We start from the raw sequence: 72,089 nt of genomic DNA on the forward strand, positions 1-72,089 counted from the left end.
TTTTCTTCATTTATTCGGTCAGGCCAGGGTGTGACATGGGTTATTGTGGTGTGTTTTTGTCTTGGGGTTTTGTGGGATGTCTAGCATTAGTCTATGGCTGCCTGAGGCGGTTCTCAATCAGAGTCAGGTGATTATCGTTGTCTCTGATTGGGAACCATATTTAGGCAGCCATATTCTTTGTGTGTTTCGTGGGTGATTGTCCTTAGTGTCCTTGTTCCTGTATCTGTGTTAGTTTACACTAGTATAGGCTGTTTCGGTTTTCGTTACGTTCTTTTGTTTTGTAGTATTTGTATTGATTCGTGTTTACGTTTGTTCATTAAACATGGATCGCAATCTACACGCTGCATTTTGGTCCAACTCTCCTTCATCGCATGAAAACCGTTACATTGTGTGTGTATTTCAGATAGAAAGAGAGAGAGTAAAGTAGGTTTGTAACATGGGCCCAATTACAAAAACAGATTAAGCATTTACATGCTCAATTGTCAACCGTGTTGTGACTCACTTCAAGTTCCACAGCACAGTGGGGAGACACAGGCTCCTCTGGTAACTCCTCATGGAGACGTGACAAAAGAGATAAACCATGAAAATAATAAATGTATTGAGTTAATTGCAGGATTTTCTGTCATTTAAGATCTTTCTTACAAAACAACATTGCAATAATATTTACGTATGGATTTTGTCGAAAGTAACGGTCAGAAACATTTCGTAAATTAAAAAAGCACACTTTCTTTAACCTCAATGTCAACTTGTTTTTACATGGCATTGTTGTTTTTAGCTGTATACAGAGCCTTCGGAAAGTATTCAGACCCCTTTACTTTTTCCATATTTTGTTACGTTAAAGACTTATTTTAAAAAGTATTCATTAGTTTTTTTCCCTCCTCAATCTACACAGAATTGCCCATTATGACAAGCAAAAACATGTTTATAGAAATTTTGGCAAAAATCTAATGAAAAAATGTATGAAATATAAAATTTACATAAGTATTCAAACCCTTTACTCAAGACTTTTTTGAAGCACTTTTGGCAGCGATTGCAGCCTCAAGTCTTCTTGGGTATGATGCTACAAGCTCAGCGCACCTGTATTTGGGGAGTTTCTCCCATTCTTCTCTGCAGATCTTCTCAAGCTCTGTCAGGTTGGATGGGAATTGTCGCTGCACAGCCATTTTCAGGTCTCTCCAGAGATGGTCGATTGGGTTCAAGTCCGGTCTTTGGCTGGGCCACTCAAGGACATTCAGAGACTTGTCCCAAAGCCAGCCCTGTGTTGTCTTGGCTGTGTGCTTACGGTCATTGTCCTGTTGAAAGGTGAACCTTCGCTCCAGTCTGAGGTCCTGAGCCCTCTGGAGCAGGTTTTGATCAAGGATCTCTCTGTACTTTGCTCCGTTCATCTTTCCCTTGATCCTGACTAGTCTTCCAGTCCCTGCCTCTTAAAAACATGCCACAGCATGATGCTGTCACCACCATCCATTCTAGAATAAGGCTGTAACGTAAAAACATGTGGAAAAAGGAAAGGGGTCTGAATACTTTCTGAATGCACTGTAAATGTATTTGGGATATTTTCAGTATATTTTGAACACATTCGGACAATGCGATTAATCACGATAAAAACTAATTAGTGCACTGAAATTAAAAACTTGAAGTTAACTGATTAACTCTGACAGCTCAAAAAATGATACTTTATTTTATTAACAACCTTGGCAATTATTTTGGCACAATGGTACTCTGTGCTGCTCAGAGTGCTCAGTGGGTTATAAATGATATAGTGTGATCATTATCACCATATGATTTGTATAGTAAATACCAGGGTAAAAAAAGCATATTACAAAATAAACTTGAATGAGCACTCTATTCCTAGCATTCTATAGCATGAGAGGAACCACATTGTGTGCCCAAAGAGGCCCCTTCCTGTAAGCACTTCCCCCTGGTGTTAATCAAACACACGCACCTGACCCACCTGCCTCCCCCGCCCCAAACATTCTCCTTTACAATGCAGACTGTGCCAAAACACACAAGCTGTGTAAAACAGCCTTGTAAAACGGGCAGGAGAGAGGAACTCTCAGTCACAGACAAGGTGCGAAGCCCAAAAATGTCAATGAGAAGGTGGGGAAAAACCCTGCATCTGAGAAAACACGTGTATGAGTCGACGGGCCGGTGAGGGAGGTGCTTGTGATGAGAAGCGTGTGTGTGTGTGTGTGTGGGAGGGGGGGGGCTGTGTGGCCTGCATTGTATTAATCAAATTCTTCACAGGTTGTGAGCGTCCTTGCTTTCTTTCTCCCTCCCTCTGTTCCCCGCAACCTCCCTCCCTCTCTTCCCTGTAGCCTGACTCCCACCTGACACCTCTTTGGGGGTTGTTAGAGGAGACGTAAAGCTTTTCCTCCTGGCGGCTGCGCCACGCACGCACACACACACACACACACACACACACACACACACACACACACACACACACACACACACACACACACACACACTCCGCCAGGATAGGTAGCTTCCTGGGACTCGTTTAACCCCTCATTTATCGGCCTTAAGGACTCCCTCACTCATATTCACCTGTAGTTTCTCACCTTTGACTCTCACTGGCCCACGGTCACCCCTTCTAGAATCCCAGGTTGTTGACTTCACTGTGTTATTAACTCTTGAACTTAAACTAAACTCAAAATCAGCCCTGAACTGTGGCCTCGAGTAAGAGTATCAAAGCAGCTTCAGCCTGTCACTAAAACACTAGAGTAGACCAATGCCTTTTTGGGGGTATAATGGGGAGACTGGCTGCATTGACTTAATGGCCATATCAGGTGCCAACTCCAACAAAAGTATGTAGTCATTGCATATCTACTAATGTGTAACGAATATTATATCATATGATATACTATACGTTACTATAGTATGATGTTCTATGATATTATTTAACATTATATAACATTACATAACACAAACACAACTTAGTCATAGGTGCATACATTTTATACAGTTGGAAGTTACATATACTTAGGTTGGAGTCATTAAAACTCGTTTTTCAACCACTCCACAAATTTCTTGTTAACAAACTATAGTTTAGACAAGTCAGTTAGGACATCTACTTTGTGCATGACAAGTAATTTTTTCAACAATTGTTTACAGGCAGATTATTTCACTTATAATTCACTGTATCACAATTCCAGTGGGTCAGAAGTTTAAATACAATAAGTTCACTGTACCTTTAAACAGCTTAGAAAATTCCAGAACATGATGTTATGGCTTTAGAAGCTTATGATAGGCTAATTGACATCATTTGAGTCAATTGTACCTGTGGATGTATTTCAAGGCCTACCTTCAAACTCAATGCCTCTTTGCTTGAAATCAGCCAAGACCTCAGAAAAAATTGTAGACCTCCACAAGTCTGGTTCAACCTTGGGAGCAATTTCCAAACGCCTGACTGATCTCTAGACATCAGTCAGGAAGTTAAAGCTTGGTTGCAAATGGGTCTTCCAAATGGACAATGACCCCAAGCAAAATGTCTTAAGGACAACAATGTCAAGGTATTGGAGGTGGCCATCACAAAGCCCTGACCTCAATCCTATAGAAAATGTGTGTGAAGAACTGAAAAAGCAGGTGCGAGCAAGGAGGCCTACAAACCTGACTCAGTTACACCAGCTCTGTCAGGAGGAATGGGCCAAAATTCCCCCAACTTATTGTGGGAAGCTTGTGGAAGGCTACCCGAAACGTTTGACCCAAGTTAAACAATTTAAAGGCAATGCTACCAAATACTAATTGAGTGTATTTAAAATTCTGACCAACTGGGAATGTGATGAAAAAATAAAAGCTGAAATAAATCACACTCTCTACTATTATTCTGACATTTCACATTCTTAAAATAAAGTGATGATCCTAACTGACCTAAGACAGGGAATGTTTACTACGATTAAATGTCAGGAATTGTGAAAAACTGAGTTTAAATGTATTTGGCTAAGCTGTACTTCAACTGTATATGGGTAACCCTTGGTGTTGCAAGCGCCATGCTCTACCAACTGAGGAACACAGGATCTGACTGTAACTATAGGCCTCTGTAACTACATGATGCGGTAGCTATATGATGTACACTACCAGTCAAATGCTTTAGAACACCTACTCATTCAAAGGTTTTACTTTATTTGTACTATTTTCTACATTGTAGAATAATAGTGAAGACATCAAAACTATGAAATAACACATATAGAATCATGTAGTAACAAAAAAGTGTTCAACAAATTACAATATATTTCATATTTGAGATTCTTAAAATAGCAAGCCTTTGCCTTAATGACAGCTTTTCCAACAGTATTGAAGGAGTTCCCAACACATGCTGAGCACTTGGTGGCTGCTTCTCCTTCACTCTGCGGTCTGACTCATCCCAAACCATCTCAATTTGGTTGAGGTCTGGGGTTTGTGGAGGCCAGGTCATTGATGCAGCACTCCATCACTCTCCTTCTTGGTAAAATAGCCCTTACACAGCCTGGAGGTGTGTTGGGTCATTGTCCTGTTAAAAAACAAGTTATAGTCTTCCTAAGCGGTAAAATAGCCCTTACACAGCCTGGAGGTGTGTTGGGTCATTGTCCTATTGAAAAACAAGTTATAGTCCTCCTAAGCGCAAACCAGATGGGATGGCGTATCGTTGCAGAATGCTGTGGTAGCCATGCTGGTTAAGTGTGCCTTGAATTATAAATAAATCACAGACAGTGTTACCAGCAAAGCACCCCCACACCATAACACTTCCTCTTCCATGCTTTACAGTGGAAAATACACATGCAGAGATCATCCGTTCCCCCACACCGTGTCTCAAAAAGACACGGCGGTCAGAACCAAAAATCTGTCATTTGGACTCCAGACCAAAAGACAACTTTCCACCGGTCTAATGTCCATTGCTCGTGTCTCTTGGCCCAAGAAAGTCTCTTCTTTTTGTTGGTGTCCTTGAGTAGTGGTTTCTTTGCAGCAATTCGACCATGAAGGCCCGATACACAGTGTCCTCTGAACAGTTGATGTTGAGATGTGTCTGTTACTGCATTTATTTTGGCTGCAATTTCTGAGACTGGTAATGCTAATGAACTTATCCTCTGCAGCAGAGGTAACACTGGGTCTTCCATTCCTGTGGCGGTCCTCATGAGAGCCAGTTTCATCATAGCGCTTGATGGTTTTTGTTTTGCGAGTGTACTTGAAAACTTTCAAAGTTCTTGAAATGTTCCGTATTGACTGACCTTCATGTCTTAAAGTAATGATGGACTGTCGTTTCTCTTTGCTTATTGAGCTGTTCTTGCCATAATATGGACTTGGTCTTTTACCAAATAGGGCTATCTTCTGTATACCCCCCTACCTTGTCAAAACACAACTGATTGGCTCAAATGCATAAGGAAGGAAAGAAATTCCACAGATTAACTTTTAAGAAAGCACACCTGTTAATTGAAATGCATTCCAAGTGACTACCTCATGAAGTTGGTTGAGAGAATGCCAAGAGTGTGCAAAGCTGTCATCAAGGCAAAGGGAAGCTATTTGAAGAATGTTTAAATCTTTTTTGCTTACTATGTGATTCCATGTGTTATTTCATCGTCTTGATGTATTCACTATTATTCTACAATGTAGAAAATAGTCAAAATAAAGAAACTCTTGAATGAGTAGGTGTTCTAAAACTTTTGTAGTTCCAATGTGGTTCCAAGTTTGGGGTTTGATTCCTGCATGTACTGTAAGTTGCTTTTGATACTAAATGTGTTCTAAACAACCATATTGTATTATTGTTAGTTAGAGAGAGGCCTGAGAGCCTCTTTAGCAGGTTGGGGAGCGTCTCACTCCCTCGTTAGCCACTGCACCTGAGAGCTCAGAGCCTCCAAACATAGAGCCAGTCTGCACATGCTGTGACCATGGTTACCTGGGGGATAATTGACAGTACAGGAAGTTGATATTATATATGTGGAGTCAAGGTGTATTCCGTTACCATGTGACCTGAGTCTCTGTTTTTTTGGTCATGTCATATGGTAAGGGGGAAATCCCGGCCGTGTTCTGGTAACGTATTGTATTGCACAGTAAAATAGTGCATATCCTTTGAATTACAATATTCATGTCCTTTTTCATAGTCCATGCAGTCTATGTTATATGGCACAGTGAGAAATATACTGAATTCTGAGACATGACTCCATAATGTCATCCAGCAAACATTCCAAACGAAGACCCCTGTATGGATCACCTGTACACACATCATATTGTAAAAGGCATAGCCAATTAGACCATGTCCTAGGATAAAATACCAGATTGCGTCACACACAGATTATGTAATGACATCTATTCTAGTTGGCTAGAGTGATTATGGTCATTCATTTAAACATGCACCTAGTGCGAGGAATAATAATTTGACGGTGGAACTGAAATGTCCAACATGCCTATTTTAGGACAGATAGAGATGGCAATGAGTCATAATTCCTGACATTCAAATATTGTTGGAGTGGTAAATGGAGATTTTCACATGATTACGATATCCTCACGTGGCTTTGTGGATTCAGAAAGGGCCCCCACACACACACACACACACACATGCAGGACTAACACATGCTCACAAACACATACACACACAGATAGACAGAAACGCACACAATCTTAGACATACGTGAATGTTTACACAGACGCCATAACGGGCAACGCTGGCCTTTGACTAAACTCGATGACATCACCTCCAGTTCTAAAGTCATATTGAGGTCAGATTTCAACATTCTCTCCCTAACACTGCCCTTTCACATTAGTCAGAGGGACAACTTTTATTGTAAGACATCATCATGTGTAGTGCTTCACTCTTTGTACACTGTGCTCTAGTGCAGTGTTTCCCTGGTCCTCGAGTACCCCCCCCAACAGTACGCGGTTTGTATTGTAGCCCTGGGCAAGCACACCCGATTCAACTTGTCAGCTAATCATCAAGCCCCCAATGAGCTGCATGAGGTGTGTTTGTCCAGGGCAACAATAAAAATATGTACTGTTAGGGGTACTCGAGGACCAGGGTAGGGATACAATGCTCTAGTGTATGCCAAAACACATTACGTGGCCCCAATAGTGATACCTTGTATGAAACTATGGTGTTCTCGGCTGGATCAAATTGATTTGTCGATGACTTATGCACCCAACAGAGTAAAAAGAGTTTAGAGAAAATAAATATAGAGTGAGAGAAAGTAAATTAACTATTTGTTATGGCACAATTAATAGGTGATTTAGCAAAAACACCCAAGGAACTATATTGAATAAACTATAACTACTTCTTTTTACAAACATTTCCTCTCAGGCTACACACCTACATCCTATACAACATAGGTGTCAAACTCATTCCACGGAGGGACGAGTGTCTGAGCGTTTTCGCGCCTCCCTTGTACTTGATGGATGAATCAAGGTCACTAATTAGAAAGGAACTCCCCACACCTGGTTATCTAGGGCTTAATTGAAAGGAAAAAACTAAAATCTGCAGATGTAACCGATGCAAAATGGCAAACTAGTTAGCGGTGGTGCGCGCTGGTAGCGTTTCAATCGGTGACGTCACTCGCTCTGAGACCTTGAAGTAGTAGTTCCCCTTTCTCTGCGAGGGCCGCGGCTTTTGTGGAGTGATGGGTAACGATGCTTCGGGGGTGACTGTTGTCTGTGTGCAGAGTGTCACTGGTTCGCGCCCAGGTCGGGGCGAGGGGACGGACGTAAAGTCTATACTGTTACACAGACACTAGGCCCTCCATGGAATGAGTTTGACACCCCTGCCCTACACTCTTAGAAAAAGGTCTCCGTACAGAAACATCAGTTAAAGAACACTCAACGATTACCCCGTCTTTGAGAAACAACATCCACTATAGGGCTGTCAGCGACAAAGAGTTTGAAACTATGTAATAGAACACGTAGTTCACAAGTGTTCACCAGTCAGTCTACATCATAGTCCATTTGCCAGCAGCATACCACCCTGTACTGCTGGCTTGCTTCTGAAGCTAAGCAGGGTTAGTCCTGGTCAGTTCCTGGATGGGAGACCAGATGCTGCTGGAAGTGGTGTTGGAGGTCCAGTAGGAGGCACTCTTTCTTCTGGTCTAATAAAATATGATTGGGGACACTGCCCTGTGTAGGGTGCCTTCTTTCAGATGGGACGTTAAATGACTGTCCTGACTCTCTGAGGTCATTAAAGATCCCATGGCACATATCGTAAGAGTAGGGGTGTTAACCCTGGTGTCCTGGCTAAATTCCCAATCTGGCCATCAAACCATCATGGTCACCTACTAATCCCCAGTTTACAATTGGCTCAATCATCCCCCTCCTCTCCCCTGTAACTATTCCCCAGGTCGTTGCTGCAAATGAGAATGTGTTCTCAGTCAACTTACCTGGTAAAATAACAAATAAATAAATAGGATGGCAGGGAGCATTGGGCCAGTATCCGAATGTTGCTGGTTTGAAACCTGAGCCAACTAGCTAAAAAATCTGTTGTTTGGACCTTGAGCAAGGCACACAACCCTAATTGCTTCTGTAAGTCACTCTGTAAAAGAGCATCTGCTAAATGATTAAAATGTAAATGTATGTATTGTACATTCAGTGGAGGATATACTGTACATTCAGTCAACTCCTGATAAATGTAACTGGCATGACACACATGCAGATATCCAGAGATACAATGCACTTACACAGAGAATACACTTATCAGATGTGTGCACTTATAAGAAGTCAACCGTAGTCCTACACAGGATTCATAGTCTTAATCAGTTGTTCGGCTTTTGGGATCAATTATTAGCCCTTACCTCCAGGGTCGCAGTGCAAAACGCATCGTCAAGAGGTGAGCCTGACTGTCAAAACAGGAGAACGTACAATTGAATAAATAAGTTATTATCAGTCAATAGTGCAATAATTGGGGGATAGAAAAGCGAAGAGATGTTACATCTAGTAATTGTTTTTCTTCACTGTTTTCAAAAGTGAAAATGAGATAGGTTCAAATAATTGTTTTACTTGGGTACAAGCCCACCAGAATTTTGTCACCACTCAGTCCAAAACACATCATGGATAGTTTGATCATACTTTCCATTTACACTGATGGGAAAATGTTGACCTTCTTCCATATTCATAGTCACAATTTTGACAAGGCGTAAACTGGCTCAACATATGGCTTTGTGTTTCCTATTGAAAGTTAATGAGACTGATAAAGGTAACAAACTCCGGCAATATTCCAGTCCCTTTCTCCCCATCCTTCAGTCTTTTTGTTTTGTTATTCTGTGTAGACTCCTATTAAGTGTTGTATTAAAAAGGTTATAAAGCCATTTGAACAGCCAGGTGTACTCATTAGGGAAATCATTTGACTGATGATTGGCTGAAAGAAATGTATAATAAGAAGATGGTGGGAGCTGTACTGTTAGATTTCAGTGCAGCCTTTGATATCATTGACCATAACCTGTTGTTGAGAAAATGTATGCGTTATGGCTTTTCAACCTCTGACATATCGTAGATTTAGAGCTAATAGAACTCAGAGTTTTTTTTAATTGAAGCTTCTCTAATGTCAAACATGTTAAGTGTGGTGTACCACCGGGAAGCTCTCTAGGCCCTGTACTCTTTTCTATTTTGTCTGTGTATGCTGATGATTCAACCATATTCACATCAGCAACCACAGCTAAGGAAGTCACTTAAACCCTTAACAAAGATTTGCATTCTGTTTTGGAATGGGTGGCCAGTAATAAACTGGTCCTGAACATCTCTAAAACTAATTAATTCCCTAAATTCAGAATCACAGCTGAATCCTTTAATGAATGGGGTGGCTGTTGAACAAGTTGAGGAGATTAAATTACTTGGTGTTACCCTAGATTTTAAACTGTCAAGGTCAAAACATATAGCTTCAATGGTTGTAAAGATGGGGGAGAAGTCTGGCTGTAATAAAGAGATGCTCTGCTTTTTTGACACCACACTCCACAAAGCAAGTCCTGCAGGCTCTAGTTTTGTCTTATCGTGATTATTGTCCAGCCATGTGGTCAACTGCTGTAAAGAAAGACCTAGTTAAGCTGCAGCTGGCCAATTACAGAGCGGCACGTCTTGCTATTCATTGTAATCAGAGGGCTAATATGAATACTATGCATGCCTGTCTCTCTTGGCTAAGAGTTGAGGAAAGACTGCCTGCATCACTTGTTTCATAAGAGACATTAATGTGTTAGAAATTCCAAATTGTTTGCATTGTCAATTTACACACAGCCCTAACACACACACTTACCCCACCATGCCACCAGGGGTCTTTTCCCAGTCCCCAGGTCCACACTTGTTGTGTGTATGTACTGACATGTATGTGGAACTGATACATACACTACATGTTAATGTTTTTAAATATATTGTCAATTGTCTTTTGTCTGTAATGTCTTTTTAGTTATGTGTTGGACCCCAGTAAGACTAGGTGTTGCTATTGGTGTCAGCTAATGGAGATCCTAATAAATAACACACACACACGCACAATTTTTATCCAAAACATTTGATGATAGTTGAAGCTCATCTAATGTATTTCTATACAATTTAAAAACTCTGAATTATATTTGGAGAACAGCAAAAACAAGCTAAAATTACCCCTGCCATTATCACATTGGTTTCTGTAGCTTCATTCACCTCAGTCGACCTACAAACACATAGCCTATTAGCTATACAATTAGCTGCTACACATTACCTCACATTAACGTACAGAGGGATCTGTTTGCAGAAAAAAATATGTTAACAAAAAGGTAAAGAAATATGTTTGCTTGACATAACTTTTTTGTTGTTGCAGTTTTACACATTTTGGCATGGGGTAGGGAGGTTTCTTTGCCATTTTAAAAGCTAATTTCCGCAAGTGTACACATTTTGCCAGAACTACGTGAGTTTGTATTTTGAATTTTGTGGTCGCACATTGAGATTCGTGGTTGCAAGTACGATTTGCAAATACGTAATTTAATTTTGCAAGCTTGTATCATGATGTGTGAAAGATTTAACAGCTGTCGCAAACTTGTAACTTCACATCTGAATACATTCAATAAGATTTGTAAGCATAATTTATTTTCAGAATTATTACAATTCTATTTACGACTATGAATATTCTGCTGTGAATCCAAAATACACTTGCAGATTTTGAATTTGCACACATTCTGTCACTGTTGTCACATAAAAATTCAATTTGAGCTGCTCTGGGGGCAGGACCTTTAACTCTTGACCAAAACTACAGCTGCCTAACTATTGGCTGAATTGTTCCATCAATCCAAACTCAGGAAGTAGCTGCCCACATGAGCAAGAGAGGATGAGGTGAATAAAACCAAAATGATCTACTTGAAGATAATCGTCTCGTATCTGTGTACATACATTGTTTGTGAAAAGTCATGACAGTAGTTTGAAATATAATGGTACATTTTAGATGAACTCCAGACCAGCCATTGCCCGGTCAAATCAGGAATCAGGACTAATAAAGGCAATGCCATCTTTTTTTGTTGTTTTACAAATGGTAGGTCTACCACATAGATGGGAATCACTAAAATTAAATTTCAGGCGGCACTGTAGGCTATACCTCTGTAAGCATGGACCAGCGCTGACGCCTTTTGGATGTCTTTTGTTGGTCCTGTCTGGACTGGACATCTTTTTTTGGTTTAGGCTGGAGCGGCCTTGATTTCCAAGTCCACAGATGTCGGTTTTTGGTCCCACCCGGACCAAATCTGAACCAATCAAAGATGTCAATGTTTGGTTAAGATTTTTGTCCAGTCTGGACCAGCCTTGACTTGGCCAAAACATAGACATCTATTAATGATGTCTTTTCAATTTTAATTGAGAAGCAAAAATGAACCCGATTTCAACGTCTGTAATTTTTTAAACATATTTTAGACGTCTTTTCAACGTAATTTTGCTTACTGTGAAGATTCTAGTAGGGGCGTCAGAACGGCCAGGAAAAGCTCTGCCTCTACTACAATATGTCACCAACCAGTGGTATTCTCTTTCCAATCAAATAGTGCAGAGGTTAGAACATGCTACAGGCTGAGGCTCAGTGTTCTTGTGAAAGTATTCACACCCCTGGTATTTTTTCTATTTTGTAGCCTTACAACCTGGAATTAAAATGGATTTTGGGGGGGTTGTGTAATTTAATTTACACAACATGACTACCACTTTGATGCAAAATATTTTTTATTGTGAAACAAACAAGAAATAAGACAAAACCTTGAGCGTGCATAACTATTCACCCACCACACCCGAAAGTCAATACTTTGTAGAGCCACCTTTTGCAGCAATTACAGCTGCAAGTCTCTTGGGTTAAGTCTCTATATGCTTGGCACATCTAGCTACTAGGATTGTTGCCCATTCTTCAAGGCAAAACTGCTCTAGCTCCTTCAAGTTGGATGGGTTCAGCTGGTGTACAACAATCTTTAAGTCATACCACAGATGGTCTGGGCTTTGACTAGGCCATTCCAAGACTTTCCAACCACTCAAGTGTTGCTTTAGCGGTAAGCTTAGGGTCATTGAACCTCCGTCCCAGTCTCAAATCTCTGGAAGACTAAAACAGGTTTCCCTCAAGAATTCCCCTGTATTTAGCACCATCCATCATTCCTTCAATTCTTACCAGTTTCCCAGTCCCTGCCGATGGTATTCTCAGGGTGATGAGAGGTGTTGGGTTTGCGCCAGACATAGCGTTTTCCTTGATGGCCAAAAAGCTTAATATTAGTCTCCTCTGACCAGAGTACCTTCTTCCATATTTGGGGAGTCTCCCACATGCCTTTTGGCAAACACCAAATGTGTTTGCTTATTTTTTCTTTAAGCAATGGCTTTTTTCTGGACACTCTTCCATAAAGCCCAGCTCTGTGGAGTGTACGGCTTAAAGTGGTCCTATGGACAGACACTCCAATCTCCACTGTGGAGCTTTGCAGCTCCTTCAGGGTTCTCGTTGGGCTCTTTGTTGCCTCTCTGATTAATACCCTCCTTGCCTGGTCCGTGAGTTTTGGTTGGTGGCCCTCTCTTGGCAGGTTTGTTGTGGTGCCATATTCATACCATTTTTTAATAATGGATTTAATGGTGCTCTGTGGGATGTTCAAAGTTTCTGATATTTTTTAATAACCCAAGCCTGATCTGTACTTCCCCGCAACTTTGTCCCGGAACTGTTTGGAGAGCACCTTGGTCTTCATGGTGCCGCTTACTTGGTGGTGCCACTTGCTTAGTGGTTTTGCAGACTCTGTGGCCTTTCAGAACAGGTGTCTATATACTGAGCTCATGTGACAGATCATGTGACACTTAGAAAACACACAGGTGGACTTTATTTAACTAATTATGTGACTTCTGAAGGCAATTGGTTGCACTAGATCTTATTTAAGGGCTTCATAGCAAAGAGGGTGAATAGATATGCACGCGCCAGTTTTCCATTTTTTTATTTTTTTTTTTTTGAGTTTTTTTGAAACCAGTTATTATTTCAATTTCACTTCAGCAATTTGGACTATTTTGTATATGTCCATTACATAAAATACAAATAAAAATCTATTTAAATTACAGGTTGTAACGCAACAAAATAGGAAAAACACCCAGGGGGATGAATACTTTTGCAAGGCACTGTATACAGCACTAAATGTACCCTGAGCACCATATAATCAGTGTCCTATGGATTAGTGTACCTCACATGATATGAATGCTGTCCACGCCTACAGTCATGTCTGTCGGACCGATGCCAGCAGCTGACATGTAACAAAGTCATCATTAAACAAATCCATGGCCATAGTAGGTCTGGTTTTGAGACAGACAGGACAGGGTAGACCTGAAAAGACAGGCAAACACACATCAAATCAAATTGTATTCATCAGATGCTTTGTAAACAACAGGTGTAGACTAACAGTGAAATACTTACTTATGGGCCCTTCCCAACAATGTAGAGGGAAAGAAAGTAGAGAAATAATAGAAAAAAACAGCATTATACAAAGAGCAGATAGAAAACACTGTCCACAACAGTACTCCCTATGTCATCATTGCGAGTCATATGAATGGGTTATAATCCTTCACAAAATACAGTATAATTATCTAAGGTTCTCAGAAAAAAAACATGGAGTCTCTTTCTATGGCATGGACATTTGACTATTTGTTTTAAAGTCTCCCCACACATATAGGGTCAGCACATATATGGGTCAGCTTGTTGCTGCAAGAACACCAAATGAAGACATGAACTACATAGAACAGGAAATGGAACACGAAGTAAAAAGGCCAGAATCATATTGGAGGGGTAATGATGGCCTAATTGAGTTATCTGTAATAACTGTCATGTGCTAGGCTGTGGTTTTTGGGCGGGTGCTTTGAGTAGAAGGACAAAGCATGGTGTTGTTAAAGTTGCCTGGGTGGCTTCCTGTCCTTTTCCAGTGCACTTAACTACTTTGTCAGCCATCCAGGCCTGTAAACAAGGCTTGATGAATCAGATGATATTGCCTCTATTCCACCACTCCCAACTGGCTCCCTCACAGTAACTCTGGAGGTGCCTGGAACGGCAGTGGCGCATCTTGTTTTTCAAAATCATATGACATTTTTTGCACTGTAATTTTTGGAAATCAGATTTACATTTTAGGCAAATGGTTGTTTTACTATCCTTCCACATTATAATAGTGTTATTACAACAACAAAAATATATATAAAGGCTTCTCCCCACTTACAGCAGATGTCAGTGCACTTTCATATATGTAACAAAGTTTAAAGAAAAAAAGGCATACACACATTGCATTACATTCCTCACTCTACGCCAGATGGATCGTGACACTCATGCGCAGGGACCGTAACAAGAGCAGGGATACTGCGCATGTCCGAAACTGCCAAATATGAACGCTGCTCCAACATACGAACAAACCAGGTAGGAGTACTTCATATCTTGACAGGTATTTTTCATGTCTTGATGTTTCTTTAGCGGTTATTAACACAAATTAGCAGTCATCTTGCCTTTATGTACCATGATACTAGTTAGCCCGCAATGCAAGTTTAACGCCCAACAGCAACCGATTTTGATAGAGTGAGAAGTAGAATTGGTCTCAACCTCGTCAGTTAGCTAGGTGCCAGCTAACTATCTCTCTGCCTCTGAAGGAAAAGCTTTGCGTTTTGCAAAGCAAAAACTATGTATGGTCGTAGCTAATTCTTTGACGTGATATAGCTAGCTAATGTTATGTCTTGACCTGGTGAAAACACTGACAAGACAACGGACCAATGCAATGGCTAAAACCGGGAATGAAAGAAACCTGTCCCCATTGCAAAGGTGACAGCTACCATTTACCAGCTTTCACGGCGTCCGCGGGTCCTCGCTGGCGGTGAAAGCTGGCCAAATAAGCGCATTCAACTCCACTCTGATTTCAAAGTGCCTCATCGTGGAGTTGAGGTACTTGTAAATCGCTTACCCAGCCACACAGCCAGGTTGCTATGCAGAAGTGTGGTGTCTGGACCTTGTCGTGCCATTGAACTTGCCGTCAATTTCACACTCGCCTGTCACATTAAATTAACTAGCTGGCGTGATCGCATTAAGGTCATGAGTATCTTCAGTCCCTTGCTGGCTGACCCTACAAACTCCCCATACAGAAAGGTGTACTGAAATATGGCTGTTTTCATTGGTTCTGCAAGACATTGCAATGGCTATGCATGCAAATGCATTTTTACAATATAGCTGAAATGTATAGACAATTTATTTTTAGCTGGTGCTCATCTGCATCTGAGCCAATATGATCCCATATTAGCAATAGCTAGTGTTATTCAGTTCAATTTTATCCATTTCTGTCAAGGGTGGCCATTGGCCAGTGTTAATCATCTGGCATACAATATATCTTTTTCTGCTTAGAACCATAAACTTTTAAACAATGTCCACCCCCCAATTGTTCACTTAGCCTTTGTCCTGAGACATGGCTGTGTAGATGTCACGAGACTCCATCTCGGAGTCAATAGCCATGTCTCCGGTCTGGGCAAACTTAATCTATATAGCCAGTGTGGGTTGCATATTTGTAGCCAACATCAAATGGCATTGTGAAATAACTTTTTGGTTTCATACAGGCTAGCAATGCATAACAATGGAAGACAAGAATGTCCATGCCTTTTGGAGGGAGCCCAGCCATGTCCTCTCAAAAGATTGTTACAAGAACCAGTCTAGTTTGTGCTAATGGTGTTTGACTGCTGACAGCAAGACCTTCAGAGAGATTCAGATTTATTATCATTTGGTCTTGTGCTTAAAAAGATGGTATATAAAACATGGAAAGACAGAAAATACACAAAATAATTCATTCAAAGTGCTGTAGCTACACATTTTAAAGTGAAAGTGCAATATGCTGTATACTCGAGGGACCAACAGACTATTATACAGCCTAATGGCTGTTGGAGTAAAAGAGTCCCCATATCTATGGATTTGAGTGAAGGGAGTGAGTAAGTTGCTAGCTAGCATTAAACTTATCTTGTAAAAAAAAATCAATTTTAACATAATCACTAGTTAACTACACATGGTTGATGATATTACTAGTTTATCTAGCTTGTCCTGTGTTGCATATAATCAATGCAGTGCCTGTTAACTTATCATCATATCATAGCCTACCTCGCCAAATGGGTGATTTAACAAAAGCGCATTCGTGAAAAAAAGCACAATCGTTGCACCAATGTACCTAACCATAAACATCAATGCCTTTCTTAAAATCAATACACAAGTATATTTTTTTAAACCTGCATATTTAGTTAAAAGAAATTCATGTTAGCAGGCAATATTAACTAGGGAAATTGTGTCACTTCTGTTGCGTTCTGTGCAAGCAGAGTCAGGGAATATGCAGCAGTTTGGGCCGCCTGGCTCGTTGCAAACTGTGTGAAGACCATTTCTTCCTAGCAAAGACCGTAATTAATTTGCCAGAATTTTACATAATTATGACATAACATTGAAAGTTGTGCAATGTAACAGCAATATTTAGACTTAGGGTTGCCACCCGTTCGCTAAAATACGGAACGGTTCCGTATTTCACTGAAATAATAAACTGTTTTCGAAATGATAGTTTCCGGATTTGACCATATGAATGACCTACGGCTCGTATTTCTGTGTGTTTATTATGATTAGGTCGATGATTTGATATTTGATAGAGCAGTCTATCAAATATCAAAGGCTGCAGCAGGCTCATAAGTATTCATTCAAACAGGACTTTCCAGCGTTTGCCAGCAGCTCTTCGCAATGCTTGAAGCACAGCGCTGTTTATGACTTCAAGACTATCAACTCCCGAGATTAGGCTGGCAATACTATAGTGCCTATAAGAACATCCAATAGTCAAATGTATATCAAATACAAATGGTAAAGAGAGAAATAGTCCTATAATAACTACAACCTAAAACTTCTTACCTGGGAATAAAAAAAGACTCATGTTTAAAGGAACCACCAGCTTTCATATGTTCTCATGTTCTGAGCAAGGAACTTAAATATTCACTTTTTTACATGGCACATATTGCACTTTTAGTTTCTTATCTATCACTGTGTTCTTGCATTATTTGAATTTTTTTTAACATGTTTCATTATTTATTTGATACTAAATTGTTTTTATTTATGTATTATAATAAGTTAAAATAAGTGTTCATCATTCAGTATTGTTCTAATTGTCATTATTACATATATATATATATATATAATAAAAATTGGTTGATTAATCTGTATCTGCTTTTTTTGGTCCTCCAATAATCGGTATCAGCGTTGAAAAGATTTATAGAACATCTTTAAGATATGGCGGTCAACATTCAAATGGTTCAGTTTGCGTAAAAATTCTGTTGCAATTTCTTTATTTTTCCAAAGGCACGGTCATTGAATTTCTTCAATAAGTCTGGAATTATCCCACTGTTCAGTGTCAGCTGGAACAGCTTGCCTGAAGTGCTTTGCTGCTGACGCTGTCCGGACCATATGATTTTCGTGGGTTGACACCACTGGACGAATTTTTCCGTTTCTCTCTCAAAACCTTGAAGAGAGGCTTGGTCTGGGTGGAGGAAACCCACAACAGTGGTGTCATCTACATATAAAAAAGTGTGGCTTGCGTCAGAGGCTTGACAATAATGTTTGTGTACAATATCAGTGACACAACTTTGAGGGGCTCCCGTATTCACCGTTCTAGATGTAGAGATGGCGGAGTTAAAACTTCACTTGTTGAGTACGGTTCACAAAGGAACCTATTAATCCACTTGATCAGTAGAGAGTTGACACCCAAATTCACCAGCTTATCACCAGTAGGTGGGGTTGAATGGTGTTAAACGTGCTACTGAAGTCAATGAATACAATTTTCACGAGGCTATTTGCCTTTTCTATATGTTTGTAGATATTGTTCAGCATGACCAGTAACTTTTCATCAACACTCCTGGGGGCATGGTAGGTGAATTGGCTTGAGTCTAATTGGGATGAGAGACCAGAAAGAATTTAGTGTTTGAATCCTTTTTTCTAAACATAGGTACAGATTACAGGCCGTAAATCATTTATTTTCTTTTGGCCTGTTTTTTTTTAGGTATTGGGACAATCAGCGACTTCTTCCATAAGTCTGGAATTATCCCAGTGTTCAGTGATAGCTGGAACAGCTTCTGGGACGGTAATGTGAGCTTGTCTGCGCATGCCTGAAGTGCCTTGCTGCTGACGCCGTCTGGACCTTAAGGTTTTTGTGAGTTGACACGTTGAACGTATTGCTTGATGCCATTCACAGAGATCTGTATACCAACAGCTGGTATGTTGTCTATACTGTCCAAGGCCACTTTCTGCAGTGATGTAAAATCACACATCAAACCTACAATAGAAACTGTTCAAATAATTTGCAAAAGCAAGGCAATTTTGAAGGTCATACAATGTCTCTGGTTTGAAGCCTGTGATGGTTTGTAGCCCTTGCCAGGCTTTGCCTTGTTAAACAGGTTTTCTAACTTGTTTCTGTATGCTGCCTTGCACTCCTTCATTTTGCTTTTGAGTTGCCCCTTTCCCCTTTTACTGCCACCGGATTTTAAACACTCCTTTGTGCATATAACCATTGACAACCAAACATATAAGCTGTCTGACTCATGGTCTTAGGCAGTGGATAGAGTTACTGAGAGCCAGTCATGTCAGAGGGGAGAGACATGGGCACACTCAAGGGAGCAGTTAGCCTAGTTCTGCACTTGGTCGTTGCAGGTGCTTTAGCAGTGAGATAAATGTCAAGCAAAACAATATGTTATTTTTACAGAAACTCATTCTTTCCTCCTCTCTACCCCTCACATACAGTGAACATCATGGGCGGTTGAGAAACACACCCTTGACATATATTTAGTAAGGAGCACAGAAGGCTAGTTAGACTAGGCTATATTCCAGACCAGACCCCTCAGCCGCAGTCCAGAAGCTAATGCAGCCATGGCTGAGGAGGACTATGGTTGCTTTGTGGACTGGACCCAAATGGGGGACATGGCCAAGAGCAGTGGCACCTCCAAATTGGACGTTAAGGACCACGTGGAGCTCAAAAAGCTGGCCAGGCAGGGTTACTGGTCCAAGAACCACAAGCTCCGTGCCCAGGTCTACCAGCAACTCATTAAGGCAATCCCCTGTCGAACCGTGACACCCGACGCCGAGGTCTACCGCGACCTCATGGGCGACGACATAGGTAAAAAAGCCTTGTCCTCCATCCCACTGCCAGACTTTGTGGACGGCAGCGCTGTGCCGCACTACTGCCTCATAGCAGAAGCAGTGACCGCCGTCCACCGGGTCATATCCTGTCTGGAGGGACAGTTCCCGGACATCTCGCACTGCCCAGCGCTGCCCGCGATGACAGCCCTCCTGCTGCACTTCTGTGCCAACGAGGCGCAGTGCTTTGAGCACGTCAGCCGTCTGCTGGCCTGCAATGAGCCGGGCCAACGCTTTGTAGACCAGACCTTCCTGGCCTATGAGTCCAGCTTCATGACCTTTGGCGACCTGGCCAACAAGTACTGCCCGGCAGCTCACAAGCTCATAGTGGCTACAGCGCAGGACGTGGTGACGGTGTACTCGGACTGGCAGCGCTGGGTGCTAGGTGACCTGCCCTTCTGCCACGTGGCAAGGGTCCTAGACGTCTTCCTGGTGGAAGGATACAAGGTGTTGTACCGCGTTGCCCTGGCCCTGCTCAAGTTCTACCGCAAGCAGAAGGCCGGGGATGGAACACAGCAATCAGAGGGCCAAAAACAGGACTCTGTGGGGGTCAAGGCAGAGATCCAGGCTTTCGTCAAGGCCATCGGCTCCTACATCACCCCGGACAAACTGCTGGAGAAGGCCTTCTCTATCCGCTTGTTCAGTCGCAAAGAGATCACTCTCCTGCAGCTCACCAACGAGAAATCGCTGCAGCAGAAGGGCATCACTGTCAAACAGAAGAGGTGAGTGAGCAGGGCTAGTGACAGCATCAGTTCTATTGGGTCTAATTTACATATTAAAAAAATAATAGTTTACAACTCAAATCAATGGAAGTCAGACGCAATGGATGCTAGTGCTTCTGCTAATGCCATGGTAGCGCCTTAGCTAATGGCAGCGTAAATAAACATTAGACATGATTCTAAGGGCAACAAGCCATAAACCAAATCAGGATGAGAGGCATGCACTTGCAAAACTGTGCATGACCTCATTAGCCACCAGTGAGAGGTGGCCATTGTTCCTGGCTATATAAAGCTGATACGACCTGCTGCTAAAAGCATTTGGATTGTCTAATTGATTCTCTGTTGTGGCTCTGGCTTGCTTTTTGTCATTGATTCATTTCTCACCTTTCTATTCATAGTTTCTGTGCACCTTTTGTTCTCTTTTTTTCCTTTGCTGTTCATTTTTTTGCCTTCCACCGTCTTCTTCTCCTTTACTCTTGTGTACATGTGTCGTCTACTGCTCATGCTCCTCCATTCTCCCATGAACTTGGCTCTGTTAGCCTGAGGTAGGTGTCTCCTCCCTCTCTCTCTTTCCACTCTCTCTCATTACCTATTAACACTTGAGCTGACCTCCCTCATTAGTGATAAATTGTATTAGGAACCTTGGCCATATTCTCTGTAATGTATGCTAATCTAAGTGACCAGGAAACAAGATTTGGACATAATACACTGTACCATAGTCAAACCTGAACTCTGCAGGCTTTTGCTTCTCCTCAACACTCAATTGAGTAGGCCTAATTCAAGTCCCAGACTGATTAGCTGGTCCAATCACCTTGTTTGAGAGGTTTGAATTAGGTGCTGTTGGATAATTTCCAGCTCACGCTGTGTCCCTTTTTAGGACAAGAGTTGTACATTTCCAACAACAACAACCATGATGTGCCCAGAAAAGCCTGGAAAATACCATATTAACCTTCCATTACCACAACGTCATGGCCCTACATACTGTTCAAACACTTCTTTGACTCTCCAATCAGGAGTTTATGTGTAACTAACAAAGTAGTCTTCTCCTTCCTGTCCGGTTACCATGGAGATAGGCGGACCGTGCAGCTGGCTCTGAACCCGGACACCTTCTCCTCGGAGGTAGTCAGCGCCAAGGAGATGAAGGACATCTGGTCGTGGATCCCCGAGCGCTTCGCCCTGTGCGAACCGCAGCTCCTCTTCACCACCTCAACCCATGGCTGCAGCCTCAACAGGTACTTTCTGCCCACTTTACCAGTCTCATTGTAGCCACTTTATCCTGCAGCTATCCACTAGACCAAGGGTGTCAAGTAACGATCCAATGTGGCCCACAGGTGTTTTCCTAGGGGGGAAAAGGTATCAATCTACTTTGAAATGACTAAAACCAAATGAAAACTGTAGAAATAATAGACCTACATTTCTATACAGACTATTCAGCTTGCACGGAAACAAAAGCTAACCTGACAAAAATGGACCGTGGTAGTACAATGGGGAAAATGTGAGTACTATCATGTTTTTTTTGTCACTACCATGGCAGAAAATACCATGGTACGGGTGCAAATACCAAGGTAATTTGTCTGCCATGGTAGTAACAACAAAAATATATATATTCATTGTACTACCATGGTACAAAAATGCACCATGGTAGTACAGTGAAAAAACGACTATGGTTTTCCACTAGTAGCATATAGTGAAACGGGAAAGCATGGTAGTTGTTAATGATGGTTTGTGTCACACAATTCTTTGGGTAAAGTGTCCAAAAACATAGTCATGTATGGTACTCACATAATGTAATATTGACTACTCGCTCTGCAATAGCAAAGCGTAGGTCTAGGGAACCCTCTTAACCCTTTGATGAGAACGATCACATATTTGTGATCATTGTTGAGTGGACCCTGCAGCGTATGATCTGAAATACAGTGGGGCAAAAAAGTATTTTGTCAGCCACCAATTGTGCAAGTTCTCCCACTTAAAAAGATGAGAGGCCTGTAATTTTCATCATAGGTACACTTCAACTGTGACAGACAAAATGAGAAGAAAAAAAATCCAGAAAATCACATTGTAGGATTTTCTTATGAATTTATTTGCAAATTATGATGGAAAATAAGTATTTGGTCAATAACAATAAGGTCATTCTTGGGGAATGATGCTTTTTAGTTAGCTTTGTAACAGTATCAAAAATACATTTTGGATTGTTCTTATTCTCCTCAATTAAGTTGGAAAAATAGGATGATCGACCAGCAGTGAGGGCTCTTCGATACTGCACGGCACTGTCTTTCCAAGCTAGTCGGAAGACTTTCAGTTTGTTGTAGCGCAGTTTCGTTCCAATTTTCTGGTAGCTTGCTTCAGGGCTCGGGTATTTTCTGTATATCAGGGAGCTAGTTTCTTATGGCAAATGTTTTTTTGTTTTTAGGGGTGCGACTGCATCGAGGGTATTACGCAAGGTTAGGTGGTTAACCGATTGTTGTACTCTGACGTCCTTGGGTAGGTGGAGGTAGTCTGGAAGAGCATCTAGCAATCTTTGGCTTGTCCGAGAATTTATAGCACAAATTTTGATGATCCGTGGTTGGGGTTTGAGCAGATTATTTGTTGCGATTGCAAACATAATAAAATGGTGGTCGAATAGTCCAGGATTATGAGGAAAAACATCCACAATATTTATTCCACGGGACAAAACTAGGTCCAGAGTATGACTGTGGCAGTGAGTAGGTCCGGAGACATGTTGGACAAAACCCACTGAGTCGATGATGGCTCGGAGTGGGTCTGTGGACTTTTCCATGTGAATATTAAAGTCACCAAAAATCGGAATATTATCTGCCATGACTACAAGGTCCGATAGGAATTCAGGGAACTCAGTGATGAATGCTGTATATGGCCCAGGAGACCTGTAAACAGTAGCTATAAAAAGTGAGTAGGCTGCATAGACTTCATGACTAGAAACTCAAAAGATGAAAACACAGTCATTTTTCTTGTTTGTAAATTCAAATTTGGTATTGTAAATGTTAGCAACACGTCCGCCTTTGCGGGATGCGCAGGGGATATGGTCACTAGTGTAACCAGGAAGAGAGGCCTCATTGAACACAGTGAATTCATCAGGCTTAAGCCATGTTTCAGTCAGGCCAATCACATCAAGATTATGATCAGTGATTAGTACATTAACTATAACTGCCTTGGAAGTGAGGGATCTAACATTAAGTAGCCCTATTTTGAGATGTGAGGTATCACGATCTCTTTCAATAATGGCAGGAATGGAGGAGGACTTTATCCTAGTGAGATTGCTAAGGCGAACACCGCCATGTTTAGTTTTGCCCAACCTAGGTCGAGGCACAGACAAGGTTTCAATGGGGATGGCTGAGCTGACTACACTGACTGTGCTAAGCAGGCAGGCTGGCCTGCACCCTATCTCATTGTGGATCTAGAGGAGTTATAGCCCTGTCTTTGTTCATAGATAAGATGAGAGCACCCCTCCAGCTAGGATGGAGTCCATCACTCCTCAGTAGGCTTGGTCCTGGCCGGCTTAGCCGTGATGACCTGCTCTTCACTCGGGCATCCACCCGGCAGTTTAATGAACAGGATGATGACACGCCCAACATGGCGAGGGAAGTGCCGACCAATGTTGTGGACCCATTCAGCGTCAACGCTATGGATGGGTCTGAGAAGTCATTCCAAGGCTCTGATCACATTGACTCAGAAGAAAGCTGTGCCTCACTACTCACTGTCTTGCGTGCGGCCTTAGCTAGGCTAGAGCTTGATCACCATTAAGCCACAGACTCTGCTGTTAACCTGTTCTTTAAGGTTTTATATGAACCGCAAAGTTCACGCCCTCCCACGCTATCATGTCAACGGAGTGACTGTTGTTAGTAGTTATAGTAGTTACATTTATAACTTCTGTTAAAATGTTTCCTTTTGTTTTACACTGTGTGAACGTTCGTTGGAGCCCTCTGTCACCATGACTACAACACGCTAGCTTGACTGGAGCTAATGTTAGCCGACATTAGTTTAATTTATAAAAGGCAGTTCTCATAAGCTATCAAAACGTAGTCAAAATATAACTATAATATCATTACACTCCACTTAACTTGGTGTTTCATATCCTATGCTTTATAACTCACTCACTGTGAAAATAAGGTTTCAAATAATTTGTTTATCTGATGCTTCTCTCTTCAGTTTTCAATTGTCTCTCATTTAACTGACTCACTGACAAGGCAGGCAAGCGCGAAAGCCACAGAGTGAGAGTGCGTGAAGCAACCACGAGAGTGAGCAGCTCCCTCTGCGGGCCGAAACATGCATAACACCCCTTGACGATAAATAAATGATTACAAAAGGCCAAAGATTAGGCTGCCGTATATCTCATAGGGAACCCAAACATCAGTAAGAAACTGTACTATTAATACAGAAAGTTTTACCCCTTTTTGACAGCAAATATTTCCTTTTTTCTTTGATTTTAGACAAACTAGGACCAACAATATTAGACGAATGCCTCTTTATCAGAAAGAGTATATAACTGGTATATAAATGCAGCAATATAATAAATCGATAGCTGATTTAATGAGCCATTCGCAGTTTCATTCTCCTGGCCGTGTGTACTTAGACTTGCACGGCTTAATCTTTGAGACAAGCATATGCTACTGGCAGGATCAACCACCTTTTGACCTTTTGGGGGGGGGGTATTTATTTAATGCAATATACTTCCATTATACCCATGGTAACACAATTAATAAAGATGGTACCATATGATAATTATTTGTATTATTTATCATAATTGTGTGTTACCATGGTAGAATGTACACTGAGTATACAAAACATTAGGAACACCAGCTCTCTCCATGACAGACTGACCAGGTGAAATCTGTGATCCCTTATTTATGTCGCTTGATAAATGCACTTCAGTGTAGATGAAGGGGAGGAGACAGGTTAACCTGTTGATGCTCTGGGGGCGCTATTTCATTTTTGGATGAAAAACGTTCCCGTTTTAAACAAGATATTTTGTCACAAAAAGATGCTCGACTATGCATATAATTGATAGCTTTCGAAAGAAAACACTCTGACGTGTCCAGAACTACCAAGATATTTTCTGTGCGTGCCCTAGAACGTGAGCTTCAGGCAAAACCAAGATGAGACGGCATCCAGGAAATGAGCAGGATTTTTGAGGCTCCATTGTCTCCTTATATGGCTGTGAATGCGAGAGGAATGAGCCTGCGCTTTCTGTCGTTTCCCCAAGGTGTCTACAGCATTGTGACGTATTTGTAGGCAGATCATTGGAAGATTGACCATAAGAGACCAGCTGCCAGTATTTTTCCATGGGATACAGAGAGGAAAGCAAGCTTCCACGAACTGCATATCAATGAAGAGATATGTGAAAAAACACCTTGAGGATTGATTCCAAACAACGTTTGCCATGTTTCGGTCGATATTATGTAGTTAATTCGGAAAAAGTTTTACGTTGTAGGTGACTGAATTTTCGGTTCGTTTCGGTAGCCAGACGCAATGTAGAAAACGGAACGATTTCTCCTACACACAGACGCTTTCAGGAAAAACTGCGCATTTGGTATGTAACTGAGAGTCTCATTGAAAACATCAGAAGCTCTTCAAAGGTAAATGATTTTATTTATTTGGTTATCTGGTTTTTGTGAAAATGTTGCGTGCTAAATGCTACTCAAAATGCTATGCTAGCTTTGCATACTCTTACACAAATTAGTCAATTTCTATGGTTCAAAAGCATATTTTGAAAATCTGAGATGACAGTGTTGTTAAGAAAAGGCTAAGCTTGAGAGCAGACGCATTATTTTCATTTTATTTGCGATTTTCAGAAATCGTTAACGTTGCGTTATGCTAATGAGCCTGAGGCTTTAGTCACGATCCCGGATCCGGGATGGGGAGTTCCAAGAGGTTAAATAAGGATTTTTAAGCCTTGAGACAGTTGAGACATGGATTGTGTATGTGTGCCATTCAGAGGGTGAATGGGCAAGATATGATTTAAGAGCCTTTGAACATGGTATGGTAGTTGGTGCCAGACGTATCGCTTTGTGTCAAGTACTGCAACGCTGCTGGGTTTTTCATGATCAACAGTTTCCTGTGTGTATCACGAATGGTCCACCAACCAAAGGACATCCATCCACTGTGGGAAGCATTGGAGTCAACATGGGCCAGCATCCCTGTGGAACGCTTTTAACACCTTGTAGAGTCCATGCCCCGACAAATTTAGGCTACTCTGAGGGCAAAGGGGGATTGGGGGTGTTCTTAATGTTATGTACACTCAGTGTATAATGCAGGTTAAAAACCAAGGTATTTCCATGTATCCGATCTATACCGTGGTATAAATGGTGCAATTCCATGGTAATATTTTGGTACAACTGCAGTACCCTGGTAGTACCATCATACTTCAAGGCTAAAGATCCTGAGTGGCGCAGTGGTCTAATGCACTGCATCTCAGTGCTAGAGGAGTCACTACAAACACCCTGGTTCGAATCCAGGTTGTATCACAACCGGTCGTGAGGTACATTTTCATGATTATAGCAACATTTTCATATCACCTATAGGCTATATCACCGCAGATATGCAATATTATCGTCGCTATGCTGTAATGTCGCCAAGCCCGACCCATTGGTTCACTTCCTACTTTACCCAGTTTACCATACTTATCTTACTCTGTACCTTTCCCCACAGTCTCGGCTACCTTACCATAAAGGGGCAATCTGCAATTGGTAGGCTACATCCATTTTGGGACTTTATAGTGATAGTTCACCCAAATGACAAATTGGTTTCCTTACCCAGTAAGCACTCTATGGACAAGGTATGACAGCAATCCATGCATTGGTTTAATTTTCCTGCCATTGTTAAATATATTTGAACTTACTCTGCAGATTATCTGTGGTGTTGGTGCTTCAGCTGGTTGAAAGTTTAGACAAAATATCCACAGTATTATTAAACAGACGGAGGTACATGGTCTCGATGCATGTATACTAACTGGTGCTCACATGGTTTTGTGCCAGTTGATAGAAATGTTATCTTCAGTGCTGGCGCTTTGGGTAAACAAGATTTCCCTGTGGATAGTTTCACTCAAATTAGGAGCAGCTGAAGGACCAACCGCACAGACAACCAGTAAAGTTGAATTGTAATTTGAATGTCTTGTAAGGAAAATGTCCATGATTTTGCAGTGCTTTTTTGTTTTCAGATTGTTTAGCAAGAATTGGTATCAAAGTCTGATTTATTAGGCAAGGTTCAGTTATGAATCAGCAATGGCCTTATCCTTGTCGTTGTATAGTCGGTCAGAGCTATCCAAAGTACATCACTAGTTGCTATAAAGACTAGCTAGTGAAAAATGCTGATCTTTCAGACTCAGATTGACACATTTGGTTTTTCAATAGGGAATGGTTTAACTTTCTGAGTAATGCTACATAGAAATAATTAACCAAAGAGTCACTGCAGGATGATTATAAAACAAATCTGAATATTCATTTCAATCTGACTTTAAAACACTTATGGAATGTATCATGCTGTAGGCTAAATGTAATTTTGTTGCATTTTCAGTTGAAAAGGTCCCCCTTTCTTTTTTCTTTCTCATCTTTAAGATACAACATGATTGATAACGGGTAGCTTGTGTGTTTTTCATATAGATACTTGCAGGCATGCATGGCCAGACTGTAAGTGATGTGTAATCGTGGTTGTCCATTCCTTTTGTCCCAGGTTCTACGCTCATGTCGAAGGCTATGAGCCCACTCTGCTACTCATCCGGACCTGTGAATCTGATGTAGGGACCTTACACACACTTACGACTTGTGTGTGCCCCTACCCCCTCATGTAGCAACATAATGACATCCACAGCAATAGACAAGTAACTATCGAGCTCACAGGATTATGGCATGGAGGATCAAGTGTTTTAAATCTACAGTTGAGTCAGTTTTTCAATCATATTGATATGGTAAAGACTGATAATTGAATGATACATGTACAGTATGCATTATCTACTTCTAATAATAACCATTTTGTGACTGAATAAAACACGTTTTTGGGTGCAACCCTGTCTCAAATTGTCCTATCCCTATTTTCCTATTCTCCTATGCCTTCTAACATTCCTTTTATTTTCTATCCCACTTCTCCCATTGATGCTACTGTAATACACCCTGTCACCATACCCTGCATTGTCTATCCAGGTATGTGGAGCCTTCCTCTCTACAGATTGGGAGGAGCGCAAGCGAGGCGGGAACAAACTCAGCTTCTTTGGGACCGGAGAATGTTTCATCTTCAGGGTGAGTTGTCTATTTCCCTATTCGCTTTCATTTTCTCATCCAATTAGGCTATGTGAACCCACCATTCTTTTCTTTTATGTATTATTTTTGAAGTGTAGCATGTTTTGGGAATTATTTTGGGTGCGTCCCATATATACTGAACAAAAAATATAAACGCAACAATTTCATTGATTTTACTGAGTTACAGTTCATATGAAGAAATCAATTCATTAGGCCCTAATCTATGGATTTCATATGACTGAGAATACAGATATGCATCTGTTGGTCACAGATAACTTAAAGAAAATGGACCTGACAATGGGCCTCGGGATCACTTATGGTGTTTTTGTGCATTCAAATTGCAATCGATAAAATACAATTGTGTTCATTGTCAGTAACTTATGTCTGCCCATACCATAACCCCACCGCCACCATGGGGCACTCTGCTAACAAAGTTTACATCAGAAAACTGCTAGCCCAGACGACGGCGGTTGTGAGGCCAGTTGGATGTACAGCCAAATTCTTTTAAAACAACATTGGAGGCGGAAATTAACATTACATTCTCTGGCAACAGCTCTGGTGGACATTCCTGCAGTCAACATGCCAATTGCATGCTCCTTCAAAACTTGAGACATATGTGGCGCAACTGCACATTTTAGAGTGGCCTCTTTATGGTCCCCAGCACAGGGTGCACCTGTGTAATGATCATGCTGTTTAATCAGCTTCTTGATATGCCACACCTGTCAGGTGGATGGATTATATTGGGAAAGGAGAAATGCTCACTAAACAGGGATGTAAACAAATTTGTGCACAATATTTGAGAGAGAGAAGCATTTTGTGCGTATGAAACATGAAACTTCACATGTTATGTTTTATATTTTTGTTCAGTGTAATTTATCCTCAGAATTGTCAAAGAAGTGACTAAGAGTGGGAACCAGGGGGCAAGACTTACAAATAGTTTTGTAAGCCCGTCACAATAATTAGTCTCCTTATCCTCCTCCTCCTTATCACAAGTCAGGCCTCCACCCACTGAACAGAAAAGCATATCAGATCCAAAATGAGTGATATAACAAAATGTTATGTAAACTTTAGAGAGGTTTTGCTGAGTGTACCTGAGCTAGAAATAGCTTCAATTCCAAGTCCTAGCGTGAATTATTAAACTATTGTGGTGTGGATGATGCGCAGCTGTGTGCCCTGTTGGTCTGCCTGTGGCCACACACACACACACACACACACACACACTCAACGGAAAGTCCTGGAACTGGAGCCTAACAGTACAATGCCACCTGATAAGGCCCTCACCTGACACCACATACAATAAGATAAGGATCGAGTTCTATCAGACATGCATGGAGAGAGAGGCTGGGGAGGGATCAAGGGAATGAAAAAGCACCAATTCTGACCGAGTATTCAGTGTCCAGCTTGTGTCTGAAAGATTCAAGGTAACCCCTCCAGTATGAAGATCATAGAGATGTAATGAATATGGCCAACAGTCACTCCACCCATCACACAACATTGACTTGAAAGAGTATTCCTGTTCAAGTAATTATATTTTAATGATGAACATCAACCCACAAACGTGAGCATCCCTCCCGTTTTTGTTGTCGGTGTAGCTGAAGCCGGAGTTGGAGAGGTATGAGTGGGTGGTGATCCGTCACCCGGAGCTAGCCTCCACCATCAAGGGTCAGAGCAGTGAGGTCCCTGCCGAGGACGAGGCTCCCCCCGACAAGCAGAACTCGGACGGCAACCGCCTTCCCGTGGAGAGGCCAACCGCTGACCCATCTGATCGCCTGTCGCCCTTCCTCTCAGCCCGACACTTCCATCTCAACTCCAGGAACACCTCCATGTTCATGGCGGGAAACTTTGACTCCATCATAGTGGGTGAGTGGAGTCCTTCTTGTTCTTAATCGATCAAACTAGCCAGAGTGATTAAGATGTTCTCAGGTCTATATCAGTCATTGATAAGGACAGTGCCACAATTAAACTAACTGAAAATCCTTGTGGCCCTTGCCTGTGCCTCTCGTTGCCCTCTCTTCTTCTCACCCAGCGTCTCTCTTCCTTAATTGATAAATCCGATTGTTCAGTTCACTTACCGAGATAAGATCATTTTCCTGTCTTAACTGCTGTTCTGTCTCCTGCCAGGGGGAGGCGAGGGCAACGCGCTGTACATCGACAGTGAGCTAAACCACGGACGCACAGCCCGCTGCACCACCTTTGACAACCCACCGCTCTGCTCCACCGAGAGCTTCCAGGTGGCCCTGCTGGAGGTGTGGGGCTTCAAGGACACCATGGCCTCAGATAGATAGACACTCACAGTTCGAGATACACACATCCCACCAAGGGCCTGATGAAGCTACCTGCAGTATCAGAACAAACCACTTTCCGTCCAGCAAATTCATTTATCCATTGAACTCTACATAAATGTGAAATATATGTATTTATTCATGTAAAACAAGTATCATATTCTGAAAGTGTTTTTATTTGTGATTCTTTTTTTACAGATGTTTTATTACATTGTATTACTATTTTTGTTGACTCTCATTGAGGGGTTTGATGGCGAAAAGCAGCTCTGTTGTCTGGAATGATCAAATGCCATCATTTTACACACTCAAGTAACGTCATTTCTGTGTTCACTTTATATCCACTCCTTAATTTGTGCAATATGGTTATGCACCAAACCAACTGCCAAAATGGTGGTAAGCAGGCCTATAAGGCCTGTATTCACTATATCGACAGGCAGTCTACCCAGCTGTCAGAACTGCTGAAGTATGGCTGTTGTGCGGCCATATTCTCAACAGATGTCTTAGCTCTGAGCACAGCAGTACATTAGAGAGGCCCCTTTGTAAAGTATGTGAACATTGTTCTTTGACTGTGTTTTATTGATCGTGTGAAAGGGTTATCAGGTGAGATGAAGACCATATCCACGTCCCTCATCATTTAGGAGCACAATCTGTGGTAAAGCTATCTGTTTAAGTAATGCAGTATTCATCTGTCTTTCTATTTCTCTATCCGTCCCACAAACAATATCATCCAAAAAATTGCAGAATATGTACGTTCTTGTGCAGACTCAACTGTATATCATTGAATATCTGTGTTGTATTGAAGAAAGTCCTCCAGTGAAGTATTGATTGAAAAATTACAGCTACTCATACAGTTGGAAGTCTGAAGTTTACATACACCTTAGCCAAATACATTTAAACTCAACTTCACAATTCCTGACATTTCATCTGGGTAAAAATTCCCGGTCTTAGGTCAGTTAGGATCAACACTTTATTTTAAGAATGTGAAATGTCAGAATAATAGTAGAGAATTATTTATTTCAGCTTTTATTTTTTTCATCATATTCCCAGTTGGTCAGAAGTTTACATACACTCAATTAGTATTTGGTAGCATTGCCTTTCAATTGTTTAACTTGGGTCAAACGTTTTCGGGTAGCCTTCCACAAGCTAATCACAATAAGTTTTTTTAAATTTTGCCCATTCCTCCTGACAAAGCTGGTGTAACTGAGTCAGGTTTCTAGGCCTCCTTGCTCGCACACAATTTTTCAGTTCTGCCCACACATTTTCTATAGGATTGAGGTCAGGGCTTTGTGATGGCCACTCCAATACCTTGACTTTGTTGTCCTTAAGCCATTTTGCCACCACTTTAGAAGTATGCTTGGGGTCATTGTCCATTTGGAAGACCCAATTTCAACCAGGCTTTAACTTCCTGACTGACGTCTTGAGATGTTGCTTCAATATATCCACATAATTGTCCCTCCTCATGATGACATCTATTTTGTGAAGTGCACCAGTCCCTCCTGCAGCAAAGCACCCCCACAACATGATGCTGCCACCCCCGTGCTTCACTGTTGGGATGGTGTTCTTCGGCTTGCAAGCCTCCCCCTTCCCCCCCCCTTTTTTCCTCCAAACATAACGATGGTAATTATGGCCAAACAGTTATTTTTGTTTCATCAGACCAGAGGACATTAATCCATGTGCAGTTGCAAACATAGTCTGGCTTTTTATGGCAGTTTTGGAGCAGTGGCTTCTGCTGAGCGAACTTTCAGTTTATGTCGATATGGGACTCGTTTTACTGTGGATATAGATACTTTTGTACCTGTTTCCTCCAGCATCTTCACAAGATCCTTTGCTGTTGTTCTGGGATTGATTTACACTTTTCACACCAAAGTACGTTCATCTCTAGGAGACAGAACTCGTCTCCTTCTTGAGCGGTATGACGGCTGTGTGGTCCCATGGTGTTTATACTTGCTTACTATAGTTTGTACAGATGAACGTGGTACCTTCAGGCGTTTGGAAATTGCTCCCAATGATGAACCAGACTTGTGGAGGTCTACCATTTTTCTGAGGTCTTGGCTGATTTCTTTCATTCTTTCAAAGAGGCATTGAGTTTGCATTGACTCAAATAATGTCATGGCTTTAGAAGCTTCTGATAGGCTAATTGACATCATTTTTGGAATTTTACAAGCTGTTTAAAGGCACAGTCAACTTAGTGTATGTAAACTTCTGGCCCACTGGAATTGTGATACAGTGAATTATAAGTGAAAAAATCTAAACAATTGTTGGAAAAATTACTCATCATGCACAAAGTAGATGTCCTAACCGACTTGCCAAAACTATAGTTTGTTAACAAGAAATGTGTGGAGTGGTTGTAAAACGAGTTTTAATGACTCCAACCTAAGTGTATGTAATCGTCCAACTTCAACTGTCCATGTGAAAGTAATACACTTTTTAAACAAGTGACATTTGTCTCTGTCATGTTTTATTGTTCAACCATTTCAGTTTTTTTTACTAGCTTTGCTTACATATGTGCCCCTACCAACCCTACTGTTCTTACTCTGACTATGAGGTGAAAGGAGGGGAGTAGTTTCTTGAACCCTGTCACATAAATAAACTTGTCAGATGCCTTTCGCAATCAATTGACCCAGAATCTAACTTTTAGCCCGTCTTACTATTATCATACCATATCTAGGACACTTGCCTAGTTGGCTTGGTAAGCATAGCTATGTAAATGTAACCTCTAGCAAAAAATACAATTTGAAATCAACTTGTTAATATACTGATGGCAAGATAAGAGATACTGGTATGTGAGAATTCCAATGAAATAGTCTGCAAAGGTAGATCATCTATCCAAGTGATTAAGTGACAACGTCCAGCGTTTCAGCCTTCCTCTCACATGATTTGTTACATATTATCTACTGATTTCTGGATATAAATGTTGGTATTAATGTGGCTTATGAAAACAGACACTTTTTTAAATCCACTTATTTCTGACTTAAAGTTAATGGTGCTAATGAAGCAAGTCCCCACTTTAAATCTTTGACATACTTTTTATAATTATTTTGTACACTACTCCGCTTACACCGTTTAAGATAGAAATGATGTTCAAACTTTGTATAGACTGGTCTGAATTGAGTTGCTAACATACAAACTTAAAAAAAAAAAAAAAAAAAAAATGAACTAATTAAGCTTTTTGTTCTCCATCCACTGATGGGATTTCCTCAACAGTCTAAGGGTCACATTGTGACATCATCACTTCCAACATTCCATTCACTGTTAATGCAACTTGATACAAATGATACAGCTGTTACAGCTGTTTTAACTAAAATCTTTTACAATCTTAACAAAAATATATTCTACCTTTCAAACAATAGCTGTATTATTAACTGTGTCATAGAGGATATGTCAAACTTTTTATAAACTGAAATTTCGACCACTTTCCCAACAACTTCGACAAAAAATGTGTGCATATGAAATCTTCCTCTACTTCTCTGGTACCAATAAAAAGTTAGAGGGTAGGACATCTTGGTCTACTTCTCTGCTATTCAAGTCTGGAATCAGAACAGAATTATCTTCAAAAATGACAGCTGTTTTAGTCTTGACTTTTACTAACAACTGACATTTTGATCAGAAGTTAGAGCTGTTTGTCAGTTTAGTGAGGAAAAGTAGCTAGCTCTAACATCAGCTAACAGCTCTCTCATGTCTCGTCATTGAACAGCCCAAACTGAGCTATGGATTCTCGCACGCAGAGGAGCGCATGGGTCAGTGAAGGGAGCGAGGGACAATCAGCTATGGATACTAACAGGAAGTTACTGTATTTCTAACTTGTCATTGGTTGCGTGTTGCGTTTGTCCGTTAGCCCAGGGCTTCGGGGCTCCATTTACTGACTGACAAATACTGTGGTATACTAGTAGGAGAGTGAATAAAAGTGTAGTCTGGGTGTAGTTATTTCTGATGAAATGTGTGATCTGACTGACAAATACTGTGGTATACTAGTAGGAAAGTGAATAAAAGTGTAGTCTGAGTGTAGTTATTTCTGATGAAATGTGTGATCTGACTGACAAATACTGTGGTATACTAGTAGGAGAGTTAATAAAAGTGTAGTCTGAGTGTCGTTATTTCTGATGAAATGTGTGATCTGACTGTCCCATAATCCAAAATAATGTTTATAAAATAGTCTATCAAATCATTCAGACCAGATATTTCAATATTAACTTTGGACCCCTTGACTTTTCCACATTTTGTTACGTTACAGCCTTATGTAAAATTTATTTTAAAAAGTCACAATTTTTACAAATGTATTACAAATAAAAAATGTATCATATTTACATAAGACCCTTTACTCAGTACTCTGTTGAAGCACCTTTCGCAGTGATTACAGCCTCAAGTCTTCTTGGGTATGACTCTACAAGTTTGGCACACGTGTTTGGTGATGTTCTCCCATTCTCAGCAGATCCTCTCAACCTCTGTCAGGTTGGATGGGGAGCGTCACTGCACAGCTATTTTCAGGTCTCTCCAGAGATGTTCGATCGTGTTCAAGTCTGGGCTCTGGCTGGGCCACTCAAGGACATTGAGACTTGTCCCGAAGCCACTCCTGCGTTGTCTTGGCAGTGTGCTTAGGGCAGTTGTCCTGTTGGAAGGAGAACCTTCGCCCCAGTCTGAGGTCCTGAGTGCTTTGGAGCAGGTTTTCATCAAGAATCTTAGTACTTTGCTCAGTTCATCTTTGCCTCAATCCTGTCTCGTCTCCCAGTCCCTGTCTCTGAAAAACATCCCCACAGCATGATGCTGCCTCCACCATACTTCACCATAAGGATGGTGCCAGATTTCCTCCAGACGTGACACTTGGCATTCATGCCAAAGAGTTCAATCTTGGTTTCATCAGACCAGAGAATCTTGTTTCTCATGGTCTGAGAGTCTTTAGGTGCTTTTTGGCAAACTCCAAGTGAGCTGTCGTACCTTTTACTGAGGAGTGGCTTCCGTCTGGCAACTTTACCATAATGCCTGGTTGGTGGAATACTGCAGAGAGGGTTGTCCTTCTGGAAGTTTCTCCCATCTCCACTTAGGAAATCTAGAGCTCTGTCAGAGTTACCATCGGGTTCTTGGTCACCTCCTTGGAAAACGCCCTTCTCCCCCAATTGCTCCGTTTGGCTGGGAGCCTAGATCTAGGAAGAATCTAGGTGGTTCCAAACTTCTTCCATTTAAGAATGATGGAGACCACTGTTCTTGGGGACCTTCAATGCTGCAGAAATGTTTTGTACCCTTTCCCAGATCTGTGCCTCGACACAATCCAGTCTCGGAGCTCTACGGACAATTCCTTCGACCTCATGGCTTGGTCTTTGCTCTGATATGCACTGTCAACTGTATGACCTTATATAGACAGGTGTGTGCTTTTCCAAATCATATGTTCAATCAATTGAATTTACCACATGTGGACTCCAATCAAGTGTAGAAACATCTCAAGGATGACCAATGAAATTAGTGTTTGAATACTTATTTTTATTACATTTGATAAAATTTCAACAACAAAAAAATTGCTTTGCCATTAGGGTGTATCGTGTGTAGATTGATCAGGAAAAATAATAATTTAATCAATTTCGGTCTCTCGATGTGTAAAACTGATAGAGACATACCCCAAGCGACTTACAGCTGTAATCGCAGCAAAAGGTGGCGCTACAAAGTATTAAGGGGGCTGAATAATTTTGCACGCCCAATTTTTCAGTTTTTGATTTGTTAAAAAAGTTTGAAATATCCAATAAATGTTGTTCCACTTCATGATTGTGTCCCACTTGTTGTTGATTCTTCACAAAAAAATACAGTTTTATATCTTTATGTTTGAAGCCTGAAATGTGGCAAAAGGTCGCAAAGTTCAAGGGGGCCGAATACTTTCGCAAGGCACTGTATTTCATTCAGCTCGTGTCATGCTCATTTTGCTTTTTGAGACCCCCAGAAACAACTTTGAAGACGACGACCACAAAATATTAAATACTCAAATGTTGTTACTAGAAACCTGAGCTCAGTGCTTATTATGGGATGTGCACAGTGGGGATACACAGGGTCCTCTGGTAAATCTCACACCTCATGGAGAGCAGACAAAAGAGATCAACCATGCAAATTACATGATATTACATAATATTATTAGGTCTGTCAAACGATAAAAAAAGATTTATTGAGTTAATTGTAGGATTTTCTGTCATTTTAAGAATGGTCTTACAAAAAAACAATACAATAATATTTACGAATGGATTTTGTCAAAAGTAACGGGAAGAAACATTTCGTAAATTAAAAAAGCACACTTTCTTTAACCTCAATGTCAACTTGTTTTTACATGGCATTGTTGTTTTTAGCTGTATACAGAGCCTTCGGAAAGTATTCAGACCCCTTTACTTTTTCCACATTTTGTTACTTTACAGCCTTATTCTAAAATTTATTAAATAAAAAAATATCCTCATCAATCTACACATAATACCCCATAATGAAAGGCACACACCTGTCGATATAAGGTCCCACAGAGCAAAAAGCCATGAGATTGAAGGAATTGTCAGTAGAGCTCAAAGACAGGACTCAGGATTCTGGGAAGGGTACCAACAAATGTCTGTAGCACTGAAGGTCCCCAAGAACACAGTGGCCTCCATCATTCTTAAATGGAAGAAGTTTGGAATCACCAAGACTCTTCCTACAGCTGGCCACCTGGAGATGAGAGAACCTTCCAGAAGGACAACCATCTCTGCAGCACTCCAACAATCAGGCCTTTGTGGTAAAGTGGCCAGACGGAAGCCACTCCTCAGTAAAAGGCACATGACAGCCCGCTTGGAGTTTGCCAAAAGGCACCTAAAGGACTCAAGACCATGAGAAACAAGATTGTCCGGTCTGATGAAACCAAGATTGAACGCTTTGACCTGAATGCCAAACATCACGTATGGAGGAAACCTGGCACCATCCCTACGGTGAAGCATGGTGGCAGCATCATGCTGTGGGGAAGTTTTACAGCGGCAGGGACTGGGAGACTAGTTAGGATCGGGGGAAAGATGAACGGAGCAAAGTACAGAGAGATCCTTGATGAAAACCTGCTCCAGAGTGCTCAGGACCTCAGACTGGTGCGAATGAGTGTCATGTTGTGTGGGGTGCTTTGCTGCAGGAGGGACTGATGCACTTCACAAAATAGATGGCTTCATGAGAAGGGAAAATTATGTGGATATATTGAAGCAACATCTCAAGACATCAGTCAGGAAGCTAAGGCTTGGTCGCAAATGGGTCTTCCAAATGGACAATGACACTAAGCATACTTTTAAAGTTGTGGCTAAATGCCCTAAGGACAACAAAGTCAAGGTATTGGAGTGGCCATCACAAAGCCCTGACCTCAATCCCATAGACAGTTTGTGGGTAGAACTGAAAAAGTGTGTGCGAGCAAGGCCCACAAACCTGACTCAGTTACACCAGCTCTGTCAACAGGAATGGGCCAGAATTTACCCAACTTATTGTGAGAAGCTTGTGAAAGGCTACCCGGAACGTTTGACCCAAGATAAACAATTTAAGGGCAATGCTACCAAATACTAATTGAGTGTATGTAAACTCCTGACCCACTGGGAATGTGATGAAAGAAATAAAAGCTGAAATAAATCATTCTCTATAGTATTATTCTAACATTTCACATTCTTAAAATAAAGTGGTGATCCTAACTGACCTAAGACAGGGATTTTTTACTAGGATTAAATGTCAGGAATGAAAAACTGAGTTTAAATGTATTTGGTTAAGGTGTATGTAAACTTCTGACTTCAACTATATAAGTGATTGGTCTCTCCCAGGACAATTCAATTATCCAATTGGCAATTAACAACCAATATACTGGTTCTACAATGTAAAAGCCAATTTCCACATCTATTGTTACATTATTCTTAACCAGATTTAATGATAATTCATCACCGAAGACCCCTGAGCATATTTCAGGACTTTGTTGGATTTTGGGGTTGTTGGGGACGACTGACCCCTTTGGAGGGGGTAATGTAGTGGCGGCAGCCTATTAGAAGATCTAGGCGTGGCTTGTTGGAGGCGTGTCCTTAGGGTAATTCTGTTTGAACAAACCTTGGGTAAAAGTGTAATGTCAGTTAATTTAATATGTTGTATGCTGTTAATATACCCTGAACTGTTATGCTACCAGGTCTGCAGTTTTAATGAGATTGACACAAGTGTAGGGGAGAGCAAACAGCTTATTTTGGTTCCATTGCTAAAACAGTCACTGTTCTGTCACAAAATGAACTCAAAAAAAAAAAATCCTCTCACTGTCAACTGCGTTGTCACAGGGGTCGTTGGAAGTAGACCAAGGTGCAGCGTGGGGAGCGTACATTTTCTTTTTTTTTTTATAAAATGTCGCCAACAAAACAACCGTGATGCTTAACAGGGCTAAGTGCCACAAACAAAGTTTACTACCCACACTGAAAGGAGGGGAAAAGGGCTACCTAAGTATGATTCCCAATCAGAGACAACGATAGACATCTGTCCCTGATTGAGAACCATACCCGGCCAACACATAGAAACACAAATCATAGAAATAAAGGACATAGAATGCCCACCCAAATCACACCCTGACCAAACCAAAAAGAGACATAAAAAAGGCTCTCTAAGGTCAGGGCGTGACATGCGTTTATTTTCAACAAACTTAACATGTGTAAATATTTGTATGAACATAACAAGATTCAACAACTGAGACATTAACATGAACTAGTTCCACAGACATGTGACTAACAGAAGTGGAATAATGTGTCCCTGAACAAGGGGGTGTCAAAATCAAAAGTAAAAGTCAGTATCTGGTGTGGCCACCAGCTGCATTACGTACTGCAGTGCATCTCCTCCTCATGGACTGTAGCGGATTTGTGCAGGTGTTGTTACACGTGGTCTGTCACTGCGAGGACGATCAGCTGTCCGTCCTGTCTCCCTGTAGCACTGTCTTAGGCGTCTCACAGTATGGACATTACAATTTATTGCCCAGGCCACATCTGCAGTCCTACCTAAGTCATGTTCACGCAGATGAGCAGGGACCCTGGGAATCTTTCTTTTGGTGTTTTACAGAGTCAGTAGAAAGGCCTCTTTAGCGTCCTAAGTTTTCATAAGTGTGACCTTAATTGCCTACCGTCTGTAAGCTGTTAGTGTCTTACTGACCGTTCCACAGGTGCATGTTCATTAATTGTTTATGGGTCATTGCACAAGCATGGGGAACAGTGTTTAAACCCTTTACAATGAAGATCTGTGAAGTTATTTGGATTTTTACAAATTATATTGGAAAGACAGGGTCCTGAAAAAGGGACGTTTCTTTTTTTGCTGCGCAGAGCATGCGCAGACCAGCTGGCTGGTGTGTTTACGGACATATTCAATCAATCCTTATCCCAGTCTGCTGTTCCCACATGCTTCAAGAGGGCCACCGTTGTTCCTGTTCCCAAGAAAGCTAAGGTAACTGAGCTAAACGACTACCGCCCCGTAGCACTCACTTCCGTCATCATGAAGTGCTTTGGGAGACTAGTCAGGGAACATATCACCTCCACCCTACCTGACACCCTAGACCCACTCCAATTTGCTTCCGCCCCAATAGGTCCACAGACGATGCAATCACAACCACACTGCACACTGCCCTAACCCATCTGGACAAGAGGAATACCTATGTGAGAATGCTGTTCATCGACTACAGCTCAGCATTTAACACCATAGTACCCTCCAAACTCATCAACAAGCTCGAGACCCTGGGGCTCGACCCCGCCCTATGCAACTGGGTACTGGACTTCCTGACGGGCCGCCCCCAGGTGGTGAAGGTAGGTAACAACATCTCCACCCCGCTGATCTTCAACACTGGGGCCCCACAAGTGTGCATTCTGAGCCCTCTCCTGTACTCCCTGTTCACCCACAACTACGTGGCCATACACGCCTCCAACTCAATCGAGTTGCAACGACGAGACGGCCTACAGGGAGGAGGTGAGGGCCCTCGGAGTGTGGTGTCAGGAAAATAACCTCACACTCAACTTCAACAAAACAAAGGAGGTGATCGTGTACTTTAGGAAACAGCAGAGGGAGCACCCCCCTATCCACATCGCCGAGACAATAATGGAGAGGGTAGTAAGTTTTAAGTTCCTCGGCGTACACATCACGGACAAACTGAAATGGTCCAACCACACAGACAGCGTTGTGAAGAAGGCGCAGCAGCGCCTCTTCAACCTCAGGAAGCTGAAGAAATGTGTCTTGTCACCAAAAGCACTAACAAACTTCTACAACCCTTTCGGGCTGTATCACAGCCTGGTACGGCAACTGCTCCGCCCACAACCGTAAGGCTCTCTAGAGGGTAGTGAGATCTGCACAACGCATTACCGGGGGCAAACTACCTGCCCTCCAGGACACCTACACCACCCGATGTCACAGAAAGGCCATAAAGATCATCAAGGACAACAACCACCCGAGCCACTGCCTGTTCACCCCGCTATCATCCAGAAGGCGAGGTCAGTACAGGTGCATCAAAGCAGGGACCGAGAGACTGAAAAACAGCTTCTATCTCAAGGCCATCAGACTGTTAAACTGCCACCACTAACATTGAGTGGCTGCTGCCAACATACTGACTCAAATCCAGCTCACTTCAATAATGGAAATTGTAAAAAATGTATCACTAGCCACTTTAAACAATGCCACTTAATATACTGTTTACATACCCTACATTACTCATCTCAATTAATGCAAATTAATTACTTAAAAATCATACAATGTGATTTTCTGGATTTTTGTTTTAGATTCTGTCTCTCACAGTTGAAGTGTACCTATGATAAAAATTACAGACCTCTACATGCTTTGTAAGTAGGAAAACCTGCAAAATCGGCAGTGTATCAAATACTTGTTCTCCCCACTGTATATGTATATACTGTACTCTATATCATCAACTGCATCTTGCCATCTTTATGTAATACATGTATCAAAAGCCACTCCTCTTGATACTTCCCATCCCGGGTCCGGGACACTAAATAGCATAACGCAACGGACATAAATATTACTAGAAAATATTCCTATTCATGAAATCACAAGTGAAATATATTGAAACACAGCTTAGCCTTTTGTTAATCACCCTGTCATCTCTTTACAGCCAAAGCAAGACAAGCATTTGTGTAAGTTTATCGATAGCCTAGCATAGCATTATGACTAGCTAGCAGCAGGTAACCTGGTCACGAAAATCAGAAAAGCAATAAAATTAAATCGTTTACCTTTGATGAGCTTCGGATGTTTTCACTCATGAGACTCCCAGTTTGATAGCAAATGTTCCTTTTTTCCCAACAATATTATTTGTGTAGGCTTTGTTCTTCAAGTTTGGCTGAGAAATCGACAAGACATTGCGGTCACTACAATGCTGAAAAATATTCCAAATTAGCTCCATAATATCGACAGAAACATGGCAAATGTTGTTTATAATCAATCCTCAAGGTGTTTTTCAAATATCTATTTGATAATATATCAACCGGAACTGGTGGCATCTTAGTAGGATAGAGAGAATCAATGGCCGCATTTGTCCTTTACGCACAAAACACTCTGAGAGACTTCAGCTGACCACTGACGCAATGTTGACGTTCTTGCTCATTTTTCAAAATAAAAGCCTGAAACTATGTTTTGTGACACTAGACACATTAGCGAAGCCATAGAAAAAGGAATCTGGTTGATATCTCATTCACTGCTCAATAGGGATGCATAGGAACGCAGAGCTTTCTAAATAAGAGTCACTAACTGATTGGATTTTTCTCAGGCTTTCGCCTGCAATATCAGTTCTGTTATACTCACAGACAATATTTTTACAGTTTTGGAAACTTTAGAGTGTTTTCTATCCTAAACTGTCAATGATATGCATATTCTAGCATCTTGTCCTGATAAAATAGACGTTTACTTTGGGGTCGTTATTTTTCCAAAAATGAAAATAGTGCCCCCTAGATTCTTAAACTATGCCACTTTTATGTTTACATACCGTACATTACTCATCTCATATGTATATAATGTACTCGATACCATCTACTGCAACTTGCCTATGCCGTTCTGTACCATCACTCATTCATATATCTTTATGTATATATTTTTTATCCCTTTACACATGTGTAATAAGGTAGCAGTTGTGGAATTGTTAGGTTAGATTACTCGTTGGTAATTACTGCATTGTCGGAACAAGAAGCACAAGCATTTCGCTACACTCGCATTAACATCTGCTAACCATGTGTATGTGACAAATAAAATTTGATTTAAGTTTATTTGAGACCAGTCTATTGCAGCTAATTTAGTCTTTTACTTCAGATCTGTGAGTAGTAGGCCCAAACGATGAGTCCCAGACCGTTCACAATAGAACATAGCAGAGGGGGATATCGTTTACTAGCCTACCTATATTATTGGGACCATCTGGTTACCACCTGTGTATGGAATACATTAGAAATACAAATAGAGGTATAATTAAATGGTGTTTTCTTTGAAAAGATGAGCCTGGCTTCCTGCTTGAGTGTGTCGCTGTTTACTGCAATTTTCTGGAAATATCCATAATAAACCTGTACTCTGGCTCCATTGTCTTACCTACTACTGCAACAACTTGTCAATTATTTGCCCCTCAATCATGTGTAACTATTAACATTAGCTGCATATACATTGTCTTTCTCCCAAAGTGTGGACTTGCACATTTTTTTCCTCATCTTAGGGATTTACCTCAAGCCAATTCTTACACTTATTCAATACTTGGATATCCATGAGGAGAGGGATATCCATGAGGAGAGGGAAATCCATGAAAAGAGAGATATCCATGAAGAGAGGGATATCCATGAGGAGAGGGATATATCCACGAGGAGAGGGATATCCATGAGGAGAGGGATATCCATGAGGAGAGGGATATATCCACGAGGAGAGGGATATCCACGAAGAGAGGGATATCCATGAAGAGAGAGATATCATGAAGAGAGGGATATCCATGAGGAGAGGGATATATCCATGAGGAGAGGGATATATCCACGAGGAGAGGGATATCCATGAGGAGAGGGATATATCCACGAGGAGAGGGATATCCACGAAGAGAGGGATATCCATGAAGAGAGGGATATCCACGAGGAGAGGGATATATCCACGAGGAGAGGGATATCCATGAGGAGAGGGATATATCCACGAGGAGAGGGATATATCCATGAGGAGAGGGATATCCATGAGGAGAGGGATATCCATGAGGAGAGGGATATCCATGAGGAGAGAGATATCCATGAGGGGAGGGATATATCCACGGGGAGAGGGATATCCATGAGGAGAGAGATATCCATGAGGAGAGGGATATATCCACCGGGAGAGGGATATCCATGAAGAGAGGGATATCCATGAGGAGAGGGATATATCCACGAGGAGAGGGATATCCATGAGGAGAGGGATATCCATGAGGAGAGGGATATATCCATGAGGAGAGGGATATATCCATGAGGAGAGGGATATCCATGAGGAGAGGGATATCCATGAGGAGAGGGATATCCATGAGGAGAGAGATATCCATGAGGAGAGGGATATATCCACGAGGAGAGGGATATCCATGAGGAGAGGGATATCCATGAGGTGAGGGATATATCCATGGGGAGAGAGATATCCATGAGGAGAGGGATATATCCATGAGGAGAGGGATATATCCACGAGGAGAGGGATATCCATGAGGAGAGGGATATATCCATGAGGAGAGGGATATCCATGAAGAGAGGGATATCCATGAGGAGAGGGATATCCATGAGGAGAGGGATATCCATGAAGAGAAGGATATATCCATGAGGAGAGGGATATATCCATGGGGAGAGGGATATCCATGAAGAGAGGGATATATCCATGAGGAGAGGGATATATCCATGAGGACAGGGATATATCCATGGGGAGAGGGATATCCATGAGGAGAGGGATATATCCATAAGGAGAGGGATATATCCATGGGGAGAGGGGTATCCATGAAGAGAGGGATATCCATGAAGAGAAGGATATATCCATGAGGACAGGGATATATCCATGGGGAGAGAGATATCCATGAGGACAGGGATATATCCATGGGGAGAGAGATATCCATGAGGAGAGGGATATCCATGAGGAGAGGGATATATCCATGGGGAGAGAGATATCCAAGGGCAGAGAGATATCCATGAGGAGAGGGATTGACAATTGGTATGCAGCCATTGATTTCAGGTGGCTTCATCAACAGGGATATCCATGAGGAGAGGGCTAAATCCATGAACAGATGGAATGTGTCCCAAATTGCACCCTATTCCCCATACATAGTGCACTAATTTTGCCCAGGGCTCGCATTATTTAGGGAAAAGTTATAGGTAATAGGGTTCCCTTATGGATGCACACTGCCTGTTGTAAACCATTTCACCATCACATTCCCCGAGTTAAGCAAATGAAGGGGAGAGGCTGTTACTCTAACTGATGTAGTAAATTGCTTTTAATGTCAATTACTTTATTTGATAAACTTCCTTTATTGTGAAGGTGTGTCCCTTTTTGAAGGTTTAATAAAACCTTCATTCAGCCAAGAAATCCATGTTTTAATTGATAGCAGTACTAATTATATGAATTACTTGTGTTGCAGTTGTGTGTGGTGGTGTTGTCATTCAGCCTCATCTAGCCTTGGTATAGAATAAATGATAACTGAAAACATACTTCAGCCTAAAGAAATCATTGGGGAAAGAAGTCACACTTCCAGTTTACACAAATCTTTATTTGACTTGTTATAATACAATGTGCCTTTCCAAATCATGTCCAATCAATTGAATTTACCACAGGTGTACTCATCTAGAAACATCTCAAGGATGATCAATGGAAACAGGTTTTAAGAAATCTTTGAAGATGTATTTTTTTTATTGCTTATTTACATAAGTATTCAGACCCTTTGCTATAAGACTCAAAATTGAGCTCAGGTGCGTCCTGTTTCCAATGATCATCCTTGAGATATTTCTACACTAGATTGGAGTCTACCTGTGGTAAACTCAATTGATTGGACATGATTTGGAAAGGCACACACCTGTCTATATAAGGTCCCACACAAACCAAGCCAAGAGGTCGAAGGAATAGTCCGTAGAGATCCGAGACAGGATTGTGTCGAGGCACAGATCTGGGAAAGGGTACAAAAAAATGTCTGCATCATTGAAGGCCCCCAAGAACACAGTGGCCTCCACCAATCTTAAATGGAAGAAGTTTGGAACCACCAAGACTCTTCCTAGATCTGGCCACCCGGCCAAACTGAGCAACTGGGGGAGAAGGGCCTTGGTTAGAAAATCACCCGTGGGCCAAATTCATCCTGCATGTGACCAGTTTGAGAACCTTGCTCTAATCCAACCGACTGTTCCCAGCCAACTACAGCATTTATATGACTGTGATGGAGAGGTTGTTAAGAGAACGGTGTACTATTGACTGGCTAATGTTGACTGTGTGAAGACTACTGGGTAGGTGTAAGTAGTAGACTATACATGCAATATTAGAAGTGCTTAATATTTTCAGGTGCTGACTTCAAAGACATACCTTAGTGTGTTTTTATAAAGTAGGCAAGTGTGTTCGTTTGCCATGTGGTTGGAAGGCCTCAGGTTCCCCTTGACCCTCTGCTCAGTACCAGTATAAAGGAAAGAGTTAATCCAGACAGTGCCACCTTCAGTGCCATCAACAGCATTACACAGACCCTCCTGACAAGCCTACAGAATCACTGAGCATGCAATGGACATTGCATATTCAATAGCAATACATTGTAGCATTGAGCCTTTGTACAACTTCACAATACATTTTTACATTGGATCTAGTCATACGACTGATATGTACTTCAGAAATCTACCCACGTAACACTTCAAGTCTGAGAAAGTGTGCTGATATTGAATCGAGAGCATAACTGTCAGTACAATCCAACTGCCAGCACGTTTAGATTATGTATGATTATTATGTATAAACCACGTGTAAAACTCATTCTATGGAGGGCCGAGTTTGTGGCTTTTCGCTCCTCCCTTATACGTGATAGATTAAGAAACTCCCCTCACCTGGTCGTCTAGATGTTAGTTGAAAGGAAAAACCAGCTGACACTAGTCTCCCTGGAATGACTGACACCCATTATATGAACAGTATCTATACAGCTGCGAATAATTTTACAATTCCACATTAGACTTTCGATTTGATTTCACCCAGCTGAGCAGCTGAGCCACCAAATAATTACTCACATCCAATATTCGTTATATCGATCGGTGGCGTTTCAACATGTAGAATCGTTGGGAAATGATTTGAAAGTGACCATCGAACTTGGTCAGAGGCAAGAGGACGGCCACCCGCTGTTAAAGTTCTCAGCTGCTCTGGTGTCCTCTCTAGAGGTGAATATTTGATGACAGAGGCATTAGCCATTGTATGAAGAATGACTTTCTCTGGATGCTGAACGTTAAGCAGGATTTATAACTAAAGTACAATAAAACCGCCACATCCTTTAATGGATTGTTTTACGTAAAAGTGATCACAATGTGAGGTAATTAATTTGAATAAAGGTTAGTTTTAATAAAAATAAGATTTCTAATACAATGAATAGCTAAATGGTACCCTTTTTTCCACCAACATCACCTTGAAAATAACCCATATCTTAGGCATATTACCAGTGAAACATTCCTACCCCAAAACATCACCTGGCTACCCATTTGAATTACACTATGGTACAGTAAGTATGGCACAGTACAAGGAATTTTCAACCAAAATCTAACTCCGCGCATGTTTACTGGAAGCGATGTGTGGTGAACAATCTACAGACAAGCAGGGATGAAGAAGCTGGAGAGAAGATGTTTTGAAAATTACACTTGTGAGACCCAACACTGGGCAACAACCTTTAATGCAATCAAACAGCGGTACTACATGAACACATTCAAAACACTGCAATGTTTTCATCCCGATTGAAATACAGTTACACAACACCCACTCCACCAGCCACACACTAAAGGCAATCTTAAACCAAATAATACATCCAGAGGAACTCCAACCACATCACAGTTAACCCACAGTGCATTACATCTATAGAATTCACGGGGAATTAAAGATGTTTGCCCCATTTAAACATTTATAAATAAAACAGAAAACAAACAACGTTAAGTCCATACATATTTTCCTTTACAAATAGATCCTCAGACATTAAATGCAGAAATCATGTAAACAGCCAGATAAATGCAGGAGCAGAAAAAGCAGTGGGGCCCTTTGGTCAGCTCTAAGACCAGAGGCAGAAATCAGTGGGGGGGGGGATCCAGTGGGGGGGGGGATCTTCATACAATTTGCAACACACAGGACAGACAAAATCACTACATTGCATTTGACTATCAAATTGGGACGACTGTACACATTGTAGAGATAAGACCATATTTATGGAGCCATTTTTTATTATATAATTATTTTGTCATTCATTTAATTTTTTATCCAGTATTCCGTTGATTTTTTTCCTCCTTCAGCAACATAAGACAGATTGGTGGAAAGGTTGGTGGTTTATTTCGTGGACAGGATGAGGGCCACGATGAGACCGTAGAGCCCAAGGACCTCGGCAAAGATTAAGATGAGGATCATGCCCACGAAGAGCCGGGGCTGCTGCGCCGTGCCCCGAACCCCCGCATCACCTACAATACCAATTGCAAAGCCAGCTGCCAACCCACTCAAGCCCACACTCAGCCCAGCACCAAGATGAAGGAAACTCCTACAACAGAGAGGGACAGGGGATTACCATAGCATCAATACAGTGGATAGGGTTACTATGTGATACCGAATGAACAAATGACAATAGTAAGATGAGATGTTTTCAATTAAAGACTAACAAAATATTGGGCAACAAAACTATTTTCTTTTATGGTATATAGATTTAATCTAATATTAAATGTCAGGTGTAATGGATTGATGGACCAGTTGCCTCAGAGCCTGTTAGAAGTATTAGGAATTGAGGGGAAATGCAAATGGAGACAATTTGTAGAAATAAATGGAGGTGGGAGATGTCAGACTGACTTGTAGAGGGTGACCTTCTCGGAGATGTTGTTGGCGATGAGCACCGCTACCACCAGGCCGTAGATGGCTATAATACCCGCCATGACCACTGGAATGATGGACTTCATGATGAGCTCTGGCCTCATCACTGACATGGCAGCAATCCCTGTTCCACTCTTAGCCGTGCCATAGGCTGCTCCCAAGGCTGGGGGAGGGGGAGAGAAGAAAATTAGATCCATTGAGATACTATAGTAAATATTTAAACACGTAAGGAATAATCAACAAGGGGCTATGCATTCTATGGAAAACAATGAGCGATGTGGAGGGCGTGTTCCACGACACGCTAACTGAGTGGAACTGACCTTCCAAGGAGTTACATTTACCAAAGAACGCAGAGCCCTGAGTTGATTATCCCCTTCATACAACGGCTATAATTTAACACATTTGCCACTAAAAGTGTTAAATTGACAAATGTTTAACATCCACTGAAGTACACTATATATACACACACGTATGGACGCCCCTTCAAAATTGTAGATTTGGGTATTTCAGCCACTGCCATGCAGTCTCCATAGGGAAACATTTGCAGTAGAATGGCCTTACTGAAGAGCTCAGTGACTTTCAACATGGCACCATCATAAGATGCCACCTTTCCAACAAATCAGTCCTTCAGATTTCTCCTTCAGAGTTTAGTGACATTGTGAAGTCTCAGCCGCAAAGTTGTAGGCCACACAAGCTCACAGAACAGGAAAGGCGAGTACTGGAGCGTGTAAAAATACTCGGTTGTGGCACTCACTACAGAGTTCCACACTGCCTCTGGAAGCAATGTCAGCATAAAAACTGTTCATCGGGAGCGTCATGAAATGGGTTTCCATGGCTGAGCAGCAGCACACAAGCCTAAGATCACCATGCGCAATGCCATTGTCAATCTAGACAATTCTGTGCTTTGGGAGGCCCTTTCCTGTTTCAGCATGACAATTAGTTCAGTTCCTGGATAATAAAGTTGCCGAGCTCAGGGCTAGAGTTTCTTTCCAGAGAGACATCAGAAATTGCAACATACTCGGTTTCACAGAAACACGGCTCTCTCGGGATATATTGTCGAAGTTGGTCCAGCATCTGGATTCGCAGTTCATCGCCCCAACAGGAATAAACAGCTCTCCGGGATGAAGGACGGGGGTGTACGTTTCATGATTAACAACTCGGTGAAATTGTAACATACAGGAACTCAAGTCCTTTTGTTCACCTGACCTAGAATTCCTCAAAATGCCAACCGTATTATCTCCGATTATAGTCAAGGCCGTGTAGATCCCTCAAGCCGATACCACGACGGCCCTCACTGGACAAACTGGAAACCATATATCCTGAGTTGAGGTCTACCGATTATGATTTTTCAACGCCGATACCGATTGGAGGACCAAAAAAGCCGAGACGCGATTTTTATATAATTTGTAATAATGACAATTACAACAATAATGAATGAAAACTAACTTAATACAACACATCAAATTCAATTTAGACTCAAATAAACATGTTCAATTTCGTTGAAATAATGCAAAAACAAAGTGTTGGAGAAATGCAATATGTGCCATGTAAAAAAACTAACATTAAAGTTCCTTGCTCAGAACATGAGAACATATGAAAGCTAGTGGCTCCTTTTAACATGAGTCTTCAATATTCCCAGGTAAGAAGTTTTAGGTTGTAGTTATTATAGGACTATTTCTCTATAACATTTGTATTTCATATACATTTGACTATTGGATGTTCTAATAGGTAAGTTAGTGTTGCCAGCCTAATCTCAGGAGTTGATATGCTTGAAGTCAAACAGTGCAATGCTTGAAGCACAGCGAAGAGCTGCTGGCAAATGCAGGAAAGTGCTGTTTGAATGAATGCTTACGAGCCTGCTACTGCCTACCACCGCTCAGTCAGACTGCTTGGGTCATTAATATGGTCAAATCCGGAAACTATCATTTCAAAAACAAAATGTTTATTCTTGCAGTGAAATACAGAACCGTTCTGTATTTTATTTAATGTCTGGCAACCACAAGTCTAAATATTGCTGTTACATTGCACAACCTTCAATGAGAGGCCAATGGAAAATCCTCAACCTGTTTGGTGCGCAATCCCGAGAGCGCGTCTTTGTTTCTCTTTAATATTGATTCTTTAGACTAAAAACCTGAGGATTGATTATAAACATCTTTTGTAATGTTTCTACGAACTTTACAGATATTATTTGGAATTTGTCTGCATTTCAGCCATTGGATTACTGTACAAAACGCACCAAGAAAATGGAGGTTTTTGGAAATAAAGAGGGACTTTATCGAACAACAAAGATTTGTGTAACGGAGTCTTGTGAGTGCAACCATATGAAGATCAAAGGTAAGTGATTAATTTTATTACTATTTCTGACTAATCTACTTGGCTGGTTACGGTTTGTAATGTGTGCTGAGCACTGTCCTCAGATAGGCTTTATGGCGAAAGCAAACCATGCGACTTTTTGAAATCTGACACGGCAGCTGGATTAACAACAAGATACGATTTATTTTGATGTATTGCACTTGTGATTTCATGAAGTTAAATATTTAGTCATAATTTGGCGCTCTGCAATTTCACCGGACGCTCGCGTCCCACTGATCCATATTGCCTGCTAACATGAATTTCTTTTAATTAAATATGCAGGTTTAAAAGATATACTTGTGTACTGATTTTAAGAAAGGCATTGATGTTTATGGCTAGGTACATTCGTGCAACGATTGTGCTTTTTTCACAAATGCGCTTGTTAAATCATCCGTTTGGTGAAGTAGGCTGTGATTCAATGATAAATTAACAGGCACTGCATCGATTATATGCAACGCAGGACAAGCTAGATAAACTAGTATTATCCTCAACCATGTGTAGTCAACTAGTGATTATGTTAAGATTGATTGTTTTTTATAAGATAAGTTTAATGCTAGCACCTTACCTTGGAGGTAGTCAGCCTGCCATGCAGTCACATGGAGTGCAATGTAATCGGCCATAAATGCAGATTACCAATAGTTATGAAAATTTAAAATCTGCCATTCTGATCAATCGGTCGACCTCTAATCATGAGGCTGCATTTATTGTAGCTGGAGATTTTAACAAAGCAAATTTGAGGAAAAGGCTGCCTAAATTCTATCAGCATATCTAATCTAGTGCTCGCGATGGAAAAACAGTTAATCACTGTTACTCCAACTTCCGGGATGCATACAAGGCCCTCCCTCGCCCTCCTTTAGGCAAATCAAACCATAACTCAATTTTGCTCCTCCCTTCCTATAGGCAGAAACTCAAACATGAAGTACCCTTGCTAAGGACTATTCAATGCTGGTCTGACCAATCGGAATCCACACGTCAAGATTGTTTTGATCACGCGAACTGGGATGTGTTCTGGGTAGCTTCCGAAATAAATATTGACGAATACAGACGGTGACTGAGTTTTTTTCAGAACGTGTATAGGAGATGTTGTACCCACTACAACAATTAAAACCGATCCTAACCAGAAACTGTATAGATGGCAGCATTCGCGCAAAACTGAAAGCGTGAACCACACCATTTAACGATGGCAAGGCAACTGGGAATATGGCAGTACCCATTCCCTCCGCAAGGCAATCAAAACATCAGTATAGAGAAAGTGGAGTCGCAATTGAACGGCTCAGACAAGAGACGTGTGTGGCAGGGTCTACAGACAATCAGACTACAAAAGGAAAACCAGCCTGGTTGCGGACACTGACGTCTTGCTTCCAGACAAACTAAACACCTTCGGCTTTGAGGATAACAGTTTCACCGACGCTGCCCGCTACCAAGGAACGTGGGATCTCCTTACCCTCGCAAGGCTGCCAGCCCAGACAACATCCCTAGCCGCATCCTCAGAGCATGCGCAGACCAGTTGGCTGGTGTGTTTACTGACATATTCAATCTTTCCCTATCCCAGTCTGCTGTCCCCGCATGCTTGAAAAAGGCCACCATTGTTCCTTTACCCAAGAATACAAAGGTAACTGAACTTAATGACTATTGCTCCATAGTACTCACTTCTGTAATGAAGTGCTTTGAGACACAAGTCAAGGCTCATTAATCACCTCCACCTTACCCGTCACCCTAGACCAACTTCAATTTTCTTACCATCCCAATAGGTTCACATTCAATGCAATCACCTTCACCATCCCATCTGGACAAGAGGAATACCCATGTAAGAATCCTGTTCATTGACTATAGTTCAGCATTCAACACCATAGTACCCTCCAAGCTCATCATTAAGCTCAAGGCCCTCCTTGTACACCCATGACTGCATGGCCAAGCATGCCTCCAACTCAATCAAGTTTGCAAACAGTAGTAGGCTTGCTTACCAACAACGAGACAACCTATAAGGAGGTGGTGAGGGCCCTCTGAGTGTGGTGTCAGTCTCACTCAACAAAACACAAAGGTGATCGTGGACTTCGGGAAACAGAGGGAGTACCCCCCTATCCACATTGATGGGACAGCAGTGGAGAAGGTAGAAAGTTAAGTTCCTCTGCGTACACATCACTGAAACGGTCCACCCACAGGCAGTGTGGTGAAGGCGCAATAGCACCTCTTCAACCTCACGTGGCTGAAGAAATTTGTCTTGTCACCTAAAACTTTTACAGATGCACAATTGAGAGCATCCTGTCGGGCTGGCTGTATCACCACCTGGTACGGCAACTGCATGGCCCACAACCTCAGGGCTCTCCAGAGGGTGGTGCTGTCGGCACAAGACATCACTGGGTGCAAACTACATGCCCTCCAGGACACCTACAGCACCCAATGTCACAGGAAGGTCAAAAAGACCATCAAGGACAACCACCCAAGCTACTGCCTGGTCACCCCGCTATTATCCAGAAGGCGAGGTCAGTACAGGTGCATCAAAGCTGGGACCGAGAGACTGAAAAATAGAAATGCTCTCAAGTACATCAGGCTTAAATAGCCATCTCTAGCACAGATAAGCAGCAGCCTATATACAGACTTGAAGTCATTGGACACTTTAATAATGTTTACATATCTTGCATTACTCATATCATATGTTTATACTGTATTCTATACTACTCATCCATATTTATATATTCTTAATTCCATTTCTTTACTTGGATTTGTGTGTAGAGTATATGTTGTGAGAAATTGTTAGATATTGCTGCACTGTCGGAACTAGAAGCACAAGCATTTCGCTACACAAATCAAATTTTATTTGTCACATACACATGGTTAGCAGATGTTAATGCGAGTGTAGCGAAATGCTTGTGCTTCTAGGTCCGACAATGCAGTAATAACCAACAAGTAATCTAACTAACAATTCCTAAACTACTGTCTTATACACAGTGTAAGGGGATAAAGAATATGTACATAAGGATATATGAATGAGTGATGGTACAGAGCAGCATAGGCAAGATACAGTAGATGTATCGAGTACAGTATATACATATGAGATGAGTATGTAAACAAAGTGGCATAGTTAAAGTGGCTAGTGATACATGTATTACATAAGGATGCAGTCGATGATATAGAGTACAGTATATACTTATGTATATGAGATGAATAATGTAGGGTAAGTAACATTATATAAGGTAGCATTGTTTAAAGTGGCTAGTGATATATTTACATCATTTCCCATCAATTCCCATTATTAAAGTGGCTGGAGTTGAGTCAGTGTCAGTGTGTTGGCAGCAGCCACTCAATGTTAGTGGTGGCTGTTTAACAGTCTGATGGCCTTGAGATAGAAGCTGTTTTTCAGTCTCTCGGTCCCAGCTTTGATGCACCTGTACTGACCTCGCCTTCTGGATGATAGCGGGGTGAACAGGCAGTGGCTCGGGTGGTTGTTGGTAATCAAGCCTACCACTGTTGTGTCGTCCGCAAACTTGATGATTGAGTTGGAGGCGTGCGTGGCCACGCAGTCGTGGGTGAACAGGGAGTACAGGAGAGGGCTCAGAACGCACCCTTGTGGGGCCCCAGTGTGGAGGATCAGCGGGGAGGAGATGTTACCTAACCTCACCACCTGGGGGCGGCCCGTCAGGAAGTCCAGTACCCAGTTGCACAGGGCGGGGTCGAGACCCAGGGTCTCGAGCTTGATGACGAGCTTGGAGGGTACTATGGTGTTGAATGCCGAGCTGTAGTCGATGAACAGCATTCTCACATAGGTATTCCTCTTGTCCAGATGGGTTAGGGCAGTGTGCAGTGTGGTTGAGATTGCATCGTCTGTGGACCTATTTGAGCGGTAAGCAAATTGGAGTGGGTCTAGGGTGTCAGGTAGGGTGGAGGTGATGTGGTCCTTGACTAGTCTCTCAAAGCACTTCATGATGACGGAAGTGAGTGCTACGGGGCGGTAGTCGTTTAGCTCAGTTACCTTAGCTTTCTTGGGAACAGGAACAATGGTGGCCCTCTTGAAGCATGTGGGAACAGCAGACTGGTATAGGGATTGATTGAATATGTCCGTAAACACACCAGCCAGCTGGTCTGCGCATGCTCTGAGGGCGCGGCTGGGGATGCCGTCTGGGCCTGCAGCCTTGCCACGTTTAAATGTTTTACTCACCTCGGCTGCAGTGAAGGAGAGACCGCATTTTTCCGTTGCAGGCAGTGTCAGTGGCACTGTATTGTCCTCAAAGCGGGCAAAAAAGTTATTTAGTCTGCCTGGGAGCAAGACATCCTGGTCCGTGACTGGGCTGGATTTCTTCCTGTAGTCCGTGATGACTGTAGACCCTGCCACATGCCTCTTGTGTCTGAGCCGTTGAATTGGGATTCTACTTTGTCTCTGTACTGACGCTTAGCTTGTTTGATAGCCTTACGGAGGGAATAGCTGCATTGTTTGTATTCAGTCATGTTACCAGACACCTTGCCCTGATTGAAAGCAGTGGTTCGCGCTTTCAGTTTCACGCGAATGCTGCCATCAATTCAAGGTTTCTGGTTAGGGAATGTTTTAATCGTTGCTATGGGAACGACATCTTCAACGCACGTTCTAATGAACTCGCACACAGAATCAGCGTATTCGTCAATGTTGTTTTTTGACGCAATACGAAACATGTCCCAGTCCACGTGATGGAAGCAGTCTTGGAGTGTGGAGTCAGCTTGGTCGGACCAGCGTTGGACAGGCCTCAGCGTGGGAGCTTCTTTTTTTAGCTTTTGTCTGTAGGCAGGTATCAGCAAAATGGAGTCGTACCCACAATAACATCTGCTAAAAATGTGCACGCATACATTAAAAAAAATGGTTGTGAGATCTGTGTGGAAGAACTTGACTGGCATGCACAGAGCCCTGACCTCAACCCCATCGAACACCTTTGGGATGAATTGGAACGCCGGGTGCCCAACCTCACTAATGCTTGTAGCTGAATGCAAACAAGTCCCCGCAGAAATGTTCAAAAATCTAGTAGGAAGCCTTCCCAGAAGAAGGCAGCAGGGGGGGGGGAGAGACCATCTCCATATTAACGCCCATGATTTTGTAACGAGATGTTCAAAAAGCAGGTGTCCACATACTAGCCTCACTACAAGTCCAAATGTAAGTTCGATAGGTACAGTATTTACCGTGGTAACCAAACAGACTTGCTAGTTTAGTAATTAACCAAACCATCAGTCCAATTTGCAATTATGAAAATTGAATTCAACAATACCATACCAACAATTACACTTTTGCTTTAAAAAGCAGCTCAAACAAAACATTAAAAGTGTACTATAGCCATTTAATTCTACCGTGCAAATAATGCACTCTCTAGAATGCCCTTCAAGCCAATCGGGAGTACGCAACAATACCATGATATAATTATGTACCATTTAATTCTGTGATTAGAGAAATGTACAAATAGTGTAGAATACAGAGTTGGGCAATATGGAGGAACTGAAATCGATTAGGTAACAAATTCACAACTCCATAGTTTATGTTCCCTGTACAAGGGCAACGTAGCTACAGCTGGGAAATTCTTGTGTATGAGGAAATGACCAGCATCATGTTCTCCCACACTGAAAATGAGCTTGACTGCGGATCTCAAACCAGTCACTCCATTTAACAGCTACGGTTCAAGGCAAATTCTCTCCACCTCAACCCATAGATACCAACAGGGAACGGAGAGCTGAGGTTAACCCTGTCTATTCAATGGCTTTAAAAAAAAATTTTTTTTTAAAGGCTTTCATCCTGTGCAAGAGCGGCAGAAATCTAAATCACTCCACCTCCCTGAAGAAGACTCTTTAGGTTCTCCATACAGGAAGCTGCTGACTTCAAACCAACAGAACGCCACATCCCTGCAGTCGCCACAGAAAATCTGATGTCACATTGGCAGCACTCAATAAAATAGATTACATTTCTATGACAGCGTAAACCAGTGTCGTGTAAAAACATTCCCAGCTTGAAAATGTTCACGTTCTGATCAATTGTGACGTTATGTTTGAAAACGTATGTGACATCTAAACCGTTTGAGCTAGAAAGTATTGGACCCAGTTCTAAAAAGCTGCGTGTCAAACATGAACGGGTTTCCCTTTTTGCGCTACAACACCCACAAAATTCAGTGGACGAGTTCGAAGTCAGACCCCTCGGCGTGCCAATACTATTTTTTACTCAAGAAAAGGTCTAACACCTGAAACATTAGAAACTATTTGGAGCCAGGTCTAAAAAGCTGACTCACAAAAGCATTGTCCATTTTGCTCTATTCCCACAAGCTTCATCTGAAGTCGGAACTGAGAACAATCAGAACGTGAAAATTAATAGGACATTTAATTGGGAACACTTTTAGCTGGGAACATTTTTACATAAGGCACTACAGCAGGGCACTAATGTAATAAAGGCCCAGCAGAATGCAGAGTCAACACGCCGACAGGAGGCTCAAAACGACACAGACCAGGATGCAGACAGCCAGAGTGCCAACGTCTGCAAGAGAAGCAGAACAGTGTTGTGATAAAAATCAATACTCTCATGGGCCTCTAAAAATGGATGTGCTCGGTCGGGGTGACAGGCCGCCGTGGTCGTGAAACAGGCAGAATGGGCTGACGAGATTTCTCCCACGTCAGCTATGCATCACCCGCAGTGAGATCACACTGAACTGACAGCCCTGAGGTGGCTACGACTGACCAGAGCGTCTAATATGCAACCTAAGTTGCAGCTACTAGAAGGACGACACCAGACAAGATACATATTGTTTGCCTCAACCCAGCAAGGAGTGCTAAGAAGCTCCAGGATATAGCAACAGTATGTGAATGCGACTTCAAATAGCCTAGGAGAAATTATGCCCAAAAGGAGTGAATTATCCAGTTCGATGTGTTACATGTGTAGATTTGCATTCACTGTGTAAATATTAAAACAGAGTTTGACTCCCTAGACATTTATATCTCTAAACAGGTCTCTTGCACTGCAGACTGACCACAAAACCCAGGGAATATGGATTGGGTGGTGGATCAATGATGCTCCTTTGTGAATGTCTATGGTCAGCCTCCATGAGTACTAAAGGGAACATTGGATTCATCTTAGACTATACTCTCTATGAGTGAGTCCTTGTGTGTGCAGAATGAATAGGACAGGGTCTGTGATTATTTTTGCTTGATTTCCCCCCCCCAATTTAGTTTTTCTAGGTTCTCTTTAAAAAAAAAAAAGTAAAGAAAAAAGGAATGTCCACAATGCTTAAACCACACCAGGAGACCACTTGAGGTCTGTGGAAAATCTACAAAATGTCGAATTTCAGGTGAATTTGCCCTTTAATTAAATTGTGCACAAGCCAGAGACAGCGATATTTCAGTAGCACTCATCTGGTTGCAGAGTTAGCAAAACAAAATGGCCACTAGATTGATGCAGAATGATATCATGATTATTTCCAAGTTAGGCAAAGACTACAGGTATTCACAGGTCCAAAAAGTTGAACCCCGTTCCGGAATGGACATAAATACATTTAAATATAGAGACCCATTCTGAACGGACCCGAGGAAACCAGACCCGTATCGACATGGTTGAATCTAGACCCTGTCCGTACAGTGATAGACGCAGCATTAATGTCATTTAAGCTACTTTATTAACTGGAGCAGATAAGGCGCGAAAGGAGGGAGCGAAAGGTGTCGCTCTAGCAGACGGGGTAGGGGCCGTGCTTGTGGGTAAGTGACGCGGGAGGAAGAGACAACAACTAACTAAGCAGACACTCGCTATAGTAAACTAATAGCTGCCATTTCTAGGTTATTTATCTATTATGATTACATAGTAAGTATTGACTGCATCAAACCAGGAGACACTAGTTAAGCTAGCAAATGTTAGTTGAGGCTGCAGTGCATGCACTCAGCCTACAGTTACAAATAACTCCATTCAGAATATTACGCATCAGCTGGTTCTTGGTAGTTGTAGCCTATCCTTCTCCTTTGATGGAATTGACAGTTATTTTATTAGATGTCCCAACATGCCACACACAGACAGAGGCTCTGAGTGTAGCTTAGTGCTGCTTTGATGAAGTCAGTTAAAAGTACACATACCCGAGACAATCATATCAGATCTGACCCAGACCCATGACATTTAGAATTCTGGTTCCAGACCCCGCTAGGGTCCTTGATCGGGGCTCGGGTACAGGTGGATCTGAAGACCTCTAGCATAGGCAACTTTGTAGGTGGCTAACATATAATTGAGGAGGTTTTTGGGAAAGGCTTTCCATTTACCAGAATATGGTGGTCATTACATTAGTATCATCGTTAATGGCTACACAAAGAGGTAGACAATCACGCATACAGACAGGGGTATTCCTTTGTTGTTGCCTATTCAGAAAGTAAGGAAAATACGAATCACTGATGTTTTTTGTTCACGTTCTTGGGCAAATTAAAGAATGTTGTAAGTTCAATACATTTAGTGAATTTCCTACTAAGTTCAATACGTTTTTTTTTTTCTTAAATATGGTTGGAATCACGGAACTGCATTTTTTCTGGATTCCGTCTGCAACGCAGATTTTATAGGGCCCAAGCATTGGCACAGCAGCCACAGACTGAAAGAGAATAGCATATTTCAACATGGTTCTTCACGAGTTTGCAGATACTTCACATGGAAGAATGCAAATGTGTCCTTTCAGTGGGTGGCTAATAAAATTTGATTCAATAAAACCATCCATCTCTTAAAGTAGGGATTCCCAACAATCTAGCTATGTTGCATCCAACCCAACAAAAGCAGTCCAACTGATTACTTGGTTAACAGTAAAGTCAACAAGAACATTTTAGTTATGTCAGCCCTTGAACATGCTTCAGGACACATCCCGTGGCATGTAGCCTCAAGACATTTCATACAGGTATCCAGAGAGCTCCATGTACTGTCAAGGCAGCCTGAAAGAAGGCAGTGTCTCTAGAGCTTTGTGTATTGGTGGCTCTAGACAAGAGGAAGTATGCACATCGCAGCCAGCCACCCGCCAGACCCCGACACGGACTTATTTGTCACAAGACTGATGCCATCTATGCAAGGTTAAGTTATTCTGCTCCAACCTTGTCAGATTCACACATTTTAAGTGAGGCAGTGTCACACATTAGTGCATGATTAAGACAAAGTAATATCTAATTAGAGGCATAAAAAAAAAAAAAAAACTCAACTTCATATTCAACACATGTGAAAGAGGTGTTTCCAATGACATCAGAGTGCAATTTTAACCAATTATAAGTAGGCATTGCCTAACAATAGTCTACTAATTTACATTTAAGTCATTTAGCAGACGCTCTTATCCAGAGCGACTTACAAATTGGTGAATTCACCTTCTGACATCCAGTGGAACAGCCACTTTACAATAGTGCATCTAAATCATTAGGGGGGGGGGGGGTGAGAAGGATTTGTCATTGTAAACACTTAAATTTTAAATTCCTCTTTTTTACTACAAAACATAGAAACGTGCTATGTTCACATATGTTGATGTTGGTTGGTGAGGAGATGAATATGAAGTTGGAATATATCCCTATTTAGACCTGATGCATTTACCGAAGACGGGTGTAATAGCCTAGCACCTTTCTCAATCCCTCATGGTAGGGAAGTCTATCCACAGAAGGGTTGATGTTACAGCTAGGGCCGTTACTGTGACCGTACTACGGCAACACCAGCGGTCACAAGTCATGACGGCAGACAAATTCCACGTGACCGTTTAGTCATGGTAATTAGGCTTCTCCAAGCTCTGATGATGTGGATGGTCATTAGAAACCAACAAACTTGCTAACTGGTACTCAGCACTGTCCCGCCAATCGCTCTGACATCAATGTGAATGTAATCCAAAATCTAATCAAAACACTACATGAGAGCCCATGAGCTCATGTTGAGCAACATTTCAATAGGCTATTCAATTGTGAAAAAAACAGAGTGATGGCCTGTATTAAAAATAGGAGCACATCAGCTCCCTATAGGCTAGGCGTACTATATTTATTTCTCAACTTTCCTAATATTAAAACACATTTCCCCTCTACAACAGGAGTATAGCCTACTTGGCTAGCATAAAAATGACCTGGAAAATCATCCTCCATTCGCTAAGTGCATAGAAAATACATGTTTTCTTCCCCTGCCCCGACAGGTGCATGATAGTTAATTCAAAATCAAAACAAATTTCACACATTTAGTATATGTAAAGACAGGATTTAATCAAGAATAGTGTGATGGTGACAATATTAGCCTATCACTTGTGAATGATGCCCAGCGTGTGTGCAGTAAGGCAAGAAACGCATGCCTTCTTCAAATCAGTCACACACACAGCCTAGCTCATAAACCTATATATTCCATCCCACAACTGTCCCAGACTATGTTTGGAATATTACTCTTGCACAGAATAGGTCAACTTTTGTACCATGGGGGAATAGTAAATCGACATATGCTAGTGCTTTTGCTGATCGTTAGGCCTACTCATCTTGTTGGCTGACAAAGTAAATGTGGACAGTTCTTTCAATATGCACCTCGGAATAGGACAAGAAACTGCGCATTTGCGTCCCCGATGTCGGTCTTCACTTGTAGCCTTTAAGAAAAACCAGATCATATGATGGGGAGCCATTTGAATGAGAGGTTGCAGTTGGGAGAAGGGAATTTTAATTGTTATATTCAGCCCAACGGCACAATGGACACCACCCCCCAAAATAAGGCATGGATTTTTTTAGGGGGCATTACGTCCAAACAAAGGGGATGCTTGTAAAAGTGCTTGTAAAATTGTGAATGAGAGGCTGATGAAGTGTGTACAGCCTGCACAAGAAACAAAGCAGAGCTCATGCCTTTCATGCAGACTTAGAATTAATTAAAAAAACAAAAACACAGCCCAATGTTTGGATCACAACTAAAGTTACAAATAGAGAAGCATATAGGAGTACCTATTTCTTTGTTAACCGCTCAACACAGAAAAGCCGCATGTGCGCACTCCCTCAAATAATTTGGAGAACATAACCTTTCCATTTTACTCACCTGTTAAATTGTATTCTTCATACTATAAAATATTGCCACAGAATTCTAAGCAAATCTTGTCAACTAGTGTAGCCACAGCCATATCAGGGCAACTGCAACTGTTTAAGAAAATAGCAGCATTCTACATATCATGTTTCTTTAGACCCATCTAAAATAATGGATTTATTGTGACATGTAGGCTATATTACATGCATCTACTAGACTTTTAAAAACATGTTTCAAAATGTCTGCATCTGTGGCTTGTAGGCTATGCGTGGAAGCCAGGAGATGCTAAATGTGTATATTAAGTAACTTTCAACTACCGTGAGACCGGCAGTTGTTTGCTTGACCATCACCAGCTAATGAAATTTCATGACCGCAACAGCCCTAGCTACAGCAGCACCTCAGGAGCCCAACACTACTTCGTATAAAAAAAATATTTAAAAAATCCAGATAATAGTTGTTCACAATACTCATCATGCCACAACCCCTATAGTGATGGCTTGCAGCTTCCACTCTGACCCGGTGGTATCTTGTGGTATTTTGACCCTCACCAAAAAGCTCCCCTCATGCACTCTCATTCATAAACCAAGACCAACCATAGTGTATTAGGAAATATTCTGAAAGTATTCAGACCCCTGGACTTTTTCCACATTTTGTTATGTTACAACAATATTCTAAGTTTGAATGAATAATTTTTCAATCAACACACAATACCCCACAATGACAAGGTGAACACAGGTTGACATTTCTGAAAATGTAAAAAAAAAAAAAAAAAAAAAAAAAAAAAAAAAAAAAAAAAAAAAAAAAACTTAAGTATTCAGAACATTTGCTATGAGACTCGAAATGGAGTTCAGGTGCATCCTGTTTCCGTTGATCATTCATGAGATGTTTCTACAACTTGGAGTCCACCTGTGGTAAATTCAATTGATTGGACATGATCTGGAAAGGCACACACACACACCTGTCTATATTACAGATCACTGTTGACAGTTCAAGTCAGAGCAAAAACCAAGCCATGAACTCAAATTGTCAGTAGAGCTCCGAGACAGGATTGTGTGGAGGCACAGATATGGGGAAGGGTAAGAAAACATTTCTGCAGCATTGAAGGTCCCCAAGAACAGTTTCCTCCATCAATCTTAAATGGAAGAAGTTTGGAACCACCAACACTCTTCCGAGAGCTGGCCGCCTGGCCAAACTGAGCAATCGGGGGAGAAGAGAATTGGTCAGAGGTGACCAAGAACCCGGTGGTCACTGACAGAGCGCCAAAGTTGCTCTGTGGAGATGGGAGAACCTTCCACTCCACCAAATCAGGCATTTATTGTAGAGTGGCCAGACGGAAGCAACTCAGTAAAAATAAAAAAAGGCACATGACAGCCCGCTTGGAGTTTGCCAAAAGGCACCTAAAAGGACTGACCATGAAACAAGATTGATTTGATGAAACCAAGATTGAACTCTGGCCTGAATGCCAAGCGTCACGTTTGGATGAAACCTAGCACCATCCCTACGGTGAAGCATGGGTGGCAGCATCATGCTGTGAGGATATTTTTCAACGGCAGCGATGCTGGGAGACTAGTCAGGATCAAGGGAAAGATGAACGGAGCAAAGTACAGAGAGATCCTTGATGAAAGATCCACCTTCCAACAGGACAACGACTCTAAGCACACAGCCAAGACAACGCAGGAGTGGGGTCTGAATACTTTCCAAATCCACTGTATATACACAGCATATGGCCCGATTTGCGCAGCGGTCTAAGGCACTGCATCTCAGTGCTTGAGGCATCACTACAGCCACCCTGGTATCACAACCGGCCGTGATTGAGTCCCATAGGACGGCGCACAATTGGCCCAGCGCCGTCCGTGTTTGGCCGGTGTAGGCCGTCATTGTAAATAAGAATTTATTCTTAACTTCTTTGGGATAGGGGGCAGCATTTTCACTTTTGGATGACTAGCTTGCCCAGAGTGAACTGCCTCAGTCTCAGATGCTAATATATGCATATTATTAGATGGAAATTGGATAGAAAACACTGAAGTTTCTAAAACTGTTTGAATGATGTCTGAGTATAACAGAACTCATATGGCAGGCAAAAACTGTAGAAAAAAATCCAAACACGAAGTGGGACATCTGAGGTTTGTAGTTTAACTCACCCCTATTGAATACACAGTGGGATATGGGTTATGTTGCACTTCCTAAGGCTTCCACTAGATGTCAACCGTCTTTAGAATGTCGTTTCAGGCTTCTCGTGTAAAGGGGGGCCGGATAGGAGCTGTTTGACTAAGGGGTCTGCCTGCAGCCTGGTTCTCAGTCACGCGCTTTCACATGGAGGTAACTCTCGTTCCATATACTTTTCTACAGGCAATGGAATTCTCCAGTTGGAACATTATTGAACATTTATGATAAAAACATCCTAAAGATTGATTCTATACTTAGTTTGACAAGTTTCTTCGACCTCTAATATAACTTTGAATGCTTTGTCCGACTGGACCAGATCGCGCTTTTGGATTTGTTTACCAAACGCCCTTACAAAAAAAAAGAAGCTATTGGACAGAAATTAACATTATCGAACAAAACAAGCATTTATTGTGGAACTGCGATTCCTGGGAGTGCATTCTAATGAAGAGCAAAGTCAATATTAGTCAAAAATAGCATTAAATATTGACTACCCAACATGGCGGATATTTCTCTGGCTGGTTTGGGCTCTGAGCACCGTTCTTTGTCCGTAAAGTTTTTGGGAAATCTGGCAGCGTTTGCATTAAGGAGAAGTGTATCTAAACTTCCATGCATAACACTTGAATTTATCAACAACATTTATGAGTATTTCTGTTAATTCATGTGGCTCTCTGCAATATCACTGCATGTTTTGGAACTACTGAACGTAACATGGCAATGTAAAATAAGATTTGGATATAAATATGAATTTTACCGAACAAAACCTACATTGTGTAACATTAAGTCCTATGAGTGTCATCTGATGAAGATCAAAGGTTTGTGATTAATTCTCTCTATTTGTGATTTTTGTGACTCCTCTCTTTGGCTGGAAAAAATGGCTGGGTTTTTCTGTGAGTTAGTGGTGACCTAACAATCGTTTGCGGAGCTTTCGCTGTAAAGCATATTTGGCTGGATTAACAAGAATTGTATCTTTAAAATGGTGCCTAATAATTGTATGTTTGAGAAATTTGATTTATGAGATTTGTTGATTTGAATTTGGCGCCCTGTAATTTCATTGGCTGTTGGCGAGGGGTTCCGCTAGTCCTAGACAGGTTAACAGACTTGCCTAGTTAAATAAAGGTCAAATTAAAATAAATATGGCTGCAAACAAAAAAAAGTATGCTTATGCCCTTACAATGTACAATCTCAAGTCAAGCATCTCCTCCAGTGGCATTTATAGTAGTTGATCAAGGAGGGATTGGATGGGCAACACGGATATAAATGTGCAGTAGGGCTGTGATGGTCACGAGATTTTGGATGATTAATTGGACAGCCAAATGACCGCTGTCTCCATAATTACTGTTCAAACAGTAAGTTTTCCAAGATGTTGCAGGGCTCGCTTTGAGGCAAGAAACACTGATCCATGCGGGACAGCACCTGCAGTACTGGCAACTGTGATCTTGCTCTCCGTAGCCGACAGAAGACGTGGTCTTGAGAATGTTAACCTGTTTAACGTGGCCAGACGGATTACCAGGACACGTACATGCGCTGACCAGTTGGACCCACTCTAATTCGCATACTGCCCCAACAGATCCAGAGATGATGCTATCGCTATTGAACTCCACTCTGGAACATAACCAAGCTACTGTAAGAATACTTTAAGATAATACACAGATAAGAGGTCAATGGGGAATTACCGCTCAATGGAAATAGTTGTCTATCATTACTCAGTGTATTAATTCCTCCTTTGTGTTGTTGGGAATGGAACGGAAGGAAGCATTTCACTGTTAGTCTACACCGGTTGTTTACAACTCATGTGACATAACATTTGATGCCCATAGGAGGAAAGCAGGAAGAAAAAGTAGGAAGCGTGTACATCAATATGTGCAGTGATTGGTTGATTCAACTGAACTTGACTGCAAAAAAATACATTCCATTGTATGCATGAGCCACATTCTACATGACTGTGGAAATTGCATCACAATTCCAGGACACCATTGAGAGTGTACCCGTGAGTTTACCAGATTTCCAGGGTTGTAGATTCGACTGTGCTAGTCCCATCCAGTCAGCGCCTGGACCGACTACCAACCAAGAGCAGGGGCCTGACGCAGACATAACAGGCCACTACCCTGTCGATACGACGTAGGCTCAACTGATGACCAACAACTCGGAGCAGCCATCGCGCCCAATGAAATCTAACCTGTTATCAAATGATTGATTTTGCTGTAAAGCTAAATTAAAACCCATGGTAGTATTCCAAGTAGGGCTGACCCCATTTAGTCGACTGGTCAACTGTTTGGGCTCATACATATATTGATTGGCACACGAGACACCCGTCTGATTCACACCCGTCTCAGTGGACTAATCCATTGTGTAAGCCGCAGGGATGGCACACCAGTATCACCAATAGTACATTTACTATTCTAATCTACAATGTTAGTTTGGTTAGGGTCATTTGTTAATGCATTCAATATATTATTTAAGTCTTTTACTGTTCTCATTGTCGGAGTAGACAAGTTGTTTGCTGGCCGCACAACCTAGGCTACACTTGTTAGGAACACATTTTTTATTTTGTTTGTAGCACTCATTTCAATCAATGTTGAGTAAGGACGCATACCTGATTATGCATAGAAGTAGACCAAGGCTACCTGGCCTGCGTGCAAATGTAGGCCTATAAATTTGGGGGATCTGATAATATTTGATTGTCTTCACCACCATTGTTGAGCTTCTCAAATAAACATTTTCTTCACCTCAAAAACAGCAAGTAAACAAAGTCTGTTTTTACATCCATTGAGAATGACAACACAGTTGCTACAGACAATAAACATTTTCAGTGAGACAAATCAAAGGCGAAATCCATTAAAGCCAAACTAATGGAATTCATTGCCCTTGACAATCAACCGGTCCCTGTCGTGGGTGATGTTGGCTTTCGCCAACTGGTCGAGCATCGGTACACACTACCAAGTGAGCTATTTTTCAGATTTCAGTCACACAGTAATAGCGTCACAGCTATTAGCTTCACCACATACATACTATGGAACGCCGTTTGGGTCTTTGCAATCAAAAAAGATACAGTAGCACTGTCAAAGCTGTACAAAAAAAAAAAGTCTGCAAACAAGCAAACGCTGGCCACGAACGATGCGTTTACAAGACGGCATTGGTAATAAAGCACTCATTTGTTCGACCGCAACGACTGGGGTAGCTAGCACCAACACAACCAGCCTGAAAACAATGACCAGTTGAAACTGTAGTAATTTTCATTATTCTTAGCAATGATTTAAGAAACCTTCTGAGTAGGTAGGTATTAGCTAGGTTCACCTATTGAAATTGAACTTCAGCTAGCGTCATCTGGCTAGTGATGCTCAACCGGACCGGGTTGTGAAGCTAGCCACACTAAGAATTAGGCACAAGTAGAATTTGCAGTTTGCCTTCAAAATAAAAGTATGACATTGACAGTGATGCAAATGAATACAAATATAATTACTTTTATTTTGAAGGCCAACTCTTGTGGCTTGCTTCACATAGATGGGTCCAACCATTAATCAAATAAGAACTGTTTTATAAAGTAGGGTTATTTTAGATGACACTTAACTATAGCTACTGAAACAGATTATGTTGTGGTATTTGACGTGTATCTTTGACACAAAGAACCAAAAGGCATTCCATATAAATCCTAGTTGAGAATGAAACGACTGAACAAAACCACAAGTACGTGAAAAAAATAGGTTGATTGTTTTACTGGTAATGGGGACATACATAAACATCAACAAAACTTTGTCAATGTGGTGTGTGTAACCTTTATTTAACTAGGCAAGTCAGTTAGGAACAAATTCTTATTTACAATGACGGCCCGGACGACGCTGGCCCAATTGTGCACCGCCCTATGGGACTCCCAATCACAGCCGGACGTGATACAGCTTGGACTGTGGTGACGCCTCTTGCACTGAGATGCAGTGCCTTAGACCGCTGCGTCCATGCGTGTTAACTATACTAGAACGCTTAAAAGGCAGGTAAAAAACGTTTATATCGGTATTGTTTTGGCAAGGACGATGTCGGTCAAAAATGTGTGTATTAATGATTTAATCAGTGCTTCAAGCATCAGACAAGCTAAGTAGCCTACATGTAGTTTATTTAATTTAAACACATTGTAAAATGTAGACGATTGGTCGAAAGAACAGACTACTCTCGGTCGACCAAGATTTGTATTTTATTTGTTGTCAGGGACTACCCAAGTTCCATTCATGATGCCTCTACTACAAGTGAGACTAACCAACATTTGTGATTCCATTACGGTGCCTCCACCTTGCAAGAGTTGATACCTCCCACTTCGAGTCAAGACATGAAAGACTATAATTAACTAGGAACTGCAGTAATATGACATTAGTGTGAGACTGTCTTCACAGGCTGCTGTAGAATGCACAGTTCACATAGGTTTCAGTGGGTGTGCTTAACCAAGTTCTCAAAGACAAATCAACTCCAGTCTACAATTATTATATTTTAAATTATCATGAAGCACAATATAGGCAATGGTTTACAAATGCATACACAAAATCAGTAGATAATGTGTAAATTACCAGTTTGTTTCTCAATCATGGTAGTGGTGGTGTTGTAGTGACGTCGCACGATGGCAGGCTCACGTTTCCTGTAAAGAAACTTAATGCTGCTGGGCCTGAAATCACCGGTGTCCCTGGTGGCCCCCCTCCAGATCACTCCCACTGCCAGCCACAGGGGCTACCCACGCTGGCCTGTGCTATCGCTACCCATAGGAGCTCTGGGTCAGCACTAAACATGTAGGGCTCATGATAGATTAGCCTCTTGCTAGCATGTTTCCTACATACAGTAACTACACATTGGGTATAAATGATGAATGCATTTTTAGTGCTATCAATAGTTTCCTCATATTACTTGCAATAATTTCACCTGACAGGAACCTCTAGGTGAGAGGGTCACACACCCAGCAACAGCTTTGAAGAGGAGTAAAATTGGGAATACTTAACGCAAACGGACAACTGGGATCACCCTTCCACCACAAGTCATTACAGAGTTGAATTAACTACAATTGAGCAAGTAAGGATAAAAGTAATCAGGAAAAAAACAGAAAAGGACAACGTTCCCCAAATATGAGCGGTCATACACCTGCTCTCGATTGTGCAGTCAACCACCATCCTAACCATTTAGGCCTTTTACTCAAAGCAACGGCCCTGGTCAATAGACAGGCGGCATGCCACCACACACCACAGTGAAGGAGAAAATAGTGTCACACCCTCCAGCTCCTAGCAGTAGCTGCACGATTCAATATCCCCACTAGGTCGAGCCCTCTATATTAGGGTTTCCGAACTCCATGGGTGTATGTTTTGCTTTTTGCCCTAGGCCTACACTGCAGATTCAATTAATCAAAGTTTCATGATGAGTTAACCAACTCATCATGAAGCTTTTATACATTTAATCAGCTGTGTAGCGCTACCGCAAAAAACAAAATGCGTACACCCAGGGAGAGGCCTTCGGACTGTGTTTGGGAAACCCTGCTCTATAACAACTTAGTAGCATGTCAATTTCCTACTACATGTTGCATCACGCAACCAGCTTTGCCACATGTAGCCTAAGCTAGACTACAAGATGACAGGGGCTATTGATAAAAGCCACTTCAACAATTATTAAATAAGGCAAAACAGTACTCAGTAGAAAAATGTTAAATTAAACATATGGAATAAATTCCGGCCTAGTGATGGTCCAAAACATGTCTCTTGCAATCAAAGGCACAGTTGATTGGTAATTTGATGCTGTGAGGTAGCATATTGTTAAATGCTTTGAGTGAATGCATCAGACCTAACAGGATAAATAAATTGTTTCGGTTTGATAAGTTAAATATTAAATCGCAATCTTCATTTTTTTTATTTTTATAATGTTGTTTGAATGCTGTAACACAGAAAACAATTCAAGTCCTACGGATGTTAGCGACTGCTCATCACTTAACCATCACATTACGTCGATAAAACATTTCAGTTGTGTATATTACATTTGTTTTAGGCTTATTTGACAACTATTATTTCAGTCCAAGTCATCAGCACATCGCTATAGAGCTGCTGCCTAATCGGTCTGACAAAAACACTATTTTAGTAGTTCTTCAAAGTAAGGTATACTTTTATGACTGCTGAACACCAACTATCAATCTTTGAGGTATCGCTACCTGAAAATAAATCAAAGAAACTGCTCGCTCTCTCCCGATCACGTTCTACTGTCTCTTGTCTCAGTCTGGACAAGTAGGTGCGCAATGGATGTTGGTCATTGTAGTGAATTATGTTTTCTGAGTTAAACTATGTAGAATATTGGTTGTTGGAAACTACAACTCCCTACTACATGGTACAGTTTGGGCTCGATCTGATTTACACTACATATCCAAAAGTAGGTAGACACCTGCTCGTGGAACATCTCATTTCAAAGTCATGAGTATTAAAATAGAGTTGGTCCCCCCCTTTGCTGTAACAACAGCCTCCACTCTTCTGGGAAGGCTTTCCTCTAGATGCTGAAACATTGCTGCAGAGACTTGCTTCCATTCAGCCACAAGAGCATTAGTCAGGTCAGCTACTGATGTTGGATGATTAGGCCTGGCTCACTGTCTACGTTCTAATTCATCCCAAATGTGTTTGATGGGGGTTGAGGTCAGGGCTCTGTACAGGCCAGTCACGTTCTTCCATTATCATGCTGAAACAGTTCTCCAAACTGTTGCCACAAAGTCGGAAGCACAGAATCGTCTAGAACTGGGGGGTTCTTAAACTTTATCAGCCTGGGACCCAAATGAGATCGAATCGCCGAGCTGACAAGGTAAAACTGTCGTACTGCCCCTGAGCAAAGTAGTTAACCCACTGTTCCCCGAGCATGTCTATTAACGCAGCCCCCGCACCTCTCTGGGTTAAATGCGGAAGACACATTTCAGTTGAAGGCATTCAGTTGTACAACTAGTAGCACTATGCACAAAGCTGGTGTAGCCAGCAGATCCAACCCGCTTGCTAACAGCTGCACTAAAGTCAGACAGCATTCCTGTGTATATTAAGACACCATGGATATGGCTCATAAAACATACCTCAATTAAGGTGTGTACCCCAAACTGTTACACCAAGAACATTGAAAGACATTGAAAGTTTAAGTAAACTGCAGTTTGTCTTCATGCTAGCTAGCAGTAGCAACAGCCCATGTTGCGTTGAGCAACAAAATAGCTGATTGGCTGACACTGCCAACCCAAAATGGCTACTGTGGCTTATGCTCTTTGTAAGGGACAGCTAAGGTAAAAAGTTGGGATAAATCAGAGTACATCCCTGGATTGAGGAAGTTTCAGGGCCATATCTCTTGCCAGCTCCTTGGATGTCAAAGGAATGTTGTTTGACCCTAGTGCAGCTGTAAACAAGCTGATTGAATTGTGGTATGTCGCAAACCATAAACCAACGCAAATAATTGAGAAATGACCTATCGACGCACATTTATCAAACATTATTTTGGAGGTGTGGTTACTGGTAAAGACACAGTTTAACAAAATACTGGGTAACTTGATTAGCTAGTTATTGTTGTCTTATTTAAGGGCATTTTTCACCAAGTCCCAGTTTGTTCTACCTTACAATGAAGCTGTCCTGACCAGATAATCTACGATTCTGCCACAATGAATTTCATCCTGTTCATCATAATCAGGATGCTTTGTTATTGTTGGAAATGACACCTGCCCACGTTGCTGGTAGTTAAAATGTTAACAAAAAACTACCGAGCCACTGCCTGTTCACCCCGCTACAGTCAAGAAGGCGAGGTCAGTACAGGTGCATCAAAGCTGGGACCGAGAGACTGAAAAAC

The 72,089-nt window shown here is 41.7% G+C and overlaps 2 protein-coding genes across 3 annotated transcripts in view; one reads left to right on the forward strand and one right to left on the reverse strand.

The window, feature by feature from the left end:
- The first annotated feature begins 14,721 nt into the window (after nt 1-14,721).
- LOC135523947 (TBC1 domain family member 24-like) lies at nt 14,722-33,503 on the forward strand. Of its 2 annotated transcripts, none has more exons than XM_064950983.1 (8): nt 14,722-14,794; nt 18,429-18,578; nt 19,166-20,280; nt 21,351-21,509; nt 27,961-28,024; nt 28,428-28,523; nt 30,116-30,383; nt 30,645-33,503. In XM_064950983.1, the coding sequence occupies exons 3-8, from the start codon at nt 19,292-19,294 to the stop codon at nt 30,806-30,808; spliced, it is 1,740 nt and encodes a 579-aa protein (XP_064807055.1). In that variant the 5' UTR covers nt 14,722-14,794; nt 18,429-18,578; nt 19,166-19,291; the 3' UTR covers nt 30,809-33,503. The 2 variants fall into 2 exon arrangements, with proteins under 2 accessions (XP_064807055.1, XP_064807056.1); XM_064950984.1 differs by having other exon boundaries at nt 14,756-14,819.
- A 14,105-nt stretch (nt 33,504-47,608) lies between these two features.
- LOC135523948 (V-type proton ATPase 16 kDa proteolipid subunit c) overlaps nt 47,609-72,089 on the reverse strand; it is a 26,276-nt gene continuing 1,795 nt past the window's right edge. Inside the window, exons 2-3 of the mRNA XM_064950985.1 lie at nt 48,776-48,959; nt 47,609-48,473 (exon numbers count right to left, since the gene is read on the reverse strand). Coding sequence (XP_064807057.1) covers nt 48,269-48,473; nt 48,776-48,959 — 389 coding nt within the window. The 3' untranslated portion in view covers nt 47,609-48,268. The remainder of the gene's footprint in view (nt 48,474-48,775; nt 48,960-72,089) is intronic.

The sequence above is a fragment of the Oncorhynchus masou genome, chromosome 31 (assembly GCF_036934945.1).
Source record: "Oncorhynchus masou masou isolate Uvic2021 chromosome 31, UVic_Omas_1.1, whole genome shotgun sequence".
Classification (NCBI taxonomy): Eukaryota; Metazoa; Chordata; class Actinopteri; order Salmoniformes; family Salmonidae; genus Oncorhynchus; species Oncorhynchus masou.

Excerpts from the sequence above, each read along its gene's own strand:
- LOC135523947 (XM_064950983.1), top strand. The coding sequence starts at position 19,292 with ATGGCTGAGGAGGACTATGGTTGCTTTGTGGACTGGACCCAAATGGGG. Across the intron at positions 28,025-28,427 it reads TCCGGACCTGTGAATCTGAT|GTATGTGGAGCCTTCCTCTC; the intron begins GTAGGGACCTTA and ends TTGTCTATCCAG. Across the intron at positions 30,384-30,644 it reads CTTTGACTCCATCATAGTGG|GGGGAGGCGAGGGCAACGCG; the intron begins GTGAGTGGAGTC and ends GTCTCCTGCCAG.